At 39.2% G+C, this 72,089-nt stretch overlaps 1 long non-coding RNA gene across 1 annotated transcript; it reads left to right on the top strand.

The window, feature by feature from the left end:
- The first annotated feature begins 51,330 nt into the window (after window positions 1-51,330).
- LOC110909468 lies at window positions 51,331-53,858 on the top strand. Its single transcript, XR_002575384.2, has 3 exons — window positions 51,331-51,745; window positions 53,200-53,289; window positions 53,818-53,858. It is a non-coding gene; the product is annotated as an uncharacterized LOC110909468 (long non-coding RNA).
- The last annotated feature ends 18,231 nt before the right edge of the window (window positions 53,859-72,089 follow it).

The raw sequence follows: 72,089 nt of genomic DNA, 5'->3' as shown, positions 1-72,089 counted from the left end.
TTTGGGCAGCACTCAAACAATTGTTGGATAGTTACAATCGATCGGACGTTGAATCGTAATAGCGATCGAGTTATACCCTGTTTGCGGCAGCAATTAGTGATCTGTGTGTGTTTTTTATAGTAATTCTATGATATCTCAGCGTGTATTTGGAGTTTTTACGTCGTTTCAATGCCCAAAATCATGTCCCAATGTCTGCTATTTATACACAAAATTTGACAGGCTTACGGACCGTAAGACTTTTTTTTTCCTTACGGTCCGTAAAGGACACCTGATCACTATAGGGTAGCCACGTGTGGGACTAGGCCTGCTGAGTTGACAGTTTCTTCAAATTTGAATTCGACAACAAGTTATTTAGATAATCGTCCACTAGGGTTTACCCCCCCCCCTGAGTTTTAGGGGCCCTGATCCTGATTCCGATTGTTCTGAAAATTTTAGGGTTTGTGCAGAATCACTTGAGTGTCTTAATTAGGGTTTTCTTAATAGATAATTAACATACTAAGTATTAATTTAAGTGAGAGTTGTTACAATCACGTCCCATACCATGACACAAAAAGTAGCATAGTTATTACAGACAAATCAAAGACAAATTGTTCTGTTTCGACAACTCAAATATAAATTGTTTTTTTTTTTTTGTTTCTAGACTCCATCCTAACTTGATTCCCACATAGCAGCAAAACATCCTAAGCACCTGCCACATACGTTAAAATAGAGGTCAATACACATAGTGTAAAGGTGAGCATACAAGTTTAATAGATATAATAGAGTTCGAATTCGTTTACGCATAACCAGCATGTAACATGTATATACTGAAGGCAAGTAGGTTATCGACAGAGAAATATGCACAGACGTGACTACGAGTTGTTGAATGCGTAACACATATCCCCACTGGGACACGTGAAGTAAAGCCCTTAACAACCCCTGTCCACGACAGGTGCTGAGTCCAAACTATAGTACTATCGTTGCTAAGGTGTCAGGCAACAATCACTGTGTTAACATAACGTACAAGCATTCATCTAATAACACATAGCATGCAATAGTGGTTAACGTATAAGTAGTGTTTGCGTTGTGTGTCGTTTGTGATTTAGCATAAGTAACGTATGTAACACCCAAAAGTGCGTAAAGCAAAAAGGGATCGAGTATACTCACAGATTGTGTTTAATAAGTAAGCACTCTCTTGGATTGAAGGGAGCGCTAAGAGAGATTAGCCTGGACAGTTAACGATAGCATAAACGATAAGCAGCGCGTAAAACGGTGCAAAGAACCAAGTGTCGGATGGTAATCCGATCGGATGGCAATCCGATCGGATGGCCAGTCGATCGGATGTCAATCCGTTTGGATGGTCATCTGATAGGATGGCCATTCGATTGGATTGACATCTTGTTTGGTAAGGGTGTGTTTGTGCATGATGGCTTTGAAGTTTTCGTTGTAGCATTTTGAAAACAGAGAAGTATCTCTACCTTTCAGGTCGTTCGATCGAACGGCGGTTCGATCGGATGACGATCCGTTTGGCGAGGCATTTCTCAGAGAACAAGTTCACAACAGTATTGTCACTCAATCGGATGGTCTGCCGATCGGGTGGCAATTCGTTAGAACTGACTATGCATTGAACATGTTGAAAATTGTGTAAGTGTTGAAGTCCCAAACGTCACATGGTCGGATGGTCGTTCGATCGGATGGTAATCTAATCTGGTGGCAATCCGTTCAACGTTCAGATCTTTTTGAAAAGTTGAATTAAAAGTTTAAGTGTGGAACCAAGTGTAAGCCGATCGGGTGGCTGTTCGATCAGATGGCAATCCGATCGGACGACAATCCATCCCAACGACCTGATCGTCCTTGACACTTGATTGTTTTGAGAGTTTTGCAGTTTTGATCGAGACGGTGTGATAACGTGCTAAACAACAGAATTCCCATCATGACCCAGGTGATCCGATCGAACAGGAATCACCGTAGTCCGATCAGTCAACGGTTCGAGACGGCGGTTCATGCTTAACCCGAAATCGGTTGTCTCTTTGATAGAAACCAGATTTAGAACCAACACATCACTAAGAAGGAGTAGAAGATCAGAACGTGCTCCGATTCTATCGGTTTTAAGTGTATTGAGTGTAAAAGATTTGAAAGAAAGTTGGAGAACCATATTTCAATCCTTTTAACCATGAATATGTGTAGATCTATGCAAAAACATTGTTTAATCTTGTGGAAATCCTTCATATCTGAGTTGTTCTGGGTGGAATGAAGCCAATACTTGAAGTTCACAAGAACTCCATGATGACATCATCCTAGAACACCTCAAATCCATTGATTTCACGGTTAAAAGTTAAGATTCAAAGGTGAAAAAGATGAAGGAGTGCGTGTAGATCATAGAAGTACAAAATTTAGGTTGAAAACTTACAAGAATCGCGAGAAATCGAGAGAAATAGAGCTTGAGTGCGGCTGGTCGAGCAGATAGCTGTCACATCACAAATGATGTAACAAGTGGGTATTTATTGGGTTTCCAAAAGAGGAAAGTGCATAAGGGTCTAGTGGGTCATCGATCGGATGACACTCCGATCGGATGGCAACCCGATCAGATGGCAATCCGATCGGTTGGCCATCCGATCGAGTGGTCACTCGATCGAGTGGCTCCGACGATTGAGTTTTGGTGTTTCGTTTCGTGCGTTGGGTTTTGCGATGCGTTTAAGCGAGTTTCGAGTTTGCGATGTGATAGATTGATAATATCCACACAAATGCTATATCTAACATACAATCATCATAAATAACTTGCGTTTAGCGTTCGCGATTCGATTGCGATAGAGTTGCGATTGTGTTTCGATTAATCGCCACAACATAAACATAAATAAACATGCACAAGTAACACATAAGTAGCACACACACGTTAAACAATATCCAGAACGCATAATTCGGGTTGCGAATGCGATTGAGATGCGATAAGCGATAAGGCGATAAAATATGCGATAAATATCGATTAAATCTCGATTATTCACAGCTACTCCACATAATACAACTAAGGCAAAATAAAATAAAGATTCGATTACAAGCCAAAGAAGTCAATCAATAATTGAGCAAGGAGTGATAGATCGCAATTAGCAATCTTTTCTTCCTTTGACTTCAATCTTGACTTTGACTTTGACTTTTGAACACGGGGTGTTACATAGCCTCCACGGTAATAGTGCGAATCACCGACCAACCATTGCATTGGCACGTTTGATATTTAACTACTATGTTAGACAAACTGACCATATATGTTTAATGACCGTATAAATATAAATGACTGAGAGCCAAAGTGTGTTTTGTGTGGGTAAGTGGTTTGTATGATGTAATTTTCGAACGTGGTCTTGGTTTTGCATGATGTAATTTTTGAAAGTTGTCTTGGTTTTGCATTATATTATATAAGGTTTGTGTAATATTTGTGACATATAACATATTTGATGGTTGGTTGGTGACTTCAGATTTTATTTTAATGTTGGTTTACATGATGTAATTTTCGAACGTTGCCTTGGTTTTGCTACATGATCTAAAGGTAGACTATGTTTAATGGTTGCGTGTTTTATAAACCATCCACCATCCAAACGGCTACGAAATAATCACCTCAACTGGTGACTCCATTAGGAAGTTGTTGTCACTGTTATCCATCACCCCTAGCCGCTATAAACCGTTTTTCTTTTGGTTTTGGTTTAGCTTAAAAAATTAATCCATACTAAGAATGAATGATTTTCGATTAATATTATAATATATTTTGCTTTATTAATACAAGTTACATTCAAGCATCAATTTTATAGTATTTTTGGTTTTATTATAACAAGTTATGTCGATCATCAGAGTTGCATACAACTTTAGGTTAAGACGTGACGATTATGAAAATAATGCATGTATGGAGTTAATATCAATTTTCTGATGTTAAGAAAAGCAATATTTAATATCTATAAGTTTAGAATCTTTTTTTCTAATGTAGTAGTTGCATATCAAGATTTAGTGATTAATTGTCTGAAATTCAATCTATACCCTATGGTGCATAATGATAGGGATCCCATTGAGTGGGTCGGGGACTTTTCGAGATTCAAGATGATCGAGTGAGACCAAAGAATTGCATACATGTGTTGGGATGTTCTGCTCACAAGGAGAATTGCCTTCATCTCATAGTCGGCGAGTCAGTATGCCAATAACGAAAGTAGGTTGGGGAGAGGACATCTTGTTGCTTTCTAGCATAGGCTACTTTAGTGAGGTTTTCCAAAATCGATAGTTACACAAAAATCATATAAATATGCAATGAAACATGATCCAACCATATTAGCAAAAAGGAACCATGATCAATGTATAGTCCTGATGAATAGGGAGAGGAACTTCATTAAATCCCACCGTTGTTCGATCAATACTCTTTTTTTAAGTTTCCCAGCATGTGAATCATTACAAACGATGTGTTTCTAAATTGGTCTATTTTTCTTTGAAGTTCAAAAATCTTAACTTGTGCGTCAGATAACTCTTTGCACTTGTCAGATAGTTCTTTTGTTTTATCTCTCATAGTCTCATGTGCTAAATCTATCACTTGAAGCTCTTTATTTAGTTTTTCAGTCAAAGTTTTAACTTCAACTTCACATGATTTTATTTTCTTTAGGTATTGAGACTCTTTTTTCTTTATGAAAAAGTTTGATTCTTTTATACCATTAAGTTCGTTTATCAGACTTTGGTTGTATGTGGAAAACCTGTCAACTGTACCTTTTAGTTCACTACAACTCATGCAGACATAACTTACTGGTTTTGAACTTACATTACCAGTAGCTTTACTCAAATTGGCCATAAATGCAGCAAAATCAGTTTTCGCCTTCTCTTCTTCATCAGATTGCACCTGTACATCATCAGTCTTTGCCTCTTCAGCTGATTTTTCTTTAGGCTTGACCTGTTCAGCATCATTTTGTACTTTGGCAGCTTTAGTTTCTTCACTTACTACATGTTCAGCTACAATCTTCTTTTCAGAACACTCTTCTTTAACTTTATCACTAGCTTCTCCATCAACTGGACCTTCTTCGATCACTATAATGATCTCTGCCATTAGAGCTTGTGGTATGGTTCCATCATCTTCAAGGTGAAGACTCCAATCATATGAACTGATGTGCACAAAATGCAACATATAAATTACATCAATTATGGCATAAAAATAACCCTTTTTTAGTACTAATGTTGGAAAAAGTGTGTTTTTATCTTCCTTTTGTATTTTCAGGATTAAATGAGCTCAAATGAACAAAAGAAACAAAAAGGCAACTAAATCTAACATAAATACAAGAAAAGGAACAAACGTGGCATGCCCAACCCCCCGACAACATCTTCCTAAGCAAAATCAAGAAGACAAAAGACTGAACACGCCCCGTGCTCAGTGAGCACGGGGGCGTGCCCAAGTGTCAGCAGAAAAGACAAAGTTGTAGAAGCTTCCATCGCCCACCACGGGGCCGTGCTCAGCGGACACGGGGCCGTGGTCAACTATAAGATTCGCAGAATCCAGGCAAATCTTGATAGTACAGATATGCTTCTGCACACGGGGTCGTGCTCAGCGGACACGGGGGCGTAGTCAACTAATGCAAACAAACTGCAATTAATGAAGAAAGAGAGAAGGATGGACACGGGGCCGTGCCCGAGCTTCTGTTCAGCCTATAAATAGGAGTGCTTGGATCACTTGCAACTCATCCCTTGGCACACCACCTCTCTCACACTTCACCCACCACCCACCACCATCACAACACCATCATCCACCACCATCATCCATTGTCCATCATAGAGTGTATGAGTCGTCTCGGGATCCAAGATTGATCGTAAGAGTTCTTGACAATCAAAGGCCATGTTTGCCTAAGTCTCTTACATCACTTGGTGAAGACAAGTGTCTAGTGTAATACTTTTTATTTTTAATCTTTTCGCACTTTTTACTTGGTTATGTATTAATGACTTTAATAACTAGTTTCTTATGTTGAAGGTGATTCTTCCTTATCGTTTGTCCGTGGTGTCTTGGCATTATTTTACCGTCTATATAAAATAAAAGATTTTCACCATTCATATCTCCACGGTCTATATGGAGGTATGTTGGCTATCTAGTCGGGGGTTTAGGGAACGGTTTGGTAAGAGTCTTGCCATTGTTCAGTGTATAGATCCTGCAAAGGACCTGGGTCAAATTTAGTAGGACCTCCTTCAATACCCACCGGTATTGGATGGCGGTGGTCCAAACTCTTTGATCCCCTCATAAGTTAAACTACTATTAATATTTTAACCCGGCTACTTAGGACTGTATCCCTGTTGACTCAGACTACTTAGCCGGGGGTAACGTCACCTTCAAAAGAGGGGCCTACCACAATATGCATTAATAACTTAATTAACTATCTTTTCAATAATCCGACCCTTTAGGATTGTATCCTTGCTGACTCAAACTACTGGGTTGTGGGTAACGTCACCTTCAAAAGAGGGGCCTACTACAATAACTAAGATAATCTCTTAAAAAGTGCAAAAGTGTCACACCCCGATTTCCACGTGTCTCACCGGTGGGCCCGATGGGGGATTACCGTGACGTAGTTGGCAACAATATAGTCAAACCACACAATATATGAATGCACAGCGGAAGCATAAAGATAAATATATTTCAACCATTGTTTGTAATATCAATGTATTACGAATAGTCGAAAAGTATCCACAGGGGATCAAATAAAATATAAGTATTGTTCAACAGACGTAGGCATCTTAAGCTTGCGAGACTCTTTATTAATGCTAAGGAGAAATATCCAGCCAATTTCGCTTAGTACCTGCATTTAATCTTTTTGGGAAAATACGTCAGTTTACACTGGTAAATACATTCAACCGACACTTTTTGTAAAAGGTTTAATAAAATTGATTTGAATGCACAAGGCACAAACTCTTTATAACTTGGGAGAATTATTTTAAATTTGTAATCTTGTGAATGAATTACATGTTCCTTATGCGTTCAGTAGCCCGGACGTACCGGGTTAAAGATCAATAGACACACCACATCAACTATTCATGCACTGACGAGTGTACGCCTACACTCCGCGCTTAGGTCGTGGCCATTTCGTAAAATGCTGCCAGGGATATCGGGGACATGGTCATTAACCCCCCAAAGGCTTTTAAGTAAACAAAACTGTTTAAATGAGCCGATCAAATTATTCAATTAACCACCAAACGATGGGAGATTTGATGCCCGATCAAGCGGTATTTTATATACCGTAACCCAAGCCCGTATAACGAAAAATAAGTTAAAAGTATTTACCTTTGCAAGTATAAATCCTTAATCGAATAAGCGCAAATATCTTTTACTGGTCTCCTATTCTGGTACGAAGGTTTAAAATAACCTATTAGAATCCTAATGGGTCTTTAATTTAGCCATAGCTTAGACCGGTCAGTTTCAAAGGATAATTACGGTTTAATCGCGTGAAAGGCGAAAACCGGGAGTGGAATGTGTTTTGGACCCAACAAGTTTGAAGACTTGTTTTATATGGGTATAATAACCACACTCTGGATTTTGAGGTCAAAACAATAAGGTTTGACCCGTTTCGGCTAGTTTATGTAAACTAGTTACGTAAACCGAACCGTGCGCGCAAAAGGCGCAACGGGTAACCGTAAGAGTCCTACACAGGTTTCCTAAGTCAATATGCTTTAAAGAGGTTGCGGTATCAGTAGGATACCTTCCATAATGCCCGTAACGAGTTTAAATCCATTTTATGCCCCGTATGGGTATTTCGGTCATTTTAAAGATTATAAAAGAGGTTTCTGAGTTCTACAGGAAATCCGAGTTTTCCGAACAGTTTATAAAATTCAAAATACTCTATTTATTATTTAAAATCATTAGCAACTGGAATCGGGTCAAAAGACCTTGTAGAACTCAAGTTATGTCCGAAAATGGTATATTCGGTAATTACCGAACCGATGCCATAACCGCAGGTTAAGAGCAGGTTAAAAAATAATTAAAAATCTTTAAAAATCCCAGAATATTATTTTACATCAGTGTGTAAAAGGTTTGGTGTCGAAATCTGGGTTTAGATAGACGTTATGCTAATTGCGCCATTTAATTACAAAAGTTTACGTAATTGCGCTATTTAGCATAACTCCTATTCTGGACCTCGGATTGACGTTAAATTTTAGGGACATGCTTAGAATTCAGTAACTAAGGTCATGGTCCTTTCACATGTCCGAAATTCTGGTTTTAAATTAAAAAGGGCGTTACGGTCAACTTTTAAGCATTTAACGGAAAGGTGTAAAAGACTCGGACAAACAACGAACCGGTCACAGTGGGTTATACCATCATGTAACCTGGTCCTAAGAGAGTCCTAAGGCATATCTAGAACATACTTTAACGGGTCAGAATTGAAGTCAAAGCAAAAGTCAAAGTTTTGCGACTTTCGGCTCCGAACCGGGTCAAAACAGTAAACGGTCGGATCAAACAAGTTTAGACTAGTTAATATACTTATTATCATGTTATATGAGTGTTAAAACAGGTTACACACCATCTACATTACTGATTATGCATAAAATCGCAAAATAACATTATGTTGACTTTTTCTGAGCAAGTTTGACTCGACTTTCGGACTAGTTAGAGTGGGAATCAGAGGGTGCCCTTTTAGGGGTTTAAAGCCCACATGATTACCAACGTATAACTACCTTTGATTCGACAAACCACTGGACCATTTGTGATTTATCGTAAAGTCAATCGTTAATTACGACGGATTGACTTTTAAGCTAAAACTATGGAAAACTAAGCCACAAAGGGTTAGGCATACTTACAGAAGCTTGGTGCACGACTAGAGATGTTAGAAGAATGCTTTTGAGCTTCAGGAATGATCAAGAAAGCAGGTTTGAGGTGTGTTGAACAATGGTGCACTACATTGCCTTTTATAGTGAAAAATGGTGCACAAGATCATTACAACTCAACCTATAATTGCTCATGGATGATCAGCAGCTGTCCCTGAGTCTTAGGGGACATGTAGGGGGCGCCCATGCTTCAATTATGCATCCAAGGTCGGTTACAAGCTCAAATAGTGAATCTGTCCATGTTTACTGCATCTGGCGGTCTTACGCGACCTGCATTAAAGATCAGGCTACTTGTACGCGGGCCGCCTGAATCCTCATGTCAGTAAACGGATCTTCACATGGCTCGCGGCCCGCATTAGCTTGCTTGTTTCTCTAACGCGGCCTGCCTGAGGCCTGTAAATCAAGATTTTCAAATCTTTTGTAATCATTGACCTGACCTTTCGGTTTCGAAGGGGTAACTTTGCGATTTGGGCCTCGATTATTTACAAATAAGGGCCTCGTGACTTTTACCCGTGCCGTTAAGTCCCCGGTTAGTTTAATTACTATCCGAAAAGCCTTAACTTTTATTGTTGACGCTTTTAACCCCTCGCATACGAAATTGATCATAACTTTCTTGTTTTAAAACGGAACTTTGCAAAATTTATATCGTACATTCTAGTGAGCGTAATTTACTGTTACAAAGTCTCGGGTTCGTCAAAGGGTCACTCAGAGGTATAAATTAAACATGTTGACACATTTAACCCCTGTGGTTTGTAATCTCTCACTTTCTTCCGCATTTCGCTCCGTACGATCCATGATCCATTCGTTTGAAGGTACGAGCATCATTTAGGGTTACTATACAGTATATTTACCCCTCGTTGACATTTTTAACCCTCAAATTTACATACTTTCAAGGTTTGTCAACTTTAGTCCTCTATTTAGTATTTAATACCACGTGTAAACTAATGACACGTGTCAACACATTATTGGACACAAAATTTCGAGGTGTTACATCCTCACCCCCTTAAAATAAATCTCGATCCGAGATTTACTGAAACAAATAAGGGTATTTTTCTTTCATCGTGGATTCAACCTCCCACGTGAATTCGAGACCTCTACGGGCATCCCATTTGACCTTAACAATAGGTACATGCTTCCTTCGAAGCTTCTTTTCCTGTCGATCTTCAATCGACAAAGGTTTTTCCACAAATTTTAAGCTCTCATCTATGTGCACATCTGTATGTGGTATTACCAGTGATTCATCAGCGAAGCACTTCTTTAGATTGCAGATGTGGAACACATTATGAATTCCACTGAGCTCCTCCGGTAAGTTTAACTTGTAGGCAACCAATCCGACACGTTCGATTACTTCGAATGGTCCAATATAGCTTGCGTTTCTTACCAAAACGCATCACTCCCTTCCAGGGTGATACTTTAAGCAACACTTTTTCACCTACTTCGAGGTGAAAATCTTTACGCTTTGGATCTGCGTAACTTTTCTGCCTATCTCGGGCAGCCTTGAGACAGTCTCGAATCTGGACAATCTTGTCCGTCGTTTCGAAGACTATCTCTGGTCCTGATAATTGGACATCTCCAATTTCCGCCCAACAAACGGGCGATCTACACTTTCTACCGTATAATGCCTCGAAGGGTGCAGCCTTAATGCTGGTATGGTAGCTATTGTTGTAGGAGAATTCGATTAATGGTAGGTTCTTATCCCAACTACCACACAAATCAATCGCACATGCACGTAGCATGTCTTCCAACGTCTTAATAGTACGCTCACTGTGACCGTCTGTCTGAGGATGGTAAGCCGTGCTGAAATTCAAACGTGTGCCCAAAGATTGCTGGAAACTTTTCCAAAAATGTGACGTGTATCTAGAGTCTCTCTCAGAGATAATAGACACAGGTATGCCATGTAAGGCTACAATCTTATCAACGTATAACTGGGCCAACATGTCGGAGCTATAAGTCTCCTTGATGGGTAAGAAATGTGCTGACTTAGTCAGTCTTTCAACTATAACCCATATTGTATCATTTCCTTTCCTCGTCTTGGGTAACTTGGTAATAAAATCCATAGTTACCATTTCCCACTTCCATTCGGGAAGTTCAGGCTGTTGTAGCAAGCCTAACGGCTTTTGATGCTCAGCTTTGACTTGCACACAAGTCAAGCATTTGGCTACATAAGTGGCTACAGACTTTTTCAAGCCTATCCACCAATAATTTGCCTTTAGATCCTTGTACATCTTATCAGCTCCAGGATGAACAGAATATTTGGAACTATGGGCTTCCTGGAGGATAACATCTCGTAGTCCTCCATAAATTGGAACCCATATTCGTCCATTCAATCTTAGAATTCCATCCTTGCCAAGAGATAACTGCTCCTTAGTTACTCCTATCTTTTCGTTAGGGTAGTTAGCTTCCAACACAGCTTCCCTCTGTGCAGCTAACAACCTTTCAATCAAACTGTTCTTCACTTCAATGCTCTTGGCATTGATTCGGATGGGTTTCACCCTTTCCTTTCGACTCAAGGCATCAGCGACTACATTCGCCTTGCCGGGATGATATCTGATTTCACAATCATAATAATTTAAAGTCTCCATCCAATGGCGTTGCCTCATGTTTAAATCCTTCTGATCAAACAGATGTTGAAGGCTCTTATGATCAGAATAGATCACAAACTTGATACCATACAAATAATGCCTCCACAGTTTTAGTGCGAACACAACGGCACCCAACTCCAAGTCATGGGTGGTGTAATTCTTTTCATGCACCTTTAACTGTCTTGAAGCATAGGCAATAACCTTGCCTTTCTGCATAAGCACACATCCCATGCCAGTGTGTGATGCGTCGTAGTAAACTACAAACTCTTCGGTACCTTCAAGCAATGTCAGTACAGGAGCGTTGCTCAACTTTTGCTTCAGAATATCAAAGGACTCTTGCTGCTTAGGACCCCAAACGAACTTTACTTTCTTCTTGGTCAAGGAAGTTAGGGGCGCAGCAATCCTTGAAAAATTTTCGATGAAGCACCTGTAATATCCTGCTAACCCCAGGAAACTACGAATCTCTGTAGGCGTCTTTGGCTCTTGCCAATTCATGACAGCTTCCACTTTAGCGGGATCCACTTGGATACCACGCTCGCTAACCATATGTCCAAGGAATTGGACTTCTCGAAGCCAGAATTCACACTTAGAGAATTTGGCATAGAGTTTCTCATGATGCAGGAGTTTGAGAATACAGCGAAGGTGTTTCTCATGGTCAGCTTGATTCTTCGAGTAGATAAGAATATCGTCGATGAAAACGATGACGAATTTGTCTAAGTACGGCTTGCAAACGCGATTCATGAGATCCATGAACGCGGCCGGTGCATTAGTGAGCCCAAAAGGCATCACTAGGAACTCATAATGACCATAACGAGTCCTAAATGCGGTTTTATGTGCGTCTTCATCCCTGACCTTCAGTTGGTGGTAGCCTGACCTTAAGTCAATCTTCGAGAAATAACTTGCCCCTTGTAACTGATCGAACAAATCGTCGATCCTCGGCAAAGGATACCTATTCTTTATCGTGACTTTATTAAGCTCGCGATAATCGATGTACAGACGCATCGATCCATCCTTCTTTTTGACAAACAAGACAGGTGCTCCCCAAGGAGACGAACTAGGTTTAATGAAACCTTTAGCTAGTAGTTCATCCAGTTGTGTCCTCAACTCCTTCATTTTGGTGGGTGCTAACCTGTAAGGTGCTCTAGCAACAGGTGCTGCTCCAGGGATGATATCAATCCTAAATTCCACTTGCCTATCTGGTGGCAAATCAGGTAGATCTTCAGGGAAAACTTCTGGGTATTCCGAAATGACGGGGATGTCTTCTATCTTCGGTTTAGGCTCATCAATAATCACTTGTGCCATGTAGATGACACAACCCTTCTTTAAACACTTTGAAGCCTTGAGCATAGTCACTTGCTCAGGCAATCCATACTGGGTATCTCCCCGAATGGTAAGCGATTCACCAGACGGAGTCTTTATCACCACTTGCTTTCTGTTACAGACGATTTGGGCCTGGTTATGAGATAACCAGTCCATACACAATACTATGTCAAAACCGGCCAATTTAAATGGAAGTAGAGATAGAGGAAAAGAGTGGTTCTTAATGGATATCACACATCCATCTAATACAGTGGAGACGGTTTCTATGGTGCCATCTGCTAACTCTACCTCATAGTTTATACTCAAGGTTTTGACAGGCATATTCAGCAATTTGCAAAATTTATGATCTACGAAAGACTTATCAGCGCCTGAATCGAAAAGTACTCTTGCAAAGACATCATTTACAAGGAAAGTACCTGTGATCACGTTATCGTCTAGCACAGCTTCTTTCACATCCATTCTGAAGACTCTCGCATTGGTCTTCTTGGCCTCTTCAGGCTTCTTGGCGTATTTAGGGCAGTTGGTTTTAATGTGCCCTTTCTCGTTGCAACTGTAGCAAGTTGCATCCTTCAGCTTTTTGCAATCCAAGGTCTTGTGGTCCTTGGACTTGCATATCCCGCAAGCAAATGACTTCGACTGAGTCTGCAAGTTCGATTCGAGTCTGCACTTTCCAAAGTGTTGTTTCTTGCAAATCTTGCACTTGGGCTTCTCACCAGACTGAGGCCCATCTCTCCTTGACTCAGACCCCTTCTTGTTGTCACCGTTTCCACGGTGCTTCTTGCTCGATCTTCGTGAATTATCATCTTCACGTTTTCTCTTCTCAGCTTCTTTGTTCCTCAGTGATCTTTGTCTGACCGCATCTAGAGTGAGGGACAAAGATATGTCAGCTACAGATCTAAAGGTAGCTGGCCGAGAGGCCTTTACGCTTGCCTTTATCTCGGGGGCTAAACCACCGATAAAACGAGCTATTCTCTTTGGTTCCGGGGTTACCAGATACGGAACCAACCGGGACATTGTGTTGAAGCTCGTGAGGTAAGCTTGACAGTCAAGGTTTGTCATAACTAACGATAGGAAGTCGGACTCGATCTTTTCAACCTCATGTTGAGGGCAGTAATTTTCCTTGATGAGAGTAATAAATTCCTCCCACGTCATGTTGTACAAAACAGCCTTCCCCGAGGCCTGAACCAAAGATCTACACCATGCCAGGGCTTCGCCCTTGAATGACTGCGAAACAAACTTCACCACGTCTCTCTCTGCACAACCACTGATGTCCACAACGGTGTCCATCTTGTCTAACCAAGTCATACAATCTACCGCGCCCTTCTCCCCAGTGAAATCTCGGGGTTTGCAAGATACGAAGTACTTATAGGTGCAACCCTTGGCGCGAGATGCATCAGTAAACACTTTTTCCTTAGGACGAACACTGTTTTCATTGGATGAGTGCTTATCATCGTCCTTCTTAGGCTTAGACGGAGTCGAGGGTGGTTTGCTGTGAGATTTTGTGTGGGTTTTTGGCTTTGAGTGTGGTGTAGATAAGGTTCTGCTCCGGGACTCGGTGTATTCTTCATACTGTCGATCCAAGGCTGCCTTAACAGCGCCGTCGACTAGAGCTTTCAATTCAGCGCCCGTTAAGTGAATCTGGGCATCATCATTTTCATCTTCTTTCGAATGACTATTCACTTCATTTGGATCAGCCATTGTAACTTGAATCTGCTACAGAAGATAATGACAAAGTTTCATTTAGGAGTTTATTATGGAATTGTCTTTTATGGCAATTCATTAACCATGGTAAACATAGACCATATCTGGTTAATTTGTTACTCACTTTTATTTAGGATTTGAATATAACTTATCCTAATTACAAACAATATTGTTAGTGGCATAAAAGCCTAGTCACAAGGACGTTTTTTATAATATAAGCCGAGATTACAGAGAATCAAGGCATGAAGGTTTGAACCGTAGTCCTTTTACTTCTTCTGACAGGGAGTCATAGACTACAACTGTCTTTTGTCTTATATGACAATAAATATGGCCCGTAGGCATTACATCACTAATGGATGTTTAATAGGTTTGGCCCGTAGGCACTACATCGCTAATGGATGTTTAATAAATGATCATCTTCATTGACGATTTAACCCATGATTTACAAATCATTAATTTGGGCTTTGGAATCCTTAGAAGGATTCTCATATAAGAATGACGCGTGCGATTTTTAACGAATCACATTTGCCAAGAACGTTAACATGTTTACAGAGGTTAACTGGAAATCTGAATCTTTTAATTAGGTCTTACCATCTTGGCCGGATCTTATAACGACACCTAGCTAGGTTTCACCATTAAGATTCTTTATTTAGGCAGATTAATTTAAAAGGAATGATTTTTTATTTATTTTGTATATAATAACAAAATGAAATTCATAACATAACATTCCATTACTTATAATAATGATTACACGCTGCCCTAAACGGGACTTTTTAAATAAATAAATACCTACGCAGAGGTTTATAGAAAACAAGTCCACGCAGGGACTAAAAGATAAGTCCACGCAGGGACTAAACACGATAAATGTCCACGCAGGGACTAAATTGTAATAGTAAACAGTACATAAGGAGACTAATGATCTCGTTTCTTCCTTCCTTTTAGTAGGTTTGCTAGGCCCTTAAGGAATCCACGATTACTTTTACGTTCTTGCTCAAAGTCTCGTTCCACTCGGTTTAGACGGTGGAGGATTTCTTCTTGCTCCGGTGGAGAAAAATGTGGCTGTTGTGACGGTTGTTGAACCGGAGGTCTAGGAGGTGCTGGATACCCATGAGCTGAGTAATCTGGTCTCCATGAGGTTCCATGGAGGGCATTGTAATTAGCCGCTACCACGTATGGATCGGCATCATAGTTATAGTTGTAGTGCGTATGAGTCGGCTGCTCAAATGGATTGTACGCGGTGGAACCGACGTACGCTGGTATCGGATTGTCATAGCCGAAAGGTGGCGGAGGTGGTACAACTGGTGCAGAATTCACCTCTGCAGGGTGACCCGAAGGTTCCCCTAATTGTGGTTCTTCAGGCACTGGCGGAAAGTGACTTGCACTCGAGTGGCGAAGGGTGCTGAAATGGAATTCCCCTCCTCGGGTGGACATCCGCGCGCCTGATCTCCTACGCCTTGGCGGATCTGGAGGTGCTTGCTGAACTGGTGGCGGAGGAGGCGGTGGCGTAACTGCCACGAAACGCGAATCCTCAGAAGGATCCTGTTGCTGTTGTTGCTCATGAGGCGAGAAGTGATGAGAAGGTGCGAAGTACCAATCACATTGGTCAAATCTTGCCTGATAACTGTCGGGACCTTGATAGGGTGTTCCATGAAAGGATGACCCATCAGAGATCTCGATTGGATGGTTGGGAGTACCTCGTGCAGGTTCCATGGGATCCGTGTCTTCATCCATATCTACCGCATTATCTTCGGAGAAATGGTCTTCAGGTCCTAATGGGTTATAACCTATTGGTTCTTGGATATAATCAGCCGGATTAAATCGGCCTTGAAAGAAAGGAGTAGGATCGCCATAGGAACAGTGCGATGCAGATCGCTGGAGAGGTATAAACGAAGGTTGAGGGTTATTGGGTTCATTTTCTGAGTTTGGTCCAAAAGAGGGACGGTATGAAGGTGTTGAACTGTGTGAGGTAGAATGTCTTGCAGGCTCAAAGAGGTTTCTTCTACGTCTCTGAGGTTCTTCGCTCCTTGTACTCGAAGGAGCTCGCATGTTCGAAGGTCCGGCCTCGGGATCATTGTGAGTAGTGATCGGCCCTTTGCCTCTTCCTCCTCTTCCTCTTCTAATTGCTGGTGGCATATTTCCTGCTTTCAAAACTTTAAATCACAATAAACAATAAAAGACAAACTGGAATAACAATTCGAATTTGTCCTATGTTCTTGTCTAGACTCGAATATGTGTCTGATACCAACCTGTCACACCCCGATTTCCACGTGTCTCACCGGTGGGCCCGGTGGGGGATTACCGTGACGTAGTTGGCAACAATATAGTCAAACCACACAATATATGAATGCACAGCGGAAGCATAAAGATAAATATATTTCAACCATCGTTTGTAATATCAATGTATTACGAATAGTCGAAAAGTATCCACAGGGGATCAAATAAAATATAAGTATTGTTCAACAGACGTAGGCATCTTAAGCTTGCGAGACTCTTTATTGATGCTAAGGAGAAATATCCAGCCAATTTCGCTTAGTACCTGCATTTAATCTTTTTGGGAAAATACGTCAGTACACTGGTAAATACATTCAACCGACACTTTTTGTAAAAGGTTTAATAAAATTGATTTGAATGCACAAGGCACAAACTCTTTATAACTTGGGAGAATTATTTTAAATTTATAATCTTGTGAACGAATTACATGTTCCTTATGCGTTCAGTAGCTCGGACGTACCGGGTTAAAGATCAATAGACACACCACATCAACTATTTATGCACTGACGAGTGTACGCCTACACTCCTCGCTTAGGTCGTGGCCATTTCGTAAAATGCTGCCAGGGATATCCGGGACATGGTCATTAACCCCCCAAAGGCTTTTAAGTAAACAAAACTGTTTAAACGAGCCGATCAAATTATTCAATTAACCACCAAACGATGGGAGATTTGATGCCCGATCAAGCGGTATTTTATATACCGTAACCCAAGCCCGTATAACGGAAAATAAGTTAAAATTATTTACCTTTGCAAGTATAAATCCTTAATCGAATAAGTGCAAATATCTTTTACTAGTCTCCTATTCTGGAACGAAGGTTTAAAATAACCTATTAGAATCCTAACGGGTCTTTAATTTAGCCGTAGCTTAGACCGGTCAGTTTCAAAGGATAATTACGGTTTAATCACGTGAAAGGCGAAAACTGGGAGTGGAATGTGTTTTGGACCCAACAAGTTTGAAGACTTGTTTTATATGGGTATAATAACTACACTCTGGATTTTGAGGTCAAAACAATAAGGTTTGACCCGTTTCGGCTAGTTTATGTAAACTAGTTACGTAAACCGAACCGTGCGCGCAAAAGGCGCAACGGGTAACCGTAAGAGTCCTACACAGGTTTCCTAAGTCAATATGCTTTAAATAGGTTGCGGTATCAGTAGGATACCTTCCATAATGCCCGTAACGAGTTTAAATCCATTTTATGGCCTGTATGGGTATTTCGGTCATTTTAAAGATTATAAAAGAGGTTTATGAGTTCTACAGGAAACCTGAGTTTTCCGAACAGTTTATAAAGTTCAAAATACTCTATTTATTATTTAAAATCAGTAGCAACTGGAATCGGGTCAAAATACCTTGTAGAACTCAAGTTATGTCCGAAAAGGGTATATTCGGTAATTACCGAACCGATGCCATAACCGCAGGTTAAGAGCAGGTTAAAAAATAATTAAAAATCTTTAAAAATCCCAGAATATTATTTTACATCAGTGTGTAAAAGGTTTGGTGTCGAAATGTGGGTTTAGATAGGCGTTATGCTAATTGCGCCATTTAATTACAAAAGTTTCCGTAATTGCGCTATTTAGCATAACTCCTATTCTGGACCTCGGATTGACGTGAAATTTTAGGTGTCACGGCCCCCGACCCGGTTTGACCCGTTTCAGGAGCCGCGGGACAGAAATCCCGTGATATTTATTTAATTGAGTTTAACAGCGGAAGTTTATCATCGGGATCGTTTTAAAGCTAAAAACTCTTCCCGATTATTTTATTTCACAATTCGGGATAAAACCCCGATAATTTACAATAACAAGATTTTACTGAGAAATCTTTATTTTTACAAAACATATTTCTTTATTTTATAATGAGCCACCATCTTAAGCTTGAAATGCTCCCCAGCACTTTTCCTGAATTACAATAGATCACCTGAAACATGTTTGAAAAAGATTTTATCAGCGGGAAATACTGAGTGAATCATTCTGTTTACTGAAATGACTCGTTTTATTATAATTTACAGTATTAAGAGTTTTTACATATGTTTCTGATATCTACCAACTACCCACAGTATTTGTCACTCGACCGGATCTGTGATTGTGGTCATATCACCATTGGCTGCCCCAATGAATGACGTATATCACTTAATTTTAGGTTCGCCCACCTAATGTGATTAAAACAGTAGTAATGTGCACAATACCCCACATACTGGCTGTAATTTGGTGATTACATAAACTTAATCACTGTAATTTATAATTCTGAAAATAATTTGGAGTATTGTAAAACATTTGATAAAAAGAAGAATGACTCACATTGCAGATTTAACACGGACATAATATGGATTAGCCTTGTTAAGCTAATTTAATAATAATGCACACAAAACTGGGTTAGTGATCAATACAGCAGTTACGATAACTCACGAGATCAAATTCTCACAACGAATGACAAAGTGCGATACTTAAACATCCATCGATTTAACAACGAACGACAAAGTATCACCCTAATGTGGGCGGCACTTAAACATCCATTGGATATATTGATCAGTCGGAAAATGAATCGTAATAGCGATCGAGTTATTACCCTGTTTTGCGGCAGTACTTCGTGATCAGTGTGTGTATTTATAGTATTTCGACTATAACTCAGCGAACATTTAGAATTTTAACGTCGAAGTAAGCAATCTGATTCAATCCAGACCCCCCTATATATACCCGAATTTGGTACCTCCCGTGTGTCGCGGGAGATGTCTCTGGTCATGTCGCGACTCGCCTGGGGTAGCAATCTACCCTAGGGTAGCCTTGTGTCCCAGTTAGGCTTGCTGAGTTGGTTTCGTGATATTTCGAATTTTTTGACAACGTTTTTGGTAGATAACTATAACTAGGGTTTAATCCCCCTTAGTTTTAGGGGCCCTGATCCTGATTCCGATTGTTATGAAATTTTTAGGATTAGTGTAGAATTACTTGGGTTTCTCAATTAGGGTTTCCTTATTGAGTAATTATCATTCTAATTATGGATTTTAATGAGAGTTGTTACATCCTCCCCACCTTAAGAAAAATCTCGTCCTCGAGATTCACTGAAATAGATGAGGGTATTTCCGCTTCATTTCTGATTCTAGCTCCCAAGTATATTCAGCTCCTCTCTTTGAATTCCATCTGACTTTGACTAAATCTAGTCGTTTGTGTTTGAGAAATTTGATCTTTCGATCCTCAATTTGAAGAGGTTTCTCAACAAATTTCAGTTTTTCGTTTACCTCTATATCTCGAAGAGGTACTACCAGTGATTCGTCTGATAAACATTTCTTGAGATTGGATACGTGAAATACATCATGTACTCCAGCTAATTCTTCTGGTAGTTGTAAACGATAAGCTACTGGTCCTATCCGTTGGATCACTGGAAATGGTCCAACATATCTTGGACTTAGTTTTCCTTTCTTACCGAATCGTACTACTCCTTTCCAAGGAGAGACTTTCAATAGTACTTTGTCTCCTATCTGGAATTCTAGTGGCTTGCGACGATTGTCTGCATAGCTCTTCTGACGATCTCTAGCTGTTTTCAATCTTTCCTTGATTTGGGTTATCTTGTCTGTGGTTTCTTGTACGATCTCTGGACCTGATTGTCGCGACCTCCGACCCACCCTGGACGGAGTCGGGGTCCGCGAGCTGATTTCAGTGTGGTACCCGTGGTATCTAATGGCAGCGGAAGTCTTTTATTACAGGATCTTTTAACCGTAAAAATATGCTCGTTTTAATATATTACACAAAGTTTTTTAGGGATAAAATCCCATCATTTACAATCAGTTGATTTCACACAGAAATCATTATTTTCCAAAACATGTTTTATTTATTTATTCACAATGAGCCACTTCTCTGAGCTTGTAGTGCTTTACTGCACTTTTCCTGGATCACACAGATCACCTGAAACATGTTTGAAAAAGGTTTTGTCAGCGGGGAAATACTGAGTGAATCATTCTGTTTTCTAAAACGACCCGTTAGTTATAAATCACAGTATTAAGAGCGATTACAATGTTTCTATCAACCAATTATCAAGAATGGGTATTTGTCACTCGACCGGATCTGTGACTGTGGTCATACCACTATTGGGTCCCGTCGCCCCAATAATGACGATTTACTCACACAGAGTAATAATCACTCACATAGAGTGATACTCACTCACATAGAGTGATAAAAATAGTAATGTGCACAATACCCCACATACCAGCTGTAATTTGGTGATTACAAAGACTTAATCCCTGTAATTATAACTTTTGAAAATAATTTGAGGTATTGTAATACTTACTCACAAACTGTGAGAAAACAGTTAAAAAGAAGAATGACTCACATTGCAAATTAACGAGCAAATAGATAATGCCTACTGATTAGCCTTGATTAAACCTAATTTAACATAATGCACACACACAGGTTAGTAACTAATACAGCAACTACGTCAATTCACGAGATTAAACCTTCACAACGATTAATCAGTGCAATACTCGATAATTCAATCGGATTCACAACGAATAACAGAGCATAGTCCGAATTCGAACAGCACTCTAATATTCAAGTCGAAATCACGACGAATAATCAAAGTACAAGCTCAATTGAGCAGCACCTGGACTATCGTTGGATAGTTATAATCGATCGGATGTTGAATCGTAATAGCGATCGAGTTATTACCCTGATTGCGGCAGCGATTCGAGATCTGTGTGTGTTTGTGTAGTATATAGCTGATAACTCAGCGTGTATTTTGACGTTTTACGTCGTTTCAACTCTCAAATTCAAGTCCCAGACACCCCTATTTATATACGAAATTTGACCCCCGTCGCGTAGCGCGAGGGGTACCCCCATGGGCGTCGCGCTACGCGAAGGGTCACCCTACTTCATAGGGTAGCCCTTCGTGCATGTAGGCTGGATGAGTCGACAGTTTCTTAAAATTCGATTTTGACAGATAGTTATTAAGATAATCGTTGGCTAGGGTTTATCCCCCCTGAGTTTTAGGGGCCCTGATCCTGATTCTGATTGTTTTGGAAATTTTAGGGTTAGTGCAGAATTACTTGGGTTTCTTAATTAGGGTTTCCTTAATAGCTAATTACCATCCTAATTATGGATTTTAGTGACAGTTGTTACATCCTCCCCACCTTAAGAAAAATCTCGTCCTCGAGATTTATTGGAATAAATGAGGATATTTGCGCTTCATTTCTGATTCCAGCTCCCAAGTGTATTCTGGTCCTCTTCTTGAATTCCATTTGACTTTGACCAACACCAATCGTTTGTGTTTGAGAAACTTGACTTTTCTATCTTCGATCTGTAGTGGTTTCTCTATAAACTTTAATTTTTCGTTCACCTCTACATCTTGAAGAGGTACTACCAGGGATTCGTCTGATAGACATTTCTTGAGATTGGATACATGAAATACATCATGTACTCCAGCTAGTTCTTCTGGTAGTTGTAAGCGGTAAGCAACAGGTCCTATTCGTTGGCTTATTGGAAATGGTCCTACGTATCTGGGACTCAACTTACCTTTCTTACCGAATCGTACTACTCCTTTCCAAGGAGAAACTTTTAAAAGTACCTTATCTCCTACTTGGAATTCAAGCGGCTTGCGACGATTGTCTGCATAGCTTTTCTGACGATCTCGAGCTGTTTTCAGTCTTTCCTTGATCCGAGTTATCTTGTCAGTAGTTTCTTGTACAATCTCAGGACCTGATAATTGACTTTCTCCGATTTCTGCCCAACATACTGGAGTTCTGCACTTACGTCCGTACAGTGCTTCGAATGGTGCAGCTTCGATACTTGAATGATAACTATTGTTATAGGAGAATTCAATTAATGGCAAATGGCTATCCCAATTACCACCAAAGTCAATTACACATGCTCGGAGCATGTCTTCTAGCGTTTGTATTGTCCTTTCACTCTGTCCGTCTGTTTGTGGATGATAAGCAGTACTTAGATTTAGTCGAGTTCCCATTGCTTTCTGAAAACTTGTCCAGAAATGAGATGTATAACGACTATCTCTATCCGATACAATGGAGAGCGGGACTCCATGTAGGGATACTACCTCGTCCACGTAGAGTTGTGCTAACCTTTCCATGCTAAAGGTTTCTTTCATTGGTAGGAAATGAGCTGACTTGGTTAATCGGTCTACGATTACCCAAATCGCATCATTACCTCTTTTGGTTTTGGGTAACTTCGTAACAAAGTCCATTGTTATGAGTTCCCATTTCCATACAGGCATTTCTAACTGTTGTAGTAGTCCTGAAGGTTTCTGGTGTTCAGCTTTAACTTGTGAACAAGTTAAGCACTTGGATACGTATTTGGCTATATCCTTTTTCATTCCTATCCACCAGAAATTATTCCTTAAATCTTGGTACATCTTATTGTTTCCTGGATGCATAGTATACCTAGATTTATGAGCTTCTTCTAAAATCTTATTTCTTAACTCTCCTTGCTTAGGTACCCAAATTCGTTTCTTATGGAATTTCCAAATTCCATCATTTCCTTGTTCTAATTCTTTTAGGTAACCTTTCATTTCTTCAGCATCGTCTTGGATTGTTTTTTTCTGAACTTCTTTAATTTGTGCCATTAAATCTACTTGTAGATTTAACCTCAGAGCACGGACTCGTTTCTGTTTCTCATGGTACTTACGACTTAAGGCATCTGCAACTACATTTGCCTTTCCTTCGTGATATTGGATATCACAGTCGTAATCACTTAGCATCTCCATCCATCTTCTTTGCCTCATGTTTAATTCTTTTTGCCCAAATATATATCTTAAACTTTTATGATCTGTATAAACAGTAAACTTATTTCCATACAGATAATGTCTCCATATCTTAAGGGCAAAAATTATGGCTCCTAATTCTAGATCATGAGTCGTATAATTTTCTTCATGCTTTTTCAATTGTCTAGAAGCATACGCAATTACCTTCTTGCGTTGCATTAACACACATCCATAGCCTAATTTTGAAGCATCACAATATACTTCAAAATCTTCTGTTCCTTCGGGTAAAGCTAAGATTGGTGCATTCGTCAACCTATGCTTTAAAATCTTAAAGGCTTCTTCTTGTCTAGGTCCCCATTCAAACTTAGCAGCTTTACAGGTTAACTTAGTTAATGGTACGGCTATCTTAGAAAAATCTTTGATAAATCGTCTATAGTATCCAGCTAAGCCTAGAAAACTTCTTATCTCCATTGCTGTTTGTGGGACTTTCCATTTTGTAATTGCTTCTATCTTAGCAGGATCTACATGGACACCTTTGTGATTTACCACATGACCTAAGAATTGTACTTCTTGTAGCCGAAATTCACATTTTGAGAATTTGGCATAAAGCCTTTCTTTTCTTAACAAAGTTAAGAGTGCATGTAAGTGTTCACAATGTTCTTTTTGGCTTTTGGAATAAATAAGTATATCGTCGATGAAAACGATCACAAATTTATCCAAGTATGGTTTACAGATTCGATTCATCATGTCCATGAATGCTGCTGGGGCATTTGTTAATCCAAAGGGCATGACTGTAAACTCATAATGACCATACCTAGTTCTGAAGGCAGTTTTAGGTATGTCTTCTTCTTGTACCTTCAACTGGTGATATCCAGATCTTAAATCTATCTTAGAGAAATACCTAGCTCCTTGCAATTGATCAAAAAGATCATCAATCCTAGGTAGTGGGTATCTATTCTTAATTGTAACCTTATTCAATTCTCTATAATCGATACACATTCTCATCGATCCATCTTTCTTCTTCACAAACAGTACCGGTGCACCCCAAGGGGATGAACTCGGTTGTATGAATCCTTTGCTTAATAATTCATCTAATTGCTTTTTCAATTCTAGCATTTCGGTAGGTGCTAATCTATATGGTGCTTTGGCTATTGGTGCAGTACCTGGAATTAAATGAATTCTAAATTCTACTTCTCTATCAGGTGGTAATCCAGGTAATTCTTCTGGAACAACGTCTGGGTATTCTGAGACTACGGGAATGTCCTGGAGTTTCTTATCTTTAGTGTTAATGATTGCGGAAATCATATACACCATTTCCTGTTTTCTCGAATAACTAGCCAATTTCATTACTGATATGAATTTCAATGGCTTTCGAGGTTTATTTCCAGTAATTAAAATTACTTCTCCTGTAGGGGTTTGAATTTCTACTGCATTTTTATCACATAGGATTCGTGCATGGTTGGCTACTAACCAATCCATTCCTAATACTACATCGAATCCGGCTAAATTCATTGGTAACAGATTTGCAGAAAACTTATGGCCTAATAGTTCTACTTTTCCTCCTTGCCAGATTTTATCTATGTTCACAGAATTTCCTTCTGCGGTTTCAACTGTGAAAATTTGCCTAAGAGTGGTTAAAGGTAACTTAAGATCTTGACAAAATGAAGTATTAATAAAACTTTGGTTCGTACCAGAGTCAAATAATACTTTTGCAAATACGTCATGTACTAGGAACGTACCAGCTATCACATCTGGAATGAGTTCGGCCTCTTGAGTGGTTAGCTGGAATGCACGCGCATTTCTCTTGGTTGCTCCTTCAGCTGGTTTGGTTTGGTTGGCTATAGGTTTAGCTAACTTAGGACATTCAAATTGAAAGTGTCCCCTTTCTCTGCAATTATAACAAACTCTTGTTTTCTTTCTGCAGTCTTCTTCCCGATGTCCTTTCATTTTGCAAAAATTGCAAACCATGTTGCATTGTCCATAATGCTTCTTTTTGCAATTTCTGCAGAAAGGAGGTGATGAGAATTGCCCTGTTCCTCTTTTCTTGGTATTACCCGCACGAAACCCCTGGGTAATCTTCTGAGCTATTTCCTTCTTACGATCTTTCTCTCTTGTGCGTACCAACTCATCCGTCAGGGTATTAGCTAATTCTACCGCATCGTCAATGGTACAAGGTCTCGCAGCTTTAACGATGTTTCGTATTTCACTAATTAACCCCCAGATGTAACGAGAAATAAGTACCGGTTCTGGCGAAGCCAGTGATGGCACTACCCTTGCGTATTCAAAGAATGTCGAAGTATAGCCCCGACAATCTACTCCTATCATACGGTGACTAAGGAATTTGTTTGCCATCTGTTCCTTCTCGTATTCGGGACAGAATTTTCTTTCTACCAAACTCTTAAATTCTTCCCAACCTATGGCGTAGGCTATCCTTCTTCCTTTTGCCTGGAGGATCGTGTTCCACCATTCGAGTGCCCCTTCTTTGAACAGGTTTGATGCATACATCACCTGGTCTCCTTCGGCACATTTGCTTATTGCAATTACTGCTTCGGTTTTCTCTAACCAACGCAGTGTTGCAGTTGCCCCTTCGTTACCTGCAAATTCAGCGGGTTTGCAAGCAAGAAATTCTTTGTAAGTGCAACCAGGCGTTGCAGCTTTCATTCTTTTAGGGAGTGGGGCCTGCTGCGGATCATGATCGTCATGATTGCCGCCTCCATTTATGCTATTACTGCCGTTATCGTCTGAAATACGTTTACTAGGAATTAATTGTGGTTCGGCAGGTTTTTGAACAGCAGCTACAATTTCTGGAATAGCATGAGCTATCCCTTGGGCGATAAAGTGCTCGATATCTTGTCGAGTTATATATTGATCTTCCTGTTCTTGCTCAGATTGATTTACTTCATTAATTGGTTCATTGTTAGCGTTTTCCATCTGCTAATTTAGTAGGAATTTATTAGTGTCTAGCTTATCAATAAAAAATTTCACATAGATAAACACATAGATTATCACAATATACAAGTATAACCAAAATTGTCGATTTCTCGACTTTTACTTTGTTGGTATATTGTATATGCATCCATACACACCGTATTTTACAGAGTTTTATTGCCCATTTTACAGAATTTTAAGTTACTATCATACAATACGGCTTTCTGTGGTTTAACTGACGGTTCTAGTAACGATGCTCCCTCTCATCGTACTTCCAAGTTAGATGCTCTCCCATTTCCCTGATCCTATTACCTGTACCTATCAGTTCTTCACCGAACTGACGGAGTTCAGCTAGGTTTTCATTACTCATGGGAGGATTTGGGAGTGGTTCTGGGTCAAATTGTGGAAGAAAACTATAAGGACTATTGACTATGTTTTGGAATTGCCAGTCGTTTGTCCACCATTCTTCCAGTTCCCCTAGTGGTTGGGTATGGATTAAAGGTTCGGGAATAGCCGGTGTTATGTTTAAAGGAAATTGGACTGTAGCCGGGTAAGGATACAAATTAGTGCGGATTGGGCTTATGACCTCACAATTTCCTAATAGACGGTCTATTTTGTCTTGAATGTAAGTTCTTCTGGCTGTTTAGAACTTTCGCCAACCTCTATTCCCTTTTGTTTCAGATCTATTCCTATTTCCTTTTCGGGTGGTTTCGAACTTTCTCCAGTTTCTATTTCCTTTCCCTTGATCATACTTACAGGATTTTCTATTTTAGGGAGTCTCCTAGTGGCAGGTTTCCTACGGCGTACTTTCCTCCACCCTACGTATCTTCTCTTCTTTTTCGGTTTAGCTTTTTCCAACGGTGGAGTTTGGAATTCCACAGGTTCTTCTATGTCAGCAATGTAACCAGTAAAGTCGTGAGAGACTTCGATAGGCACTGGATATAAGTTGAGATTTTGGAATGCTTCCGACATCTCATTCATGCTGCATAGCATATATGCAAAATGCAATGTTAAAACTTTGGAACAAAGTTTAACAAATAAACACTGAAGTTTTATTGCATACCAATTTATACAAAGGATAACAGAAATAAACACACTAGGACTTTATTTATTTACTGGATTGTGATTTCTCTTACTAGGCCCAACTTATCAGATATTTAGAGATTTGTGTTTTCTGCTATAGTAGCTAGCATATAGAGATTTGCCCATTTCTTGTCTATTTTATTTTCCCAAGGTGCACTATTACCCAATTCTTGAACTTCTGGGTTAAACCTAACTCTCTTGGTTCGAGGTTTCTTTTTCTCCTGACTCTTTTTAAGTATTGAATCCCTTTTCTCTGGGGAAAGAGGATTTTCATAATTTGCCTTGCGGACAAAGATTCCTTCTTCTAAATTTACTGGGTTTTTAGAAGAAGATGCAACATCTAGTTTGTGGTAGATGGCAGACAGCTTTTGTTTACCCATACTGTAACTATCAAATAATCAGTTAATAAAACAAATAATCACAGAATGATAACTAGTAGAATTAAGTATTTTGTCCAATACTTAATTCCGTAATAGGCTTAAATCAGTGGCTCGATCAGTGGCTCAATTTAATTATTAGCTCTGATACCACCTTCTGTCGCGACCTCCGACCCACCCTGGACGGAGTCGGGGTCCGCGAGCAGATTTCAGTGTGGTACCCGTGGTATCTAATGGCAGCGGAAGTCTTTTATTACAGGATCTTTTAACCGTAAAAATATGCTCGTTTTAATATATTACACAAAGTTTTTTAGGGATAAAATCCCATCATTTACAATCAGTTGATTTCACACAGAAATCATTATTTTCCAAAACATGTTTTATTTATTTATTCACAATGAGCCACTTCTCTGAGCTTGTAGTGCTTTACTGCACTTTTCCTGGATCACACAGATCACCTGAAACATGTTTGAAAAAGGTTTTGTCAGCGGGGAAATACTGAGTGAATCATTCTGTTTTCTAAAACGACCCGTTAGTTATAAATCACAGTATTAAGAGCGATTACAATGTTTCTATCAACCAATTATCAAGAATGGGTATTTGTCACTCGACCGGATCTGTGACTGTGGTCATACCACTATTGGGTCCCGTCGCCCCAATAATGACGATTTACTCACACAGAGTAATAATCAGTCACATAGAGTGATACTCACTCACATAGAGTGATAAAAATAGTAATGTGCACAATACCCCACATACCAGCTGTAATTTGGTGATTACAAAGACTTAATCCCTGTAATTATAACTTTTGAAAATAATTTGAGGTATTGTAATACTTACTCACAAACTGTGAGAAAACAGTTAAAAAGAAGAATGACTCACATTGCAAATTAACGAGCAAATAGATAATGCCTACTGATTAGCCTTGATTAAACCTAATTTAACATAATGCACACACACAGGTTAGTAACTAATACAGCAACTACGTCAATTCACGAGATTAAACCTTCACAACGATTAATCAGTGCAATACTCGATAATTCAATCGGATTCACAACGAATAACAGAGCATAGTCCGAATTCGAACAGCACTCTAATATTCAAGTCGAAATCACGACGAATAATCAAAGTACAAGCTCAATTGAGCAGCACCTGGACTATCGTTGGATAGTTATAATCGATCGGATGTTGAATCGTAATAGCGATCGAGTTATTACCCTGATTGCGGCAGCGATTCGAGATCTGTGTGTGTTTGTGTAGTATATAGCTGATAACTCAGCGTGTATTTTGACGTTTTACGTCGTTTCAACTCTCAAATTCAAGTCCCAGACACCCCTATTTATATACGAAATTTGACCCCCGTCGCGTAGCGCGAGGGGTACCCCCATGGGCGTCGCGCTACGCGAGGGGTCACCCTACTTCATAGGGTAGCCCTTCGTGCATGTAGGCTGGATGAGTCGACAGTTTCTTAAAATTCGATTTTGACAGATAGTTATTAAGATAATCGTTGGCTAGGGTTTATCCCCCCCTGAGTTTTAGGGGCCCTGATCCTGATTCTGATTGTTTTGGAAATTTTAGGGTTAGTGCAGAATTACTTGGGTTTCTTAATTAGGGTTTCCTTAATAGCTAATTACCATCCTAATTATGGATTTTAGTGACAGTTGTTACACTGATAATTGACTTTCTCCTATTTCTGCCCAACATACGGGAGTTCTGCACTTGCGTCCATACAGTGCTTCGAATGCAGCGGCCTCGATGCTTGATTGACAATATTGTTATAGGAGAATTCGATTAAGGGTAAATGGTTATCCCAATTACCACCAAAGTCAATTACACATGCTCGGAGCATGTCTTCTAGAGTTTGGATCGTTCTTTCACTTTGCCCGTCTGTTTGTGGATGATATCCAGTGCTTAGATTGAGTCGGGTTCCCATTGCTTCTTGGAAGCTTGTCCAGAAAAGGGAAGTGAAACGACTATCTCTATCCGATACAATGGAGAGTGGGACTCCATGTAAGGATACTATTTCATCCACATACAGTTTGGCTAACCTTTCCATGCTAAAAGTTTCTTTCATAGGTAGAAAATGAGCAGATTTGGTTAATCGATCCACAATTACCCAAATCGCATCGTTACCTCTTCTGGTTTTGGGTAACTTAGTAACAAAGTCCATTGTTATGAGTTCCTATTTCCATACAGGCATTTCTAACTGTTGTAGTAGACCTGAAGGTTTCTGATGTTCGGCTTTAACTTGTGAACATGTTAGACACTTAGATACGTATTCGGTGTCACACCCCGATTTCCACGTGTCTCGCCGGTGGGCCCGGTGGGGGATTACCGTGACGTAGTTGGCAACAATATAGTCAAACCACACAATATATGAATGCACAGCGGAAGCATAAAGATAAATATAATCCAACCATTGATTGTAATATCGAATGTATCACAAATAGTTGAATGGTATCCACAGGAGGATCAAAATAATAAAAAGTATTGTTCAACAGACAAGGCATCAAAAGCTTGCGAGACTCTTTAGGATGCTAAGGAGCTATAGCCAGCCGATTACGTTTAGTACCTGCACTTAATCTTTTTGGGAAAATACGTCAGTTTACACTGGTAAATACATTCAACCGACACTTTTGTAAAATGTTTATTAAAATTGATTTGAATGCACAAGGCACAAACTCTTTTATAACTTGGGAGAATTATTTAATATTATAATCTTGTGAACGAATTACATGTTCCTTTTGCGTTCAGTAGCCCGGATCTAGTCCGGGTTAAAGATCAATAGACACACCACATTGCGTAAAACCAAGGTGGGTAAACCAACGGTTACGTCTTTTATTAATATAGACATAATGCCGGGTGTACGCCTACACCCGGATGTCGAGGTCGTGGCCATTTCGTAAAATGATGCCTAGGATATCCGGGACATGGCCATTAACCCCCCAAAGGCTTTTAAGTAACAAGACTGTTTAAACGAGCCGATCAAATTATTCAATTAACCACCAAACGATGGAAGATTTGATGCTCGATCAAGCGGTATTTTATATATACCGTAACCCAAGCCCGTAATACGGAAAATAAGTTAAAAGTATTTACCTTTGCAAGTATTGTCCTTAATTGATTAAATCACAGATATCTTTTACTGGGGCTCCTATTCTGGAACGAAGGTTTTAAAATAACCTATTAGAATCCTAACGGGTCTTTATATTAGCCGTAGCCTAGACCGGTCAGTTTCAAGGGATAGATACGGTATAATCGCGTGAAAGGCGAAAACCAAGAATGGAATGTGATTCTGACCCAACAAGTTCGAAGACTTGTTTTATATGGGTTTAATATTCACACTCTGGATTTTGGGGTCAAAATAATATGGTTTGACCCGTATCGGCTAATTTACGTAAACTAGTTACATAAGCCGAACCGTGCGCGCAATAGGCGCAACGGGTAACCGTAAGAGTCCTACACTTGTTTCCCAAGTCAATATGCCTTAAAGAGGTTGTGGTATCAGTAGGATACCTTCCGTGATGCCCGTAACGAGTTTAAGTTTATTATACGCCCCGTAGGGGTTTTCCGGTCATTTTAAGGACTTTTAAAAGGGGTTTTAGAGTTCTACAGGAAATCTGAGTTTCCCGTTCAGTTTATAAAGTCCAAAATACTTTATTTATTATTTAAAATCTGTAGCAACTGGAATCGGGTCAAAAGACCTTGTAGAACTCAAGTTTTTGCCGAAAAGGGCATATTCGGTATTTACCGAACCGTAGCCATAACCGCAGGTTATGAGCAGGTTAAAATTAATTAAAAATCTTTAAAACTCCCAAAATATTATTTTACAACAGTGAGTAAAAGGTCTGGTGTCGAAATCTTGGTTTAGGTAGGCGTTATGCTAATCGCGCCGTTTATTACAAAAGTTTCTTTTAATTGTGCTATTTAGCATAACTCCCATTCTGGACCTCGGATTGGCGTGAAACTTTAGGGACATGCTTAGAATTTAGTAAGCAAGGTTATGGTCCCTTCACGTGTCCGAAATACTCGTTTTATTTTGAAAAGGGCGTTACGGTCAACTTTTAAGCAATTAACGGAAATGCGTAAAAGACTCGGACAAACAACGAACCGGTCACAGAGGGTGATACCATCACGTGACCTGGTCCTAAGAGAGTCCTAAGGCATATCTACATTGCACTAAAATGGGTCAGAACTGAAGTCAAAGCAAAAGTCAAACTTTTGCGACATTCGGCTCCGAACCGGGTCCATATAGCAAATGGCCGAATCAAACGAGCTTAGACAAGTTAGTATACTTATTATCATGTTTTATGAGTATTCAAACAGGTTACATATCACCTACATTACAGATTATGCAAGAATCGCAAAAATGGCTTTCTGTTGACTTTTTAAGTATACGTTTGACTCGACATTTGAACTAGTTAGAGTGGTGATCATGGGTGATGTAGCGCGTGATACGGAAAAATGAAGATTACACGTTGATTCTGCGAATACCCGTGTAGTTCTTCCCCAACCCCCAAATTGTAACCCCAAAGGCCACGGAATTTGAAGTGAAAAAACTGTTTTCTCAAAATTCAATTCTGATTCATCAAATGACTAGGGCAATACATAAATAGAGACAGAAATTCGAAACGGGCCTAAAAAAGACAACGGGCCAAACACAAGCCCAAAAACAAAATGCCCAAAATACTTGAAAAAACATAAAAATGGAAAAAACTAATAGAAATAAGCGTTTTTTCGGCCCGGACGATGACCCAAAACGGACCCCCGTAGCCCAAGTTAGAGCCATTTCAGTGAAGCCCCTTTTGTGACGCGATCTTGGGCCTCCAAATACAGGATGGCCCGCTCTTCCACGCTTGGGCCCGCATCAAGGGGAAACCCTTTTAGGGGTTTATTACCCACATAAATACCAACACATAACTACTTTTGATTCGACAATTCACTGGACCATTCGTGATTTATCGCAAAGTCAATCGTTAGTTACGACGGATTGACTTTTAGGCTAAACTAAGCAAAAACAAAGCCATAGAAGGTTTGGCATACTTACAGAGACTTAGTGCACGACTTAGGATTATAGAAGAACACTTGGGAGCTTCAGGGATGATCAGAAGATGTGTTTTGAGGTGTGGTGAACTTATGCACAATGTAGGCCTATTTATAGTGAAAGAATGGCCTCTAGATCATTACAACTCAGGCTACAAGTGAGTATGGATGTTCAGCAGGTGGCCCTTGATGCTAGGAGGCAAGTAGAGGGCGCCCATGCTTCACTTATTGCACTTTTGATCGTTCACAACTTCAAACAACAAGTCTGTCCAAAGTTTCTGCATCTGGGTGGTTCACGCGGCCCGCATGGGAGATCAGGCAGCCTTGTACGCGGGCCGCCTGAGTTTTCATATCAGAACGCGTAACTGCAGGAGGCTCGCGGCCCGCATCAACTTACCCATGACCTTTACGCGGCCCGCGTTAGGTCTAAATTTATGGATTTTTGAATCTTTTATAATCATTGCCTAAATCTTTGTAATTAATAACAAAATCTTCGGTAATTAATAACCTGACCTTTCGGGTTTGAAGGGGTAACTTTGCGATTTGGCCCTTGATTATTTACAACTAAGGGCCTCGTGTTATTTACCCGCATTGTTAAGTCCCCGGTTATTTTGTTAGTTATCCGGAAAGCCTTAACTTTCATTGTTGACGCTTTTAGCCCTTCTCGTACGAATTTGATCATAATTTCTCGTTTTAAAACGGAACTTCGCGGAATTTATATAGTACATTCTAATGAGCGTATTTTACTGTTACAAATCCTCGGGTACGTCAAAGGGTCACTCAGAGGTATAATTAAACATGTTGACGCAGTTAACCCCTGCAGCTTGTAATCTCTCACTTTCTTCCGCGTTTCGCTTCCGTACGATCCATGATTTATTCGTTTGAAGGTACGAGCATCGTTTTAGGGTTACTATACAGTATACTTACCCTTGTTTGACATTTATAACCCTCGAATTTACATACTTTCTAGGTTTGTCAACTTTAGTCCTTTATTTAATATTTAATGCCACGTGTAGACTCATGACACGTGTCAACACATTATTGGACACAAAATTTCGAGGTGTTACATCCTCACCCCCTTAAAATAAATCTCGACCCGAGATTTACTCAAACAAATAAGGGTATTTCTCTTTCATTGTGGATTCAACTTCCCACGTGAATTCGGGACCTCTCCTGGCATCCCATTTAACCTTAACTATCGGTACATGTTTCCTTCGAAGCTTCTTTACTTGTCGGTCTTCAATCGACAAAGGCTTCTCCACAAACTTCAAGCTCTCATCTATATGCACATCTGTGTGTGGGATCACCAATGATTCATCAGCGAAGCACTTCTTTAGATTGCAGATGTGGAACACATTGTGAATTCCATTGAGCTCTTCTGGTAAGTTCAACTTATAGGCAACTGACCCAACACGTTCGATAACCTCAAAAGGTCCTATGTATCTCGGGCTCAGTTTGCCCTTCTTACCGAAACGCATCACCCCCTTCCAGGGTGATACTTTTAGTAACACTTTTTCACCTACCTCGAAGTGAAAATCCTTACGCTTTAGGTCAGCGTAACTTTTCTGCCTATCACGGGCAGCCTTGAGACACTCTCGAATCTGGACAATCTTGTCCGTTGTTTCGAAGACTATCTCTGGTCCTGATAATTGGACCTCTCCCACTTCCGCCCAACAAACAGGCGATCTACACTTTCTACCGTATAATGCCTCGAAAGGCGCAGCCTTTATGCTGGTGTGGTAGCTATTGTTGTAGGAGAATTCGATTAGTGGTAGGTTCTTATCCCAACTACCACCTAAATCGATAGCACATGCACGCAGCATGTCTTCTAACGTTTGAATAGTACGCTCACTCTGACCGTCTGTCTGAGGATGGTAAGCCGTACTAAAGTTCAAACGTGTGCCCAAAGATTGCTGGAAGCTTTTCCAGAAATGCGACGTGTACCTAGTATCTCGATCGGAGATAATAGACACAGGTATGCCATGTAAGGCTACAATCTTGTCAACGTATAACTGGGCTAAAGTGTCGGAGCTATAAGTCTCCTTGATGGGTAAGAAATTAGCTGACTTAGTCAGTCTATCGACTATAACCCATATCGTGTCATTTCCTTTGTTCGTCTTGGGTAACTTGGTGATAAAATCCATAGTTACACATTCCCATTTCCATTCAGGAAGTTCAGGCTGTTGTAGCAAGCCAGATGGCTTTTGATGCTCAGCCTTGACTTGCGCACAAGTTAAGCATTTGGCTACATAAGCGGCTACAGACTTTTTCAAGCCTATCCACCAATAATTTGCCTTTAAATCCTAATACATTTTATCTGCTCCAGGATGGACAGAATATTTGGAACTATGGGCTTCCTGGAGGATAACATCTCGTAGTCCTCCATAAATTGGAACCCATATTCGCCCATTCAATCGCAAAATTCCATCCTTGCTAAGAGTTAACTGCTCCTCAGTCACTCCCAGCTTTTCCTTAGGATAGTTAGCTTCCAACGCAGCTTCTCTCTGTGCAGCTAACACCCTTTCAATCAGATTATTCTTTACTTCAATGCTCTTAGCATTGATTCGGATGGGTTTCATCCTTTCTTTCCGGCTCAGGGCATCAGCAACTACATTCGCCTTGCCGGGATGGTATCTGATCTCACAATCATAATCATTTAAGGTCTCCATCCAACGGCGTTGCCTCATGTTTAGCTCCTTCTGATTGAACAGATGTTGAAGGCTCTTGTGATCTGAATAGATCACAAACTTGATTCCGTACAGATAATGCCTCCACAGTTTTAGTGCGAACACAACGGCACCCAACTCCAAGTCATGGGTGGTGTAATTCTTTTCGTGCACCTTTAACTGTCTCGAAGCATAGGCAATCCCTTGCCTTTCTGCATGAGCACACACCCCATGCCAGTGTGTGACGCGTCGCAGTAAACTACAAACTCTTCGGTACCTTCCGGTAGCGTCAACACAAGGGCGTTGCTCAGCCTCTGTTTCAGAATATCAAAGGATTCTTGCTGCTTAGGGCCCCAAACAAATTTTATCTTCTTCTTGGTTAGAGAAGTTAAGGGTGCAGCAATCCTTGAGAAATTTTCAATTAAGCTTCTGTAGTATCCTGCTAACCCCAGGAAACTACGGATCTCTGTGGGCGTCTTTGGCTCTTGCCAATTCATGACCGCCTCTACCTTAGCGGGATCCACCTGGATACCATGCTCGCTTACGACATGTCCAAGAAATTGGACTTCTCGTAACCAGAATTCGCATTTTGAGAATTTGGCATAGAGTTTCTCGCGATGCAGCAATTTGAGAATACACCGTAGGTGTTTCTCATGGTCAGCTTTGTTCTTTGAATAGATAAGAATGTCGTCGATGAATACGATGACGAATTTGTCTAAGTACGGCTTGCAGACGCGATTCATGAGATCCATGAACGCAGCCGGTGCATTTGTGAGCCCAAAAGGCATCACTAGGAACTCGTAGTGACCGTATCGAGTCCTAAATGCTGTTTTATGTACGTCTTCATCTCTGACTTTCAGCTGATGGTAGCCCGACCTCAAGTCGATTTTTGAGAAATAACTAGCCCCTTGCAACTGATCAAACAAATCGTCGATCCTTGGTAATGGGTATCTATTCTTTATCGTGACCTTATTAAGTTCACGATAATCGATGCACAGGCGCATCGATCCGTCCTTCTTCTTAACAAACAGGACAGGTGCTCCCCAGGGAGATGAACTAGGCTTGATGAAACCTTTCGCTAACAGTTCATCCAACTGGGTCCTCAATTCCTTCATTTCAGTTGGTGCTAGCCTATAGGGTGCTCTAGCAATGGGAGCTGCTCCAGGGATGATATCTATTCTGAATTCCACTTGCCTATCTGGTGGCAAGCCAGGTAGATCTTCGGGGAAAACTTCTGGATACTCCGAAATGACAGGAATGTCTTCTGTCTTTGGTTTGGGCTCTTCAATAATCACCTGTGCCATGTAGATGACACAGCCTCTTTTTAAACATCTTGAAGCCTTGAGCATAGTTACATTCTCGGGTAATCCATACTGCGTATCTCCTCGAATGGTGAGCGATTCACCAGTCGGAGTCTTTAGCACTATTTGTTTTCTGTTGCAGACGATCTGGGCCTGGTTGTGGGATAACCAGTCCATACCCAGAACGATGTCAAAACCAGCCAGTTTGAAGGGAAGTAGAGATAGTGGAAAAGAGTGGTTCTTAATGGATATTACACATCCATCTAGTATAGTGGAGACGGTTTCTACTGTGCCGTCTGCTAGCTCTACCTCGTATTTCGCAGTTAAGGTTTTGACAGGCATGTTCAGCAATTTGCAAAATTTTTGGTCTACGAAGGACTTATCAGCGCCTGAATTAAAAAGTACTCTTGCAAAGATATTATTCACGAGAAAAGTACCTGTGATTACGTTGTCGTCTTGCAAAGCTTCCTTCACATCCATCTTGAAGACTCTAGCGTTATTCTTCTTGGTTTCTTCAGTCTTCTTGGCGAGCTTGGGGCAGTTGCTTTTAATGTGCCCCTTCTCACTGCAGTTATAGCAGGTTGCATCCTTTATTTTCTTGCAGTCCACAGTCTTGTGGTCCTTGGACTTGCATAGTCCACAAGTATGCAACCTCGACTGAGACTGTGAGTTCGACCCAAGCCTACATTTACCAAAGTGATGCTTCTGGCAGTTTTTGCACTTGGGCTTCTCTCCCGATTGTTGCCCATCTTTCCTCGACTCTGTCCCTCTCTTGCCATCACCGTTCCCACGGTGCTTCTTACCCGACCTTCGTGAGGTATCGTCCTCACGCTTCCTCTTCTCGGCCTCTTTATTCCTCAGCGATCTCAGTCGGACCGCGTCCATTGTGAGGGACAAAGAGAGGTCAGTTACAGACCTGAAGGTCGTTGGCCGAGAGGCCTTCACACTTGCCTTTATCGCGGGTTCTAACCCCCCAATAAAACGAGCGATTCTCCTTGGTTCCGGGGTTACCAGATATGGAACCAATCAAGACATCGTGTTGAAGCTCGTTAAGTAGGCTTGGCAGTCCAGGTTTGTCATCACTAATGATACAAAATCGGACTCTATCTTCTCCACCTCATGTTGAGGGCAGTAATTTTCTTTGATGAGAGAAACGAATTCCTCCCATGTCATGCTGTAAAGCACAGTCTTTCCCGAGGCCTGAACCAACGCCCTCCACCAAGCCAGGGCCTCGCCCTTAAACGATTGCGACACAAACTTTACCACATCCCTTTCCGCACAGCCATTGATGTCCACCACAGTGTCCATCTCATCCAGCCACGTCATACAATTGACGGCACCTTTCTCCCCTGTGAAGTCTCGGGGTTTACAAGACACAAAGTACTTGTAGGTGCAGCCCCTGGCCCGGGATGCATCAGTATACTCCCTTTCACGACGAACACTGTTTTCATTTGACGATTGATTGTCGTCGTCCTTTTTGGGTTTGGAGAGTGGTTTGGATAATGGTTTGCTGTGGGATTTTGAGTGTGTCTTCGGCTTTGATGGTGGTTTGGAAACGGTTCTGCTTCGAGATTCGGTATATTGTCGATCTAGAGCTGCCTGAACAGCGCTGTCGACAAGAGCCTTTAGTTGAGCGCCCGTTAAATGTACTTGGGCATTATCATATTCATCTTCACTCGTATGACTATTTTCTCCATTAGGATTAGCCATAGTAGCTTGTATCTGCTGCAGAAGATAATGAAAATTTTATTTAGGAGTTTATTATAGAATTGTCTTTTATGGCAATTCATTAACCATGGTAACGAAGACCATATCCGGTTAATTTGTTACTCACTTTTTATTTAGGATTTGAACATACTTATCCTAATCACAATTAATATTGCTAGTGGCATAAAAGCCTAGTCACGAGGACGTTATTATAATATTAGCCGAGATTACAGAGAATCAAGGTATGAAGGTTTGAACCGTAGTTCTGTTACCCCCTTCTGACAGGGAGTCATAGACCACCACTGTCTTTTGTCTTATTATGACAACAATTATGGCCCGTAGGCACTACATCGCTAATGGATGTTTAACAAGTGATCACCTTTATTGGTGATTTAACCCATGATTTATTATATCATTGATTTGGGCTTTGGAATCCTTTAAAGGATTCTTGTATAAGAATGACGTGTGCGATTTTAACGAATCACATCTGCCATGATTGTTAACATGCTTACAGAGGTTAACAGGGAATCTGAATCTTTTAATTAGGTCTTACCATCTTGGCCGGATCTTAAAAGACACCTGGCTAGGTTTCACTCTTAAGATTCTTTATTTAGGCAGATCAAATTAAAAGGAATGATTTTGATTTATATCATATATAGTAATAACAAGATGAAATTCATAACATAACATTCCAAAACCTCAATACGATTACACGCTGCCCTAAAGGGGACTTTTAAACAAGTACATACCTACATAGAGGTTAATAAAGAGACAAGTCCACGCAGGGACTAATACAAGGTAGATGTCCGCGCAGGGACTAAAAGATAAGTCCACGTAGAGACTGAAATACGATAAATGTCCACGCAGGGACTTTATTTAAAATAGACATTACATTAGAACATATATAAGGACTAATGGTCACGTTTCTTCTTCTTGCCTTTCAACAGGTTCGCTAGACCCTTAAGAAATCCCCTGTTGTTCTTTCGTTCTTCCTCGAAATCCCGTTCCACACGAGTTAAGTGGTGGAGGATTTCTTCTTGTTCGGGCGGAGAAAAACGTGGTTGTGGCGCCGGTTGCGGAACTGGAGGTCTAGGAGGTGCTGGATACCCATGAGCTGAGTAGTCTGGTATTCCCATGTTTCCAAAAGCTCCGTCGGGATAGCGGGCATTATACATAGCCGCTACCACATATGGGTCGCGCTCATAGTTGTAATTGTAATGTGCGTGCGACGACGGTTCAAACGGGTTGTATGCCGTTGGACCCGTGTACGCAGGTATTGGGTGGTCATACCCAAATGGTGGCGAAGATGGTGCAACTGGTGCGGAGTTCGCCTCCTGTACTGGACTTGAAGGTCCTTCTTCTTGTAGTGGCGGGTAGTGGCTACTACTAGACTGTCGAGGGGTGCTGAAGTGAAATTCCCCTCCTCGGGTGGACATACGAGCACCCGATCTTCTACGCCTCGGCGGATCAGGCATTACTGGTTGAACCGATGGCGGAGGTGGTGGCGTAACTGCCACGAAACGTGGATCCTCAGAGGGATCTTGTTGTTGTTGCTGCTCGTGTTGCGTTGTTTGATGGGAGGGTGTATAGTACCACTCGTGCTGGTTGAACAGCGCTTGAAAGCTATCTGGCCCTTGATAAGGTGTGCCATGGAAAGAAGACCCATCTGAGATCTCGATAGGATGTGTGGGCGTACCACGAGCAGGTTCTCTTGGATCTGTGTCCTCATCCATATGGTCTTCTGAGAAGTGATCCTGTGGTCCTAACGGGACAAAGCCTGCAGGTTCCTGAATGTAATCTGCTGGGTTAAACTGGCCTCTGAAGTAAGGAGTGGGGTCGTCAAAAGCACGGTGCGATACCGAACGCTGTAGAGGTATGTAGGAGGGTTGAGGGTTACTGGGATCATTTTCGGAATCTGGCCCGAACGAGTGACGATACGATGGCGTCGAGCTGTGCGAGGTGGAATGCCTCGCAGGTTCGAAAAGGTTTCTCCGTCTTTGCGGTTCTTCACTCCTTGTGGTCGAAGGAGCTCGCGTATTTGAAGGTCCAGCTTCGTGATCGTGGTGAGTAACGATCTTGTAACACCTCGAAATTTTTGCGTCCAATAATGTGCCGACACGTGTCCTAAGTTTACACGTGGCATTGAAGGACTAAAATTGACAAACCTTGAACATATGTAAATTCGAGGATTATAAATGTCAATCAAGGGTAATATACTTTATAGTATCCCTAAATGATGCTCGTACCTTCAAACGGATAAATCATGGATCGTACGGAAACGAAACGCGAAAGAAAGTGAGAGATTACAAGCTATAGGGGTTAAACGTGTCAACATGTTTAATTATACCTCTGAGTGACCATTTAACGAACCCGGGGCTTCGTAACAGTAAAATACGCTCACTAGAATATAATATATAAGTTTCGCGAAGTTCCGTTTTAAAACGAGAAAGTTATGATCAAATCCGTATGCGAGGGGTAAAAAGCGTCAATAATAAAGGTTAAAACCTTTCTAATAATATTGAAAATAACCAAGGGGCCGAATAATACATATAAATAACACGAGGCCCTTAGTTGTAAATAACCAAGGGCCAAATCGCAAAGTTGCCCCTTCGGTTCCGAAAGGTCAGGTTATTAATTACAAAGATTCTGATCATGATTATAAAAGATTCAAGTTACCCCTTCAAAACCCGAAAGGTCAAGTTGATGATTACTAAAGATTTCATTATTTATTACTAAAGATTTTATCATTATTACCAAGATTTAGTCATGATTATAAAATATTCAAGTTACCCCTTCAAAACCCGAAAGGTCAGGTTAATGATTACGAAAGATTTCGTTATTAATTACCAGATTCTCGTAATCATTTCAAAAGATTTAAAAGCCTTGAAAAACCACCCTCTCGCGACCCGCGTTGAGATTTGGGGTAAGTGAAGGCGGGCCGCGAGCCCCCCTAAGATACGCGCATGATTTTAAAAACTAGGCGACCCGCGTACAAGGTGCATGGTTCCCCCATGCGGGCCGCGTCAGGCGCCCAGATGCAGAAACATGCTTAACTTGGCTGTTCAGCCTTCTAAAAGCCATGACCTGCATTTAAACCTTCAAAGTGACCCCTAAACAACTCCTAAACACTAGGGACACATGTTGGAAGGTTGGGGTTAGCTGGGGGACTTGTGTGTCAAAATTTGTTGTGAAACCTTACTATAAAAGGGCATGTTTGGTTCATAACCAACACACAACTCAAAACACACTCCTCTGGTCATTCTAAAGGCTCTCAAGCATTTCTCTGTATACTCTAAGCAAGACCCAACTTCTGTAAGTCGTCTAGATCCTTTGTAGTTTGATTTATGCTTAGATAACTACTAGAAACCAAACCGTCGTAACTACGGTTTGACTTCAAAATAAATCCGTAATGGCTCAGTCTTATTGCGGATCAAAAGTAGTTATGAGTTGGTATTTATGTGGGTAATAAACCCCTAAAAGGGTTTCCCCTGATCACCACTCTAACCATGTCAAATGTCGAGTCAAACGTGCACCTAAAAAAAGTCAACATAATGTCGTTTTGGCGAATCTTGCATAATCTGTAATGTATATGCTATGAAACCTGTTTAGACACTCATAAAACATGATATTAAGTATATAAACTTGTTTGCGCTCGTTTGAATCGACCATTTGCTATATTGAACCGGTTCGGAGCCGAATGTCGCAAAAGTTTGACTTTTGCATTGACTTCAGTTCTGACCCGTTTCAGTGAGGTATAGATATGCCTTAGGACTCTCTTAGGACCAGGTTACATGATGGTATAACCCTCTGTGACCGGTTCATTGTGTGTCCGAGTCTTTTACGCATTTCCGCTAATCGCCTAAAAGTTGACCGTAACGCCCTTTATAAATTTAAACGAGGTTTTCGAACATGTGAACGGATCATGACCTTGGTTACTGATTTCTAAGCATGTCCCAAAAATTTCATGTCAATCCGAGGTCCAGAATAGGAGTTATGCCAAATGGCGCAAATTTCGGAACTTTGGTAATTAAATAGCGCATTTAGCATAACGCCTACCTAAACCAAGATTTCATCCCCAAAACTTTTACCTACTGTTGTAAAATAATATTTGGGGATTTTTAAAGATTTTTAATCATTTTTACCCTGCTCATAACCTACGGTTATGGCTACGGTTCGGTAAATACCGAATATACCCTTTTGAGCCGTAACTTGAGTTCTATAAGGTCTTGTGACCCGATTCCAGTTGCTACTGATTTTAAATAATAAATAAAGTATTTTAGACTTTATAAACTGGTCGGGAAACTCAGATTCCCTGTAGAACTCATAAACCCCTTTAAGAATCTTTAAAATGACCGAAAAACCCCTACGGGGCGTATAAAGGACAAAAACTCGTTACGGGCATTACGGAAGGTATCCTACTGATACCACAACCTCTTTAAGGCATATTAACTTAGGAAACAAGCGTAAGACTCTTACGGTTACCCGATGCGCCTTTTGCGCGTACGGTTCGGCGTACGTAACTAGTTTACATGAATTAGCCGATGCGGGTCAAACCATATTGTTTTGACCCCAAAATCCAGAGTGTGAATATAAGACCCATATAAAACAAGTCTTCGAACTTGTTTGGGCGAAATCACCACTTGTTCCCGGTTTTCGCCTTTCACGCGATTAAACCGTATATATTCCTTTGAAACTGACCGGTCTAAGCTACGGCTATTATAAAGACCCGTTAGGATTCTAATAGGTTGATAAAACCTTCGTTCCAGATTAGGAACCCAGTAAAAGTACTTGCGACTACTGATTAGAATATACGGCTGAGTTATTATTCTTGCTATTTAAGACAGGAGCTAACTCAGGTAAATACTCTTAACTTATTTCCCTATACGGGCTTGGGATACGGTATAATAATACCGCTTGGTCGGGTATTGAATATTTAATCGGATTGTGATTAAGTTATTGAGGTAACCCGGTTTGATCTGTATTGTTTGAAATAAAAGCCTTTAGGGGTTAATGACCATGTCCCGGATATCCTTGACATCATTGTATTATAAAATGGTCACGTCTTATGCATGGGGTGTAGGCATACACCTGACAGTTGCATAAGGGAAACGGTATCTCACGCTCAGTGGGCCTATACTTGTGATGTGTCTATTAATCATGACTCGGTTTCTATATCGGGCCCTGAACGTACAACGAACATGTAAATCTGTATACAGGATCATAAATATGATTGTCTCAAGTTATAAAAAGATTAATCTTGCCTCTGGGTATTTTAATCAAAAGATATTTTGTGCCATGTGCATTCAAATAAATTTTCAATCATTTTCCAAAATGAGTCAGTTGAGTGTATTTACCAGTGTAAACTGACGTATTTTTCCAAAAAGATTAAGTGCAGGTGCTATACGTAATAGGCTGGCTACTCCAGGCATCATTATTCAAGTCTTGCAAGCTTTAGATGTCAAAGTCTGTTGAACAATACTTTTCGATATTATTATTTGATCCTCTGTGGATACCTTTCGACTATTTGTAATACATTTGATATTACGAACAATAGTTGAATATAATTATCTTTATGCTTCCGCTGTGAATTATTATATTGTGTGGTTTGACTATGATGTCTCCAACTACGTCACGGTAATCCCCACCGGGCCCACCGGTGATACACGTGGAAATCGGGGTGTGACAGGTTGGTATCAGAGCCAACATTGAGTGAATTAAACACTATCCTTATGTGTTTAATCTCAATGACACAATTGCGCATATTCGAGTCTAGACTTAACATAGGAATACTCTCGATTCTAATCTAGAATTTACTGCTTCCAATTATTTTTATATTGGATACGTCGCCAAGCGAAGAAGCCATAATAGGAGTTCTCCACACCCGGGGTCCTGAGATGCTGAGCTTCGTACCGCGGTTAAAATGAAACGAACATCCAAGGAGAAAGTATTCAGAAATAAAATGAAGAAGGAACTCCTTATACTGAAGATCGTTTCCTTATTAGTCCTTATAAGGACATAATTATCTTTCAGTCCCTGCGAGGACAACATTATTCCTTTCAAGTCCCGCTTAGGGCAACTTTATACTTCCACTTTTATATAATGGAATGATTAAGTTTAGACTTTCATTCTAAATAAGAAATATTAAATAAATCAAAACCATTCCTTTTATTTGATCTGCCTAAATAAAGAATCTTAAGGGGGTGAAACCTAGCCTGGTGTCTTTTAAGATCCGGTCATGATGGTACGACCTAATTAAAAGATTCAGATTCGCTGTTAACCTATGTAAACATGTTAACAAATCATGGCAGATGTGATTCGTTAAAATCGCACACGTCATTCTTATACAATAATCCTTTAAAGGATTTCAAAACCCAAATAAATGATTCCTAAATCATGGGTTAAGTCATCAATAAAGATGATCACTTATTAAAACATCCATTAGTGATGTAGTGCCTACGGGCCAAACTTATTAAAACATCCATTAGTGATGTAGTGCCTACGGGCCAAACTTATTAAAACATCCATTGGTGATGTAGTGCCTACGGGCCAAACTTATTAAAACATCCATTGGTGATGTAGTGCCTACGGGCCAAACTTATTAAAACATCCATTAGTGATGTAGTGCCTACGGGCCAAACTTATTAAAACATCCATTAGTGATGTAGTGCCTACGGGCCAAACTTATTAAAACATCCATTAGTGATGTAGTGCCTACGGGCCAAACTTATTAAAACATCCATTAGTGGTGTAGAGCCTACAGGCCATACAAATTGTCATATAAAACAAAAGGGCAGTGGTAGTCTATGACTCCCTGTCAGAAAAAGGTAATGAACTAGGTTCAAACCTCAAGGCTTTGATTCTCTGAAATCCTAGCTTATAAGGTATAAATGTCCTAGTGACTAGGCCTATTATGCCAGAATACCTTCATGCTGTGATTCTCTGAAATCATAGCTTATAAATTATATATGTCCTTGTGACTAAGCCTTTTGTACTATTACTAAATGCCTCGATCCCAGACGACCATGGCTTATAAATTAAACTTGTCTACGCGACTAGGCCAATTGTGCTATTATTAACTTATAAATTAGGATTTATGATAAGATCCTAAATAAAATAAATACCCTTCCTTCCCTGCCAGTAGGCATTTTTTTAAAAAAAAAAAAGAAATCTCAAGGGTAAACCTAGCCTATATGACGAGGCCAAGATGGTAGGACCTATTCAAGAGATTCAAATCCTTGTTAACATCCGTAAAATGTTAACACTCCTGGCAAACGTGGTTCGATAAAATCACGTAAGTCATCCCTAGATTGGGTTATTCCAAACCTTCCTTATTAAAAATAATCATCCCTTAAGGAGGAAGTGCCACGGGCTATAATACACTGTCCGATTGCGACATCAACAATTGTGATCTTTTGAAATTCCCCATCCTAAGGAGATGAGCTATGCTCAAAGCCCTCTAGACGATAATCCTGTCGTCATGTCATTATTATGACCACTGAATGACAGTTGATTTAAAGTAAAGTACTAATCCTGTCGTCATGTCATTATTATGACCACTGAACATCAGTTGATCAAATTAAGTGTTAATCCTGCCGTCATGTCATTATTATGACCAATGAACGACAGTTGATTAAATTAAGTGCTAATCCTGCCGTCATGTTATTATTATGACCAATGAACGACAGTTGATTAAATTAAGTACTAATCCTGCCGTCATGTCATTATTATGACCACTGAACGACAGTTGATCAAATTAAGTGCAAATCCTGTCGTCATGTCATTATTATGACCACTGAACGTCAGTTGATTAAGTTAAGTGCTAATCCTGCCGTCATGTCATTATTATGACCACTGAACAACAGTTGATTAAATTAATGGCACTGATCATGTCGTCATGTCATTACTGTGACCGCTGAACGTATCATCAGTGCAATGACTATATGTCTTAACATCTTACGAGATGTAAATTGATAGGCCCCCAGGCCAGAAATTTTAATAAAGACAGTCGTAACTTACAACTCCCTGTCAAGAAAAGGCAAGAACACGTTCAGGCCTAAATACCTTAATTCTACAAAATCAAGGTTGATAATATAAAGTTGTCCCTGTGACTTGGTCTCTTGTGCCATAATTATATATTATTAAATTAGGATTTATGATAAAAATCCTGAATAAAATAAACATCCCTCTTTTCCCTGCCAGTATGCAGTTTAAAAAGAATCTTAAAGGTGAGACCTAGCCTACACGGCCAAGATGGTGAAACCTACTCAAGGGATTCAGATCCTTGTTAACACCTAAGCACGTGTTAACACTATTGACAAATGTGATTCGGGAAAATCACAACAGTCATCCTTATATTGGATTCTTCCAATTTTCTTATCTGGCCTAGTGATTTACAAATCACGGCTTGTGTCATCCTATAAGATGATCACATTATAAACATCTGATAGTGATGAAGTGCCTACGGGCTAAGCTTGTTGTCCGATAAGACAATGACAGTGGTGGTCTGTGACCTCCTGTCTAAAAGTGTTGGACCAGGTCCAAGCAAAATAATCGGTAGGATCCATACGATCTCGACTAATAGCATCTGAGAAGATGATCATATTATAACCATCCCTCAGAAGGGAAATGCCCACGGGCTATACCTGTTGTCCTAAAAGACAAAAGACAGTTGAAGTCTACAACTCCCTGTCAAGAGAAGGTACTGAATGCAATTCAAACCTTAATACCTTAATTCTCTGAAATCATGACTTATAAATTAAACCGTCCATGTGACTAGGCCTTTCGTGCCACTAGTAAAACAGTTATTGTTTTTATAATTAGGTTAAGTTATAATACAAATCCTAAACAAATGTGATTAATAAATTAACCAAATATGGTCTCCGTTACCATGGTTAATGAATTGCCATAAAAGACAATTCCATAATAAGCTCCCAAGTAAACTATTGTCCTTGTTTTATGTAACAGTTCAATTAAATGGCTGGCTCAGATAAAATTAATAGCCACCCAATGGAGAACAATGATAACGCCCGAATTAATTTAACGGGTGCTGAACTAAAAGCGTTGGTAGACGACGCAGTTAAGAAGGCCTTAGAGCGGCAGTACGAAGAGTATAGTGGGACTCGTAGTAGGACCCTATCTATACCACATTCGAAGCCTCCTTCCAAGAAGGATGAACCCAAGAAGGAAGATGACGAGCGTCACCCTTCTAATAATCACAGCGATCCGTCTCAACCGATCATACTAAATCAAGGACCCCATGATAAGGGTTGCTCCTACAAGTACTTTGTTTCATGTAAACCCCGGGATTTCACTGGGGAGAATGGAGCTGTAGATTGTATAACATGGTTAGATGAAATGGATACGGTTGTGGACATCAGCGGATGCGCTGAGAGGGATGTGGTCAAGTTCGTGTCACAAACATTTAAGGGTGAGGCCTTAGCCTGGTGGCGGTCGTTGATTCAAGCCACCGGGAAAATCCCTTTGTACAACATGACTTGGGATCAGTTCGTTACTCTTATCAAAGAGAATTACTGTCCTCAACATGAAATTGAGAAAATTGAAGCTGGCTTTATATCCTTGGTTATGACAAATTTAGATTGTCAAGCGTACCTCACCAATTTCAATACACTGTCCAGACTGGTTCCTTACCTAGTAACACCGGAACCAAAGAGGATTGCTCGCTTCATTGGGGGTTTAGCCCCAGAAATCAAGGCCAGTGTTAAGGCCTCAAGGCCTGCTACGTTCAGGTCAGCGGCAGACCTGTCGCTATCTCTTACACTTGATATAGTCAGAGGCATGGCTGCCAAGGCCTCTGAAAATGGAAAGAGAAAAAGGGAGGATGAGAATTCTCGTCGCTCCGATAGGAAGAGTTCCGGGTTAAAAAGAGACAGTCAGCAGTCGGTTGAGAAGACCAAGTGCGAAACCTGTAGGAAATACCACCTCGGGAAATGCAGATTCGAATCTCAGCCCCTACCTTGTGGGATTTGCAGATCACAGGAACATAAAACCCTGGATTGCGAAAAGCTAAAAGATGCAACCTGTTACGGTTGTAACGAGAGGGGGCATGTCAAGACCAACTGCCCTAAGAATCAGAAGAAACCCGAAGAAGCCAAAAGAACAAACACATGAGTCTTCGGAATGAACGGCCAGAAGATGGTGCAGTATTATAAGGATACAACGGGTACCTTTCTTACCAAACGGTTATGAAGAAAATAGTTACTACTGGCACATATAATTCCATAAGAGATCATATTTGTTGAGAACTATTGACTCCGCATGTTTAGGATCTCAATCATTTGATATGAGATAGGAATTTGTCATTTGTACCTAAGAAAACGCTCCAACAAATCTTAGATCGATGTTGTATCTATTAAAAATCACTCTGTTCTGATATCCTCGTGGCAGACTTTTGAGCTGTCCAAAAATTCATCAATATAATAAAGACAGAAGTGACGTTTTGATCCCCTGTCAAGAAAATGATGAATTCGGCCGAACCTTAAATGCCGTTTATGGTCTTTCATGACCTAGACTAAACATAATGAATATATATATATATATATATATATATATATATATATATTAAATAACGTTCATTGAGAATGTTAGTACTATATTAACCTATATGGTCTATAAATACCATGGTTAGTATATATTAAGGCCATCTAGATAAAGAGTAACAGTTGTTGGTTTGCAACTAATAAATTGTTTTAATGGCATTAGAAATCTGGAGTACTTTCCCTAACCTTTATCATAAATTTAAATGCCAAAAGTTTTATTTTGAATCAGATACCAATAAATCCTTCATAAACAATAAATATAGCAAGCTTTTTACAAACGTTTCATAAAACCCTCTATATTTAGCATAATGTAAAAACCTACGGATGGAAAATTCATAAGAATCCTTCCGAAAAATCTAAAAGTACTCTTTCTTCGCAATAGAGTACGACAACATATGTTATTATTTCTCATTGTTTTTCTATCACCTACGAATGCCAAACTATGTTTGATAAAAGTACCATATGAGGATTGGCGTATACTGGCGTGTCCCATAGATTATTTCCATGCCTGATCAGTATGGAAGTTAATACATGGAACCCCGGAACTACCCCAATGATCATAGTATACAAATATCGACTAGTAGTATTCGAAGAAGATATCCATAATATTGTCCAAGTAAAGCGTTCCGAAATAAGGAATTCATGGACTTATAACATAAACATATCACGTATTAACACAAATAATAATGAAGGAACAGGAGCCTGAAATATGGAAAGTCTCTGTAGTCTCCCTGTATCTCGATTATCTCTTTCTAAGATTATCCTGTTTATCTCCCGAAAGGTGAGAAGGGTTAAGATGCATATCCCGTTTAGGACTGCATCATTAATATGAGACCTACCACTAATCGAATTCTCCTACAACAATAACTGCCGTACCGGCATAAAGGCTGCGCCTTTCGAGGCATATACGGTAGTAAGTATAGATCGCCTGTTTGTTGGACGGATGTTGTAAAGTTCCAACTATCAGGACCAGAAATAGCCTTCGAAATAACGGACAAGATTGTCCAGACTCGAGGCCAACTCAAGTCTGCCCGAGATAGGCAGAAGAGTACGTAGACCCAGAATCATTAATTGGAGTGATGCGGTTTGGAAGAAAGGCAAGCTAAGCCCGAGATACATAGGACCTTTCAATGTTACCAAATGTGTCGGGTCCGACGCCTATGAGTCGAACTTACAGGAAGAGCTCAATGGAGTTCACAATGTGCTCCGCATCTGCAATCTAAAGAAATGCTTCACCGATGGATCATTGATGATACCTCACACTGATGAACGTATAAATGAGAACTTGAAGTTTGTGGTAAAGCCTTGTCAATTAAAGACCGACAGGTGAAGAAGCTTAGAAGAAAAACATGTGCCTATAGTAAAGGTTAAATGGGATGCCCGGAGAGATCCCGAAAATACGTGGGAAGTTGAATCCACGATGAAAGAAAAATACCCCAAATTATTTGAGTAAATCTCGGGTCGAGATTTATTTTAAGGGGGTGAGGATGTAACACCTCGAAATTTTTGCGTCCAATAATGTGCCGACACGTGTCCTAAGTTTACACGTGGCATTGAAGGACTAAAATTGACAAACCTTGAACATATGTAAATTCGAGGATTATAAATGTCAATCAAGGGTAATATACTTTATAGTATCCCTAAATGATGCTCGTACCTTCAAACGGATAAATCATGGATCGTACGGAAACGAAACGCGAAAGAAAGTGAGAGATTACAAGCTATAGGGGTTAAACGTGTCAACATGTTTAATTATACCTCTGAGTGACCATTTAACGAACCTGGGGCTTCGTAACAGTAAAATACGCTCACTAGAATATAATATATAAGTTTCGCGAAGTTCCGTTTTAAAACGAGAAAGTTATGATCAAATCCGTATGCGAGGGGTAAAAAGCGTCAATAATAAAGGTTAAAACCTTTCTAATAATATTGAAAATAACCAAGGGGCCGAATAATACATATAAATAACACGAGGCCCTTAGTTGTAAATAACCAAGGGCCAAATCGCAAAGTTGCCCCTTCGGTTCCGAAAGGTCAGGTTATTAATTACAAAGATTCTGATCATGATTATAAAAGATTCAAGTTACCCCTTCAAAACCCGAAAGGTCAAGTTGATGATTACTAAAGATTTCATTATTTATTACTAAATATTTTATCATTATTACCAAGATTTAGTCATGATTATAAAATATTCAAGTTACCCCTTCAAAACCCGAAAGGTCAGGTTAATGATTACGAAAGATTTCGTTATTAATTACCAGATTCTCGTAATCATTTCAAAAGATTTAAAAGCCTTGAAAAACCACCCTCTCGCGACCCGCGTTGAGATTTGGGGTAAGTGAAGGCGGGCCGCGAGCCCCCCTAAGATACGCGCATGATTTTAAAAACCAGGCGACCCGCGTACAAGGTGCATGGTTCCCCCATGCGGGCCGCGTCAGGCGCCCAGATGCAGAAACATGCTTAACTTGGCTGTTCAGCCTTCTAAAAGCCATGACCTGCATTTAAACCTTCAAAGTGACCCCTAAACAACTCCTAAACACTAGGGACACATGTTGGAAGGTTGGGGTTAGTTGGGGGACTTGTGTGTCAAAATTTGTTGTGAAACCTTACTATAAAAGGGCATGTTTGGTTCATAACCAACACACAACTCAAAACACACTCCTCTGGTCATTCTAAAGGCTCTCAAGCATTTCTCTGTATACTCTAAGCAAGACCCAACTTCTGTAAGTCGTCTAGATCCTTTGTAGTTTGATTTATGCTTAGATAACTACTAGAAACCAAACCGTCGTAACTACGGTTTGACTTCAAAATAAATCCGTAATGGCTCAGTCTTATTGCGGATCAAAAGTAGTTATGAGTTGGTATTTATGTGGGTAATAAACCCCTAAAAGGGTTTCCCCTGATCACCACTCTAACCATGTCAAATGTCGAGTCAAACGTGCACCTAAAAAAAGTCAACAGAATGTCGTTTTGGCGAATCTTGCATAATCTGTAATGTATATGCTATGAAACCTGTTTAGACACTCATAAAACATGATATTAAGTATATAAACTTGTTTGCGCTCGTTTGAATCAACCATTTGCTATATTGAACCGGTTCGGAGCCGAATGTCGCAAAAGTTTGACTTTTGCATTGACTTCAGTTCTGACCCGTTTTAGTGAGGTATAGATATGCCTTAGGACTCTCTTAGGACCAGGTTACATGATGGTATAACCCTCTGTGACCGGTTCATTGTGTGTCCGAGTCTTTTACGCATTTCCGCTAATCGCCTAAAAGTTGACCGTAACGCCCTTTATAAATTTAAACGAGGTTTTCGGACATGTGAACGGATCATGACCTTGGTTACTGATTTCTAAGCATGTCCCAAAAATTTCATGTCAATCCGAGGTCCAGAATAGGAGTTATGCCAAATGGCGCAAATTTCGGAACTTTGGTAATTAAATAGCGCATTTAGCATAACGCCTACCTAAACCAAGATTTCGTCTCCAAAACATTTACCTACTGTTGTAAAATAATATTTGGGGATTTTTAAAGATTTTTAATCATTTTTACCCTGCTCATAACCTACGGTTATGGCTACGGTTCGGTAAATACCGAATATACCCTTTTGAGCCGTAACTTGAGTTCTATAAGGTCTTGTGACCCGATTCCAGTTGCTACTGATTTTAAATAATAAATAAAGTATTTTAGACTTTATAAACTGGTCGGGAAACTCAGATTCCCTGTAGAACTCATAAACCCCTTTAAGAATCTTTAAAATGACCGAAAAACCCCTACGGGGCGTATAAAGGACAAAAACTCGTTACGGGCATTACGGAAGGTATCCTACTGATACCACAACCTCTTTAAGGCATATTAACTTAGGAAACAAGCGTAAGACTCTTACGGTTATCCGATGCGCCTTTTGCGCGTACGGTTCGGCGTACGTAACTAGTTTACATGAATTAGCCGATGCGGGTCAAACCATATTGTTTTGACCCCAAAATCCAGAGTGTGAATATAAGACCCATATAAAACAAGTCTTCGAACTTGTTTGGGCGAAATCACCACTTGTTCCCGGTTTTCGCCTTTCACGCGATTAAACCGTATATATTCCTTTGAAACTGACCGGTCTAAGCTACGGCTATTATAAAGACCCGTTAGGATTCTAATAGGTTGATAAAACCTTCGTTCCAGATTAGGAACCCAGTAAAAGTACTTGCGACTACTGATTAGAATATACGGCTGAGTTATTATTCTTGCTATTTAAGACAGGAGCTAGCTCAGGTAAATACTCTTAACTTATTTCCCTATACGGGCTTGGGATACGGTATAATAATACCGCTTGGTCGGGTATTGAATATTTAATCGGATTGTGATTAAGTTATTGAGGTAACCCGGTTTGATCTGTATTGTTTGAAATAAAAGCCTTTAGGGGTTAATGACCATGTCCCGGATATCCTTGACATCATTGTATTATAAAATGGTCACGTCTTATGCACGGGGTGTAGGCATACACCTGACAGTTGCATAAGGGAAACGGTATCTCACGCTCAGTGGGCCTATACTTGTGATGTGTCTATTAATCATGACTCGGTTTCTATATCGGGCCCTGAACGTACAACGAACATGTAAATCTGTATACAGGATCATAAATATGATTGTCTCAAGTTATAAAAAGATTAATCTTGCCTCTGGGTATTTTAATCAAAAGATATTTTGTGCCATGTGCATTCAAATAAATTTTCAATCATTTTCCAAAATGAGTCAGTTGAGTGTATTTACCAGTGTAAACTGACGTATTTTTCCAAAAAGATTAAGTGCAGGTGCTATACGTAATAGGCTGGTACTCCAGGCATCATTATTCAAGTCTTGCAAGCTTTAGATGTCAAAGTCTGTTGAACAATACTTTTCGATATTATTATTTGATCCTCTGTGGATACCTTTCGACTATTTGTAATACATTTGATATTACGAACAATAGTTGAATATAATTATCTTTATGCTTCCGCTGTGCATTATTATATTGTGTGGTTTGACTATGATGTCTCCAACTACGTCACGGTAATCCCCACCGGGCCCACCGGTGATACACGTGGAAATCGGGGTGTGACAGATCTCTCCTCCGCCTCTTCTTCCCCTTCCTCTTCCTCGGAAAATTATAGGTGCCATATTTCCTGCTTTTTTTAAAACTTTAAATAACAATAATAAAAGAAAAAGACAAACTTGGAATAACAATTCGAATTTGTCCTATGTTCTTGTCTAGACTCAAGTATGTGCCATTGTGTCACTGAGATTAAACACATTAGGATAGTGTTTAATCCACTCAATGTTGGCTCTGATACCAACCTGTCACACCCCGATTTCCACGTGTCTCACCGGTGGGCCTGGTGGGGGATTACCGTGACGTAGTTGACAACAATATAGTCAAACCACACAATATATGAATGCACAGCGGAAGCATAAAGATAAATATAATCCAACCATTGATTGTAATATCGAATGTATCACAAATAGTTGAATGGTATCCACAGGAGGATCAAAATAATAAAAAGTATTGTTCAACAGACAAGGCATCAAAAGCTTGCGAGACTCTTTAGGATGCTAAGGAGCTATAGCCAGCCGATTACGTTTAGTACCTGCACTTAATCTTTTTAGGAAAATACGTCAGTTTACACTGGTAAATACATTCAACCGACACTTTTGTAAACTCTTTTATAACTCCGGGTTAAAGATCAATAGACACACCACATTGCGTAAAACCGAGGTGGGTAAACCAACGGTTACGTCTTTTATTAATATAGACATAATGCCGGGTGTACGCCTACACCCGGATGTCGAGGTCGTGGCCATTTCGTAAAATGATGCCTAGGATATCCGGGACATGGTCATTAACCCCCCAAAGGCTTTTAAGTAACAAGACTGTTTAAACGAGCCGATCAAATTATTCAATTAACCACCAAACGATGGAAGATTTGATGCTCGATCAAGCGGTATTTTATATATACCGTAACCCAAGCCCGTAATACGGAAAATAAGTTAAAAGTATTTACCTTTGCAAGTATTGTTCTTATTTGATTAAATCACAGATATCTTTTACTGGGGCTCCTATTCTGGAACGAAGGTTTTAAAATAACCTATTAGAATCCTAACGGGTCTTTATATTAGCCGTAGCCTAGACCGGTCAGTTTCAAGGGATAGATACGGTTTAATCGCGTGAAAGGCGAAAACCGAGAATGGAATGTGATTCTGACCCAACAAGTTCGAAGACTTGTTTTATATGGGTTTAATATTCACACTCTGGATTTTGGGGTCAAAATAATATGGTTTGACCCGTATCGGCTAATTTATGTAAACTAGTTACATAAGCCGAACCGTGCGCGCAATAGGCGCAACGGGTAACCGTAAGAGTCCTACACTTGTTTCCCAAGTCAATATGCCTTAAAGAGGTTGTGGTATCAGTAGGATACCTTCCGTGATGCCCGTAACGAGTTTAAGTTTATTATACGCCCCGTAGGGGTTTTCCGGTCATTTTAAGGACTTTTAAAAGGGGTTTTAGAGTTCTACAGGAAATCTGAGTTTACCGTTCAGTTTATAAGGTCCAAAATACTTTATTTATTATTTAAAATCAGTAGCAACTGGAATCGGGTCAAAAGACCTTGTAGAACTCAAGTTTTGGCCGAAAAGGGCATATTCGGTATTTACCGAACCGTAGCCATAACCGCAGGTTATGAGCAGGTTAAAATTAATTAAAAATCTTTAAAAATCCCAAAATATTATTTTACAACAGTGAGTAAAAGGTTTGGTGTCGAAATCTTGGTTTAGGTAGGTGTTATGCTAATCGCGCCGTTTATTACAAAAGTTTCTTTTAATTGCGCTATTTAGCATAACTCCCATTCTGGACCTCGGATTGGCGTGAAACTTTAGGTACATGCTTAGAATTTAGTAAGCAAGGTTATGGTCCCTTCACGTGTCCGAAATACTCGTTTTATTTTGAAAAGGGCGTTACGGTCAACTTTTAAGCAATTAACGGAAATGCATAAAAGACTCGGACAAACAACGAACTGGTCACAGAGGGTGATACCATCACGTGACCTGGTCCTAAGAGAGTCCTAAGGCATATCTACATTGCACTAAAACGGGTCAGAACTGAAGTCAAAGCAAAAGTCAAACTTTTGCGACATTCGGCTCCGAACCGGGTCCATATAGCAAATGGCCGAATCAAACGAGCTTAGACAAGTTAGTATACTTATTATCATGTTTTATGAGTATTCAAACAGGTTACATATCACCTACATTACAGATTATGCAAGAATCGCAAAAATGGCTTTCTGTTGACTTTTTAAGTATACGTTTGACTCGACATTTGAACTAGTTAGAGTGGTGATCAGGGGAAACCCTTTTAGGGGTTTATTACCCACATAAATACCAACACATAACTACTTTTGATTCGACAATTCACTGGACCATTCGTGATTTATCGCAAAGTCAATCGTTAGTTACGACGGATTGACTTTTAGGCTAAACTAAGCAAAAACAAAGCCATAGAAGGTTTGGCATACTTACAGAGACTTAGTGTACGACTTAGGATTATAGAAGAACACTTGGGAGCTTCAGGGATGATCAGAAGATGTGTTTTGAGGTGTGGTGAACTTATGCACAATGTAGGCCTATTTATAGTGAAAGAATGGCCTCTAGATCATTAAACTCAGGCTACAAGTGAGTATGGATGTTCAGCAGGTGGCCCTTGATGCTAGGAGGCAAGTAGGGGGCGCCCATGCTTCACTTATTGCACTTTTGATCGTTCACAACTTCAAACAACAAGTCTGTCCAAAGTTTCTGCATCTGGGTGGTTCACGCGGCCCGCATGGGAGATCAGGCAGCCTTATACGCGGGCCGCCTGAGTTTTCATATCAGAACGCGTAACTGCAGGAGGCTCGCGGCCTGCATCAACTTACCCATGACCTTTACGCGGCCCGCGTTAGGTCTAAATTTCTGGATTTTTGAATCTTTTATAATAATTGCCTAAATCTTTGTAATTAATAACGAAATCTTCGGTAATTAATAACCTGACCTTTCGGGTTTGAAGGGGTAACTTTGCGATTTGGCCCTCGATTATTTACAACTAAGGGCCTCGTGTTATTTACCCGCATTGTTAAGTCCCCGGTTATTTTGTTAGTTATCCGGAAAGCCTTAACTTTCATTGTTGACGCTTTTAGCCCTTCTCGTACGAATTTGATCATAATTTCTCGTTTTAAAACGGAACTTCGCGGAATTTATATAGTACATTCTAGTGAGCGTATTTTACAGTTACAAAGCCTCGGGTACGTCAAAGGGTCACTCAGAGGTATAATTAAACATGTTGACGCAGTTAACCCCTGCAGCTTGTAATCTCTCACTTTCTTCCGCGTTTCGCTTCCGTACGATCCATGATTTATTCGTTTGAAGGTACGAGCATCGTTTTAGGGTTACTATACAGTATACTTACCCTTGTTTGACATTTATAACCCTCGAATTTACATACTTTCTAGGTTTGTCAACTTTAGTCCTTTATTTAATATTTAATGCCACGTGTAGACTCATGACACGTGTCAACACATTATTGGACACAAAATTTCGAGGTGTTACATTCGGCTATATCCTTTTTCATTCCTATCCACCAGAAATTCTTTCTTAAATCTTGGTACATCTTATTGTTTTCTGGGTGTACAGTATACCTAGATTTATGAGCTTCCTCTAAAATCTTTGATCTTAAATTTCCCTGTTTAGGTACCCAAATTCTGCTTTTGTGGAATTTCCAAATTCCATCATTTCCTTGTTCCAATTCTTTTAGGTAACCTTTCATTTCTTCGGCATCGTCTTTGATTGCCGTTTCCTAAATTTCCTCTAATTGTTCCATTAAATCTACTTGTAGATTTATTCTAAGAGCACGGACTCGCCTTTGCTTCTCATGATACTTACGACTTAAGGCATCTGCGACTACGTTTGCCTTTCCTTTGTGATATTGAATATCACAGTCGTAATCACTCAGGATTTCCATCCATCTTCTTTGCCTCATATTTAACTCTTTTTGCCCAAATATATACCTTAAACTTTTATGATCTGTATAAACAGTAAACTTACTTCCATACAGATAATGTCTCCATATCTTAAGGGCAAAAACTATAGCTCCTAATTCTAAATCATGAGTCGTATAATTTTCCTCATGCTTCTTCAATTGTCTGGAAGCATACGCAATTACCTTCTTGCGTTGCATTAACACACATCCAAATCCTAATTTTGAAGCATCACAATATACTTCAAAATCTTCTGTTCCTTCTGGTAAGGCTAAGATTGGAGCATTGGTTAATTTCTGCTTCAAGATTCTAAAGGCTTCTTCTTGTTTAGTTCCCCATTCAAACTTAGTGGTTTTACAGGTTAGCTTAGTTAATGGTACAACTATCTTGGAAAAATCCTTAATAAACCGTCTATAATATCCGGCTAAACCTATAAAACTTCTAATTTCCATTGCGGTTTGCGGAACCTTCCAATTGGTAATTGCTTCTATCTTAGCAGGATCTACGTGAATACCTTCATGATTCACCATGTGTCCTAAGAATTGCACTTCTTGTAGCCAAAATTCACACTTCGAAAATTTGGCATACAACTTTTCTTTTCTTAACAAGGTTAAGAGTGCATGTAAGTGCTGACAATGTTCGTCTTGTCTTTTTGAATAAATAAGTATATCGTCTATGAAAACAATTACAAATTTATCCAAATATGGTTTATAGATCCTGTTCATCATGTCCATGAATGCTGCATGCTGCAGGTGCATTAGTTAATCCGAAGGGCATGACTGTAAACTCATAGTGTCCATACCTAGTTCTGAAAGCAGTTTTAGGTATGTCTTCTTCTTGAACCTTTAATTGATGATATCCGGAGCGCAAGTCTATCTTAGAAAAGTACCTAGCGCCTTGTAATTGATCGAAAAGATCATCAATCCTAGGTAATGGGTATCGATTCTTAATTGTAACCTTATTTAGCTCTCTATAATCGATACACATTCTCATTGATCCATCTTTCTTTTTCACAAACAACACTGGTGCACCCCAAGGGGATGAACTAGGTTGTATAAATCCTTTGCTTAGTAATTCATCTAATTGCTTCTTTAATTCTAGCATTTCGGTAGGAGCTAATCGATAGGGTGCCTTGGCTATCGGTATAGTTCCTGGAATTAGATGAATCCTAAATTCTACCTCCCTATCTGGTGGTAATCCAGGTAAATCTTCTGGGAATATATCTGGGTATTCTGAGACTACAGGAATTTCCTTAAGTTCTTTACCTTTAGTACTAATGATTACTTAAATCATATATACTATTCCTTGTTTTCGTTCATAATTAGCAACTTTCATTACTGATATGAACTTCAGTGGCTTTCGAGGTTTATCTCCTGTAATCATGATTACTTCTCCAGTAGGTGATTGAATTTCTATAGAGTTTTTATCACAAATGATTTGAGCATGGTTGGCTATTAACCAATCCATTCCTAACACAACATCAAATTCAGCTAATTTCATAGGTAATAGGTTTGCAGCAAATTTATGACCTGAAAGTTCTATTCCTACTTTTTGCAAAACCTGATTGATTTTTACTGAATTCCCATCTGCGGTTTCGACTGTAAAAATCTGCCTAATGGTAGTTAAGGGTAACTTAAGAGCTTGGCAGAATGAAGTATTTATAAAACTTTGGTTTGCACCAGAGTCAAACAATACTTTTGCATAAACGTCGTGAACTAAAAACGTACCGGCTATCACATCCGGGATGAGCTCTGCTTCTTGAGTGGTTAGCTGGAATGCTCTGGCATTCTTCTTAGTAGCTCCTTCGGTCGCCTTGGTTTTGTTGTCTACTGGTTTGACTAACTTAGGACATTCTGTTTTGAAATGTCCGGCTTCTCCACAATTGTAGCAAATTATGGATTTCTTTCTGCAGTTTTCTTCAAGATGTCCTATCGTTTTGCAAAAATTGCAAACTTTATTACATTTCCCAAAATGTTTCTTTTTGCAAATTTTGCAGAATGGCAAAGTTGAAGATTGCCCTGCTCCTCTTTTCTTGAAACTACTATTACCCACCCTAAATCCTTGGGTAATTTTCTGAGCTAGTTCCTTCTTCCTGTCTTCATCTCTTGTGCGTATCAATTCATCAGTCAGAGTGTTAGCTAATTCTACAACATCGTCAATAGTGCGAGGTCTCGCAGCCTTAACGATATTGCGAATTTCGCTAATTAATCCCCAAATATAGCGAGAAATGAGTACCGGTTCTGGCGAAGCCAGTGTTGGTACCACTCTAGCATATTCAAAGAATGTCGAAGTATAACCACGACAATCCACACCTATCATTCGATGAGTTAGGAACTTATTTGCCATTTGTTCCTTTTCATACTCAGGACAGAATTTTCTTTCTACAAGATTCTTAAATTCTTCCTAAGTCATAGCATAAGCCCTATTTCTTCCTTTAGCTTGTAACACAGTGTTCCACCATTCGAGTTCTCCTTCTTTAAATAGATTTGATGCGTACATGACCTGATCATCTTTGGCACACTTACTTATTGCAATTACTGCTTCGGTTTTCTCTAACCAACGCAGTGATGCAGTTGCCCCTTCATTGCCTGCAAATTCAGTGGGTTTACAAGCAAGAAATTCTTTGAAAGTGCAACCAGGTGTTGCAGCTTTCAGTTTCTTAGGGAGCGGCGTGTGCTGAGATTCATTATCATGATTACCATGATTATTACCCCCGTTTATACTATTACTGAAGTTATCTTCAGAAGTACGTTTGCTAGGAACGATATGTTGCGGTTCGATTGGACTTTTTACAGCAGCAACGAATGCTGGAATAGCATTGGCTATCCCTTGAGCAACAATATTTTCAATATCTTGTCTAGTCATATATTGATCCCCTGGATGTTGCTCCGACTGATTAACCTCATTTACTGGTTCATTACCAATATTTGCCATCTGATAATATATATATAATTTTTATTAGTATCTGATAAATAGCAATTATACACAAACAATCAAACAATTTACAATACACGTATAGTCAAAACTATCGATTTCTCGATTCCATTTTATATCTGTTATAGTATGCATCAATACACACCAATATCTTACAAAGTTTTATTCGGAGTTATGTTACAGACTGATTTTACTATTTACTTTTACTATTACACAACTATAGTTTTACCATCCTCCTATCTCTTGTCACTTGGCGTCCTAAAAACGAAGTTCCCTTTCATCATACTTCCAGGCAATTTGTCCCCCTGTCTCCCTGATTCTATTTCCTGCATCCATCAATTCTTCACCATAATGACGAAGTTCAGCCATATTTTCGTTACTCATTGGTGGATTAGGTAGGGGTTCTGGATCGAATTGTGGAAGAAAGGAATAAGGGTCGTTGACAATATTTTGAAATTGCCAATCATTCGTCCACCATTCGTCCATTCCTACAGGTTGGGAGTGGACTATTGGTTCTGGGATTGCTGGTTCAAAATTCATGGGGAGTGGATTTTCAATAGGATAGGTAAAAACATTAGTATTGACAGGCTGAATAGTCTCACAGCTTTCCAATAGAAAATCTATTTCCTCTTGAAAAGTTGTTCCCTGGTTTCGGTTGGAACTCTCTCTGATCTCTATCTGAGTTGGTCTAGAACCTTGTCCTACTTCCATTTCTATTTCTTTAGAATATTCCTCAAACTGTATTTCCATTTGCCTAGAATCTTTCTTAACTTCAGTTTCCATCTCTTGCTGTTTGGAACTTTCTTTGATTACAATTCCTTTTCCTTTTTCTAGAGGGTTGTTTATTTTAGGAAGTTTCGGAACTGGCTTTTTCCTACGTATACGACTCCCCCAGACATAATTCTTTCTTTTCTTTCGTTTTGGCTTTGTCAAAGGTGGAGCATTGAATTCTACAGGTTGTTCCACATCAGCAAAGTATCCAGTAAAATCTTGGGAAACTTCTATATTCACCGGGTACAGATTGAGGTTCTGAAAGGCTTCAGATATCTCATTCATGCTGTGTAGCATATATGCAAAATGCACAAAAATACTAAGTTAAAACTTTGGAACAAAGTTTAACAAATAAATATTGAAGTTTTATTGCACACTATTTGTACATAATAACAGGAAAGAACACACTCTGATTTATTTATTTATTTACTGGGAAGTACTATTACTAGACTTAGGGTATTTAAAGATCTGCATGTTCTGCTACTGTGGCTAACATATATAAATTTGCCCATTTCTCATCTAGCTTGTCTTCCCAAGGTGATTTATTGATTAATTCCTGGGTTTCCCTTTTAATCCTCTTTTCTCGGATTTGCTCTTTACTTTTCTTAATAATCATACTCCTTTTTCTAGGAGAAAGCGGTTTCTCATATTGTGCTTTTCGCACAAATATTCCTTCTTCAGGAATTGTAGGGAGTTTTGAAGATTTGGTTTGGGATGAACTTCCCTCTTCATAGACTGACCTATCTAATTTAAGATACATATCTTGCAGCTTTTGCTTACCCATACTGTAACTAACACATAGTCAGTTTAATATAACACATAATCACATAATAGTAATCAGGAAAAAATAAGTATCTCTAAATACTTAATTAGCTTAACTCAGTGGCTCTACCACCTCATTTCTGTCACGGCCCCCGACCCGGTTTGACCCGTTTCAGGAGCCGCGGGACAGAAATCCCGTGATATTTATTTAATTGAGTTTAACAGCGGAAGTTTATCATCAGGATCGTTTTAAAGCTAAAAACTCTTCCCGATTATTTTATTTCACAATTCGGGATAAAACCCCGATAATTTACAATAACAAGATTTTACTGAGAAATCTTTATTTTTACAAAACATATTTCTTTATTTTATAATGAGCCACTATCTTAAGCTTGAAATGCTCCCCAGCACTTTTCCTGAATTACAATAGATCACCTGAAACATGTTTGAAAAAGATTTTGTCAGCGGGAAATACTGAGTGAATCATTCAGTTTACTGAAATGACTTGTTTTATTATAATTTACAGTATTAAGAGTTTTTACATATGTTTCTGATATCTACCAACTACCCACAGTATTTGTCACTCGACAGGATCTGTGACTGTGGTCATATCACCATTGGCTGCCCCAATGAATGACGTATATCACTTAATTTTAGGTTCGCCCACCTAATGTGATTAAAACAGTAGTAATGTGCACAATACCCCACATACTGGCTGTAATTTGGTGATTACATAAACTTAATCATTGTAATTTATAATTCTGAAAATAATTTGGAGTATTGTAAAACATTTGATAAAAAGAAGAATGACTCACATTGCAGATTTAACACGGACAGAATATGGATTAGCCTTGTTAAGCTAATTTAATAATAATGCACACAAAACTGGGTTAGTGATCAATACAGCAGTTACGATAACTCACGAGATCAAATTCTCACAACGAATGACAAAGTGCGATACTTAAACATCCATCGATTTAACGATGAACGACAAAGTATCACCCTAATGTGGACGGCACTTAAACATCCATTGGATATATTGATCAGTCGGAAAATGAATCGTAATAGCGATCGAGTTATTACCCTGTTTTGCGGCAGTACTTCGTGATCAGTGTGTGTATTTATAGTATCTCGACTATAACTCAGCGAACATTTAGAATTTTAACGTCGAAGTAAGCAATCTGATTCAATCCCAGACCCCCTATATATACCCGAATTTGGTACCTCCCGCGTGTCGCGGGAGATGTCTCTGGTCCTGTCGCGACTCGCCTGGGGTAGCAATCTACCCTAGGGTAGCCTTGTGTCCCAGTTAGGCTTGCTGAGTTGGTTTCGTGATATTTCGAATTTTTTGACAACGTTTTTGGTAGATAACTATAACTAGGGTTTAATCCCCCTTAGTTTTAGGGGCCCTGATCCTGATTCCGATTGTTATGAAATTTTTAGGATTAGTGTAGAATTACTTGGGTTTCTCAATTAGGGTTTCCTTATTGAGTAATTATCATTCTAATTATGGATTTTAATGAGAGTTGTTACATTAGGGACATGCTTAGAATTCAGTAACTAAGGTCATGGTCCTTTCACATGTCCGAAATTCTCGTTTTAAATTAAAAAGGGCGTTACGGTCAACTTTTAAGCATTTAACGGAAAGGTGTAAAAGACTCGGACAAACAACGAACCGGTCACAGTGGGTTATACCATCATCTAACCTGGTCCTAAGAGAGTCCTAAGGCATATCTAAAACATACTTTAACGGGTCAGAACTGAAGTCAAAGCAAAAGTCAAAGTTTTGCGACTTTCGGCTCCGAACCGGGTCAAAACAGTAAACGGTCGGATCAAACAAGTTTAGACTAGTTAATATACTTATTATCATGTTTTATGAGTGTTAAAACAGGTTACACACCATCTACATTACTGATTATGCATAAAATCGCAAAATAGCATTCTGTTGACTTTTTTCTAAGCAAGTTTGACTCGACGTTCGGACTAGTTATAGTGGGAATCAGAGGGTGCCCTTTTAGGGGTTTAAAGCCCACATGATTACCAACGTATAACTACCTTTGATTCGACAACCACTGGACCATTTATGATTTATCGTAAAGTCAATCGTTAATTACGACGGATTGACTTTTAAGCTAAAACTATGGAAAACTAAGCCATAAAGGGTTAGGCATACTTACAGAAGCTTGGTGCACGACTAGAGATGTTAGAAGAATGCTTTTGAGCTTCAGGAATGATCAAGAAAGTAGGTTTGAGGTGTGTTGAACAATGGTGCACTACATTGCCTTTTGTAGTGAAAAATGGTGCACAAGATCCTTACAACTCAACCTGTAATTGCTCATGGATGATCAGCAGCTGTCCCTGAGTGTTAGGGGACATGTAAGGGGCGCCGATGCTTCAATTAATGCATCCAAGGTCGGTTACAAGCTCAAATAGTGAATCTGTCCATGTTTACTGCATCTGGCGGTCTTACGCGGCCCGCATTAAAGATCAGGCTACTTGTACGCGGGCCGCCTGAATCCTCATGTCAGTAAACGGATCTTCACATGGCTCGCGGCCCGCATTAGCTTGCTTGTTTCTCTAACGCGGCCCGCCTGAGGCCTGTAAATCAAGATTTTCAAATCTTTTGTAATCATTGAACTGACCTTTCGGTTTCGAAGGGGTAACTTTGCAATTTGGGCCTCGATTATTTACAAATAAGGGCCTCGTGACTTTTACCCGTGCCGTTAAGTCCCCGGTTAGTTTAATTACTATCCGAAAAGCCTTAACTTTTATTGTTGACGCTTTTAACCCCTCGCATACGAAATTGATCATAACTTTCTTGTTTTAAAACGGAACTTTGCGAAATTTATACCGTACATTCTAGTGAGCGTAATTTACTGTTACAAAGTCTCGGGTTCGTCAAAGGGTCACTCAGAGGTATAAATTAAACATGTTGACACATTTAACCCCTGTGGTTTGTAATCTCTCACTTTCTTCCGCATTTCGCTCCGTACGATCCATGATCCATTCGTTTGAAGGTACGAGCATCATTTAGGGTTACTATACAGTATATTTACCCCTCGTTGACATTTTTAACCCTCGAATTTACATACTTTCAAGGTTTGTCAACTTTAGTCCTCTATTTAGTATTTAATACCACGTGTAAACTCATGACACGTGTCAACATATTATTGGACACAAAATTTCGAGGTGTTACAAAAAGTGCGGAAATAATCAAAGGTTACACTATACACGAGTCGGAGCCAAGTGATTCATCTTTTCTATCTGTTTTTATTTTTATTTTATTTTTCAGCATTTTAGTTAGTTTTTATTTTCCTAGTTTAAAACCTTTTTCTAAACTTTTGATTTGATTAGACGTTGAGGATAAACCGGTACTAAAAGCTCTTGTGTCCTTGGACGACCTCGGTATCTTGCCAACACTATACTACGCTCACGATGGGTGCACTTGCCCATATGTGTGTTTGGTGTTAGTAAAATATCGTGTTTTATAAATTTAGAACTTGACTAACGTGTAAAAAGGGCTTAAAATATACTTAATTCCATATACACACCAACCCGCATCATGAACCATCAGGAGAAGTAGTGGAAACTAGCGCTTGTGATGCACTGTTGGATGAACTTTGACCAGATAAATTATGAAATGTGGAAGGTTGTTGTGGTTCTCCTGTTTGTCTTTGACATTCTCTGGCGAAATGCCCAAGATTTTGATATTTAAAGCATCGAACCTTGGATTTATCGAATCCAACCTTCTTCCCAATGAACTTCCTGCCAGTTTTGTTTATGAACCATCTAGCCCTGATAGATATCATAGCCATTTACCACTGAATATCTATCTCATCCAAATCGTCTGGATCAATCTGCTCATAATCTTCGTCCAGTACTACTGGATTTGTTATCTTGCCCTATATATAATTCTGATACGAAGCAACAAACGAGGCAAGGAAAGACAGTTGATTTTTAGCTGATTTCACACTCATAGGCTATTCAATTCAGTCTGTTGTTCTGTTATCTCTTACCTACTGTTGAACCTCCCAATGAGGCAACAAAGCACAATTCACCATTAGCATCAAAAGCAGTTTCACTTTCACTTGAGAGAAATGTTGTTGCTGAATCACTAGAAGCGTTGTGAGAAGATGAAGTTGGAATGCCTTTGTAGACTCCCGGATCTTAAACCTGATCATAACATGTTTCCTTCTTCTTCTTCATGTTGAGCTCGTAAGCTCTCTATTTCCCAACAACCTCTTCTAAGTCTTTAGTTTCATAATCAGCTTCACCCTTAATCATGAGAGTATAAATATCCCACTTAGCAGGTAAAACATCTAGCAACTTGTTATTGATCTCAGTATCAATATATCCCTCTACGTCATAGTTGTCTATTTCCGTCATTAGATGATAGAACCTTGTAATGATTTCTTCTAGGCAATCATTTCTCATGCACTTAAAAACAGCAAATTGTTTCTTTAGCCGATCAATCTAGTTCTTCTTCACATCAGCATTAGCCTATATCGCCTCTCTAATGTATCCCACGTCTCTTTCGAAGTAGTGTATCTCTTAAAGGTGTGTTTAATGACATCGGGTAGAGACATCTTTATTGTAAGACCCTTAGTCCATTTTATTCAATTATCAAATAATTTCGATTATAACAGTGTATTTAAGATTAAACATACACTTAAAAATGCAAGTTTGTTAAAACATTTTACTAAATAAAACATTTCAACATTTTGTAATTTAATTCGTTGTTTAAAACGTGACAATGAAACTATTCGCTGAAGCTTGATTCTTGAGCGTGTTCGGTTCCTTATTGAGCTTGATCGTCATCCGGCTCCGTACATTAACCTATATTTCATCAAAACATGAAACGAGTCAGTTTTAGGGAGTTTATAACGTGTATAAACAAGTTCTAAACGCAAAAACAATTAAATAACAAATTTTCGCCAGACCAGGACCCCGTCGCGTCGCCCGACGGCCCCTGGCCTTTGTCGTCGCGTGGTGCGACGCATCTAAATACACAGACTGTTTGCTGTTGCTGCTGTATAAAACCAGCTAGCTTATCTTTTACAGAAACGAGCATAACTTGCTCGTTTTTAATCCGATTTAAGTCATGTTTTTTCCTACGTGACCGTAATTTAATTCTCCATCATATGGAGTTAAAATCAAACATTCGGATCTTCAAAATTTAAGACTTTTAAGTCTTCGGCTTATTACTCTTTTTACCAAATTTTGACCCATTTGTATATTTGTCAAACAAACATGTTTGTTTGATCCTAATTTCACATGAATCTTACATTTACAATATTGTCTATCATATTAGGTTCAAAATTTCGGGTTTGTATACATTCTTACACCCATTTTTAATTAAATGCCTATTTTGACCCGTTAAGGGTATTTTAAGCTTTTTTTCCACATAACTTATGCTCCTTACTTCTTAGTATACTATGTCCACATTATTTATCAAGTAATCTTCCACCACAACTATAATTGTGGTGGATTTAATGTGGCGATCATTATATTCCGAGTTTTTACCCCTCGGATCGTTATTTTACGACAAAGACTCCTATAGAGTCATTTGACCAAAGATTTACATATTTCACTTTCTATACTTATTCTAAGTATTTATTTAATCATAAAACTTGTTTCCAAACAACCTTTAAAGGTCGTTTGCTCAAGTTAGCTTATAAGGGCGTTTTGGTCAATTTTAGTCCTTCTTTTACGATGAAGGACTTTTAAATACTGGTTTGACCCAAAAATCGACCCTTTAACTATAATCTTGTTTAGAAACCATTATGTTTCTAAAACACCATGATTATAACTTAAATTATTCGGTTTACCTAAAAGATAACCGAATATCCATTTTTGACCTTGTCTAACTCTTATAGAACCTCAAGTTCTACATGATGAATTGAATCATTATACATACCTGATTCGGATCAATGTGTTGAGCCGTTTAATACCTGCCTTTATAGCTGCTAATTATTAGCGATGTAAATATCCTTTCGATATTCATTCCTATAGTCATACAAATACAACTCGAGAAATTCATTAGTCGATATCGTCAAAGGGTGATATTCTCACCTTTTGACCCGTTTAGGCTAAGTGACCGAATTTATTGGCGAGATGATGTTTATTACTATCTCGTCTACATGACTCGTTCCAGTTTACACCGTACGTTCATTTTCTTTATAAATCATTTATTGACGCTTTTGACCCATTATAACTTACGCTATAAAATGTCTTTCACAAACTAACGGTAATCGTCAACGGGTGATTGAATTACCGTTTTACCTTTATTATTTGTATTAGTTACCTTATAGGGTAATTATTCAAAACTCGTTATTTATTAGTCCTTTCATGACTAAATAACCGTATTAGATCTTTTTAACCATTAAACATGGTTTATCTTTATTGTCTTTTGTTCCGAACCGCACATGTCATGTCGGAACATCCGAATTCAAACAAGACTTTATATTATTAGTAACCTATAAAACAATAGTTATTTAATACAAAGAGTGTAAGATGTACTTACCTAGCATCCAATTTATGCTTTTCCTTCATTTCTGATTCGTTTGACCCACTTCATTCCCAAGCTTCCACCTAGCTTGTTAAGCGCCAAACTATCATTGTAATTTGTAAGATAGTTAAATTAGTCATAATCATTCACGACTATTCCATCCTACGATCTTTATGTCGAATTTATCATTCGACCATATCATTGGTCAGTTTGATTTTCTAAAGTCAACTGCCTATTGACATAAATAATTACACGAGGTAGCTCAACTACCCGTTTAATTACTTGGTCAATTATTCAGTAAGCATCATTTATATGTTACCGTTTTAATCACTTATTTACCAAGTTCTTGTAACTTATAAGTTACCGAATTAATACTTGATGATATTAAACATCGTTTAACATGAACTTATCATCAATTTTTTTTATCATATCTTACTAAACTCATATGCTAGTAAGTAGGATTACATACTCAAACACACAATTTGTTCATGTATTTCCTGATTACTATCAGATATGATGATTCTAATCATAATTATATCATCAAATTCATCATATGATCAATACCCACTTATCCTATTGTAGTATATCATCAAATCATTCTAATTATAACATCATATATAAAATTTTCACTTAGGGTTTGATTCCTAAGCACATATCTATCACTAATTCAGCCATATCTTCAACAATTTATCCATAATTCACAGATTATGAGATTTATCAAATTTCACAACTTCAAGAATCATCAAAATTTTACATACCTTATGATCCCCTAACTTAGGTGATCATGAATTCACGTTCAATTGTGAATTTGAGCTTCGTTTGAGCCTTCGGTTTGATGATTTTGTTGTGATTAGGGTTTTGGGCTCCCTAGGAGCTTCTGGTCGATCACAGGACACACACTCTAAGTATGTGTTTTGTTTTGATTTCTTATTTATAATCTAAGTTCATAATTATCCAGATTTGGCCCCTCTTGTTTGGTTAGTTATTAAGTAGGGCACAACCTACTTATTTCTAACAATATTCCCACGTATTAACTAGGTTAAACATTCCTAGTTAAATTAGTGGGTTTGGGGAATTCATGACTAAGTTTATTTTAAGTCCCGTTAACTCGGGCTTCTATAAACTTTATTCCTTCAAAAGCTTTCGTTCAGCTTTTATTTAATATTAGGCTTATTTACTAAAATCCTAATATTCACCGGGTTACTTTTACCACTGACGGTACTTTACCCGTCTTTTAGTATTAACGTGGTTTGATTACCAAACCCGTTTTTAGGGTGTTACAAGTCTACCCCCTTTAAAGAGGTTTCGTCCTCGAAACCTTTTCTTACATAATTCATTTAGTTTAAACTCAATGCATTTGATCTCGATAATCCATTGAGCATTGCTCATATTTTAACCAATTGTTAGTATTACCAGAAAAGTATGGTAATATCTTTTTAGTTACAAGGCATATACGTATCTCATACGACATAATGCAATTTGAAATAATGTACTCTCGTTATTTCCACTAGTTTAGTTAATCTTAGCGAAATCCATCGCTTTCTTATTATCGAATTCTTTAGGAATCAGTTATTTTAACCTGTTCAAAGGTCTTTAGTGAAATCTTTCACTTTTAGCAAACAAACTCTTTTGTTTGAATTGACTTCCCAACATTTCGCTTTGTTTGTCTCCTGGTCCCTCCAGTAGGTGATCAGTATTTTCTGTTATTGAGGTCTCATGGACCTTTGTTGTTTACTTGATCGAGTTGCCAGTTTGGCCACTTGATCATGTAAATCTATTGACTTTATTTATTCCAAACTATTCTCATAATAAATAGCGTATTATCCAAATTATTAATTTGAATTTCGACCTAACCGGTCTCACTAACTAGACTTATTAGTCCAGTTACTTTATACCCATCATTCGGGTTACAATGTGATTACATTTCACATTACTTCTCTTGACCGTGATCGCGTCACGTCATGTTTAGGTTTATTTCAACCTTTCTTTATCGAAAATATTTCTTTTCAATATATCATCTTGCACCTATCAGTGTCAAGACCTGTATCTTTAACATTTACCATTTAAATTCATATAAGAATTCATGTTTATAAAAACATTATTTCTTACTACAACTGAAATTTTAGTTTAGCATATTTTCTTTAACTTTTGTCAATTAACCATACCAGGATATTGACAGTTAAGAATTTATTCTTTTTACAGTCTTTGTTTTATGCGGGGATTCTCAATTGGTTCCCTCGCTTTGTTTAAGTAACTCGTAGGTTCTTTCACTTTGCCTCGTGGGCTATTTCTTTAGGCTTTCACCTTGTTAAGGCAAGGCCCTTATAGTTCAATTCTTTTGATTTATGGCCCCTAGGGTCATTCTAGTCCTGTAGACCTCTTTCACTATTTATAACTCGAAGGTTATAATGATCCCGTAGATCATTTCTTACTCGTATCATTCTTAATATATATTTTTGGTGTCAATGCACCTTGTTTATGTTTGGAAATCATTTGATTTCAAATTTAAGATCCGTTTACTTTGACTGTAGTTCGTGACTACAATTGTTTTATTTCAGACCTTTCTCCCGACTCTATGACTTCTTATGTCATTTATGCGTCGGTTTGTATCATGCTCACCGTTATTCGGTTTATATTTATTCGTATTTAATCATGTCCCATTACCGGGCTCCTTATTCTTTTAGTCATAACTCAGAATCCGAGTCCTTTGACTTTAAATCCATGTTCTCGTCTCTCGGTTTACACATGTGTTTAGTTTCCTACCCATCAACCGGGTGATTTACTGAAGTCATTATTAATGCAACCCTTTAGGTATGCATTTAGACTTTATTTTAACTTGTTTGGTTTTCTTAGCGAAATCCATCGCTTTATTTAACCAAACTTTTATTCTTTATGTGACCATGCTTGATGGTCTTATAATTTCTGAATGATGATTATCATCATCATCCTTTCTTTACTACGACCAAAGTAATGACTTCGATCGTCTTGTTGTACGGGCAATACCTTTGTTTTTATGACCTCGCGGGTCATTTATCTTTTGGTTTTACATGCCCTTT

The sequence above is a fragment of the Helianthus annuus genome, chromosome 6 (assembly GCF_002127325.2).
Source record: "Helianthus annuus cultivar XRQ/B chromosome 6, HanXRQr2.0-SUNRISE, whole genome shotgun sequence".
NCBI lineage: Eukaryota > Viridiplantae > Streptophyta > Magnoliopsida > Asterales > Asteraceae > Helianthus > Helianthus annuus.
Note: the sequence above shows the minus strand (reverse complement) of the source record. Positions and strands in the feature narration are given on the sequence as shown.